The sequence below is a fragment of the Felis catus genome, chromosome A1 (assembly GCF_018350175.1).
Source record: "Felis catus isolate Fca126 chromosome A1, F.catus_Fca126_mat1.0, whole genome shotgun sequence".
Classification (NCBI taxonomy): Eukaryota; Metazoa; Chordata; class Mammalia; order Carnivora; family Felidae; genus Felis; species Felis catus.
Window position 1 is genome coordinate 84,282,790 of NC_058368.1, and position 72,089 is coordinate 84,354,878.

At 42.2% G+C, this 72,089-nt stretch overlaps 2 protein-coding genes and 1 pseudogene across 8 annotated transcripts in view; 2 read left to right on the forward strand and 1 right to left on the reverse strand.

The window, feature by feature from the left end:
- Nucleotides 1–9,322: 9,322 nt before the first annotated feature.
- Nucleotides 9,323–10,579, forward strand: LOC101084595 (annotated as a pseudogene).
- A 29,577-nt stretch (nt 10,580–40,156) lies between these two features.
- Nucleotides 40,157–57,111, reverse strand: SH3BP5L (SH3 binding domain protein 5 like). The gene is made up of 7 exons (XM_003980571.4): nt 56,972–57,111; nt 55,889–56,498; nt 49,182–49,244; nt 48,888–49,016; nt 47,029–47,190; nt 45,836–46,009; nt 40,157–45,262 (listed from the first exon to the last, which is right to left on the reverse strand). The coding sequence occupies exons 2-7, from the start codon at nt 56,069–56,071 to the stop codon at nt 44,792–44,794; spliced, it is 1,182 nt and encodes a 393-aa protein (XP_003980620.1). The 5' UTR covers nt 56,072–56,498; nt 56,972–57,111; the 3' UTR covers nt 40,157–44,791.
- Nucleotides 57,112–70,627: 13,516 nt separating this feature from the next.
- The window catches only part of ZNF672 (zinc finger protein 672), an 8,440-nt gene continuing 6,978 nt past the window's right edge, over nt 70,628–72,089 (forward strand). For 4 of the 7 annotated variants that reach the window (XM_006927436.5, XM_019829995.3, XM_045056425.1 and 1 more), the window contains exons 1-2: nt 70,896–71,131; nt 71,471–71,590. The gene's annotated coding sequence lies outside the window, so the exon portion shown is untranslated. Of the gene's footprint in view, nt 70,760–70,838; nt 70,872–70,895; nt 71,591–72,089 lie in introns of those variants that run through there. The other 3 variants (XM_006927439.5, XM_045056423.1, XM_045056417.1) reach the window with 3 other exon arrangements.

Consider the following 72,089-nt stretch of genomic DNA (forward strand, 5'->3'; position numbering starts at 1 on the left):
AACAAGAGAGCCAAAAACTCCCAATGGGAAAAAGATCATCTCTTCAACAAATGCTATTAGGAAAAATGGACAAACACATGCAGAGCAATAAAACTGGACCCCTATCTTATGCTACTCACAAAAATCAACTTGAAATCATTCAAAGATTTAAAAATAATACCTGAGACTATAAAACTCCTAGAAGAAAATATAGAGAAGAACTTCCTTGATGTTGGTCTTGGCAATGATCTTTTGTATATGACACTAAAATCAACAAGTAGGAGTATGTCAAACTTAGAAGGTTTTGCAAAGCAAAAAATAAATAAATAAACAACAAAAATGAAAAAAAATTACAGAATGGAAAAAAAATTTTTGCAAACCATATATCAGATGAGGAGTTAATAACCAAAATATACAAAGAACTCATATAACTCAAAATTAGGAAAAAAATCTAATTTTAAAATATGCAAAAAAACAAACCTAAATAGATATTTTCTGAAAGAAGACATCCAAATGGCCAACTGGTACGTCAAAAGATGCACAACATCACCATCCATCATGGAAATGCAAATCAAAACCACAATGAAATGTTAACTAACACTTATTAGAATGGCTATCATCAAGAAGACAAGAAATAGCAAGTGCTGGCAAAGATATGAAGAAAAGAGAACTCATGCAATGTTGGTGGAAATGTAAATTCATTCAACTGCTATGAAAAGCAATACAGACTTTCTTTGAAAAATTAAAAATTCACCTACCATATAATCCAGCAATTCTGAGTATATATCCAAAGGAAATAAAAATGGGATATTGAAGAAATATATGTATTACCATGTTTATTGTAGCATTATTCACAATAGCCAAGGTATGGAAATAACCTAAGTGTCCAAAAACAAATTAATGGATAAAGGAGTTGTGTGTGTGTGTGTGTGTGTGTGTGTGTGTGTGTATGTGTGCGTTCAAATAGTATTTGAAATATTACTTAGCTGTGAGAAGGAAGGATAGGTATCCTGTCATTTACAAAACATAGATAGACCTGGAGAGTGTTATGCTATATGAAATAAGTCAGAAAGACAAAGACAAGTACTGTATGATATCACTTATATGTGCAATTTTAAAAAGCCAAACTTGTAAAAATAGAGACTAAAATGGTGGTTACCAGGGGAGGTAATCGATACTACCTATTACAGAATAGATATTGCTTATGGGTACAAACCTACAACAAGTAGTAAATAAATTCTAGAGTTATAATCCACAACAAAGTAAATGTAGACAGCAATATTGTATTATGATCATCAAACTTGCTAAGAGACTGGTCTCAATTATTCTAACTACTAAAAGGAAAGAATAATTATGTAATGTGTTGGAATGCTAATTATCACTACAATGGCAATCATATTACAACATATAAATGTATTAAATTAACATATTGTACACCTTAAATTTACACAGGGCTATATGTTAATGTATTTCAATTAAAATAAATATTCCAGTTCTGCCAGATATTAGCTTTGTGACTTATGGGCTTTGTACTGCAGTTTCTTCTCTTCTAGAAAGAGACTAATAACTGGGAATAATAACAGCACCTACTCATAGGGTAGATGTGGAGATTAAATGAGGAAATACATATAGAACACTTAGATTGAGCTCAACAGTAAAGGGTGTGTACATGTTTGTATAATAATAATAATTACTATTTTTCAAAGATAGTCAAGATGCACTATATTGATTCATGACCCAGTAACAAGTCAAACCCAGCAATTAAGAAACCTAAACTACACTATAACCTGGACTAAGTCTTTCAGACCATGAGAGCCTGCCCAGCCAGGCAACACCCAAATTAAGGAGTGCCTACAGCCCATATCAGCAAGCTCCCAAAGCAAGCAGCTAGCACAGAGAAAGCCCATCAGACATAATGGCACCAGGCTGTCTGCATCCTCACATCACAGCACTCTCCCATTTTCCTGATTCACTCCTCACCAGGACACCTTAGTAACTGCTACAGCTTCGTGCTTGCCCACAAGGAATCTGCTCTGGAATGGAGAATCTGCATCAATAAAAAATAAGTTGCTCTTGTGAGAACATAAAAGGGGATACATTGATGGCAAGATTTCCTCTGCCAACTAGGGCCAGAGATGGAGAATTAAGGGACTATTGCCAGGGGGAGAAGAAGTCTGCTGAAATGCTCTTTCTTCCCAGGATGACAGGTCCTTCAACACAATGGGAAAGGGTGGGGGCCAAAGAGGGCCATCCCATAAAAATTCACTCCCTGACCAAACTCTAGTCAGGCTACTCTGAGCCCTCTTCTTGGCTAGATCTCAGCCCTGGCCTATAAAGACTTGAACAAAATACCAACATAATCTCTAAAAGTTCAGGTCTGTAATCCCTAGGATTAACCTATCCCCCTTAAAATTGCCTGCCTGAGAAACCTTAAAGCTGCCAAAAGAAATGATTATTCCAATCCACACTTGAATAAGGGCCCTTGTCTCCCAGCCTCTGTGGGAGAATCCTAACTTCCATAAGCCTAAATTAGTAAACCCAGATGGGCTTAACATGGACCCATGACCTTTTCCTTATTTTTGTAATTTTTCACTTCCCTGACTCTGTTCAAGCCCTGCATTTCCCCTCAGTATTCCTTCATTCTTTCTTTAAAATGCCCAGATATCTCTGTTCAAATCAAAGTTGAGTTCAGTTAACACTGGACTCTTTTCCCTATTGCAATAGAATATTACTGATTGAAATCTGTCTTTACCATTTTGAGTAATGTCCAGCTTTTCTTAATTTTGACATTCCTACATCTTGGGAATCAAATTCAAGGCCCTCACTAACTGTAACAAAATACTGAGGAAGGTTCTAGGGTGTTTAATTCTGCTAACAGGTCAGGTCTTTATACCATATTGATCAGGCCCTTGGATACACAGGACTGACCAAGGGCAATGCCAAGAGAACACAATGGGGGAAGAACATTGTGCCGTAAACAAATAAACTATGAGAACGGTGTGTATTTTAAAGTCTTACTGATGTGTCTAGTGGAAATTATCTAAAGAAAAGGACCATAAGACCATAACTAGCAGGAGGCCGTTTCTGCTTTAAAAGTTCTAGTAACATTATAGCACCATGGGGAAGAGTAAAAATAGTGAGGCTCCTGAGACCTGAGGGAGGCAAGCTCTAAGAAAAAGTAAACAATTGTCAATCCCTTTCATTACAGCAGTTAGAAGTGGTGCTTATATCTCCATGCTGTCAAGCTTTGTGTAAAGCTGTGGGTGACTTCTCAGTGCACTAAAGGGATTAAATGTTTCATGAGAAGCTGATACATCAGGCTTTGATTCTAATTCAATCCCTAGAGGTGTTTTGTTAATTTTATAGTTGGTGTTTATACAGTTGGGGAAGTATAATTTGGTAAACCTATGTGCAGATATTTAGAGGTGTTGATTGTTTCTTATGTTAAAGAAGCTAATTATCCGATACATAAGATTAGTGACATGGGCATTAAATAGCATGTGTTGGGCCCCAGGCATTACAGAATTCTCTCCAATGAGGAACTCTAGGAGGTATGAAGTATGATACACAACTTTACTTTTTCCTTCTTGGGAAGAGAAAGAATCTAGGCAGAAGAGAACTTCCAGAATTCTGAGGGAAAGGGAGGCTTATCTGTGCCTAGTCCCATGCCAGGCAATGGCCAATGGCAGAGGAGAGAGCCCCAGAATGTGGATCATCCCTCCCTGGGGTGAGACAGGGAGGTGGAGCACTGTTTTATTATTTCTCTAGGAAGAGCAAGTAGGGAGAGATTCACGGGTCCTGGGTGTTGCCCGTCCTCTGCACCCCTCACTCTAATCACCACATGTAAATTTCTCAAACATGAGTTCTTCCAAAGAACAGCAACCAAGGTGAAAAGACCTAGCAGTGACATGAGGGTGGAGAATATGGTAGAGAGATATGGGCAGCACTGGGTGGAGGGCAGCAAAGGCCACAGCCAGGCTGACTTCTGGTCCTAGCTGCAGTGATCCCAGACTAAAAATGCCTCTTCATCTCTCTATACCTGTATTTCTTTAATGAGTGGAAGTGAGGGGTGCCTCCTGCCCACCTCCCCCCCTTCATCTGTCCTCCATCTCCCACACTGAGGTCTGGTATGAGGAACCCCTGGATATTCTCTACCATGTTGTTAACCCTGGACTCAAGGCCTGACTAGATCACCCTCCAGTAATTTATGAGCACTCAGGAAAATGTTAGAAAGGCATTTCTCTCTACATTCAGACTCTGACTCACTATGTGGCTTGGTCTCATTCTCTCTGGACTTCAGACTCTATATAAAATGAGGTCATTGTCCCAATTATCCTAACAGAGACACCATATGTTCATCAAGTTGTCTTGTGGACTGTAGAGAGCCATGCCTCTTCCAATTTCTGCTATGGGTTGGGGGGAGGCACGTGGACAGGTTCTAAAATTTTACTCTTCATTTAGCACTCACTTAGAGAGCCCCAAGGATAAGGCTGCATAGGCTCTCATCTTAAGGGCCTGACAGTTTAAAAAAAGATTCAGACACATGAAAACTAATCATCATACAATATGTAGAAGTCCAGTTCCTTTTAGTTCTCCTAAAACTCTCAACACCTTCTGGTGTTATGTTGACCAAAACCCCTGGCTTCAACCTTCCAAATTGTCATTCCTAAGGGGCAATGGTCTATCCTCAGGAAGAGACCTCTTCATCCCCTGTGTGGATGGGGTCATCTTTACCCAGGTACTAGTTCTAATTCTAACAGATCGTTTTTGAGATTCATCACCCCAAACCACCATATCTTTACATCTACATCCTGTAGATCTATCATCTACAGCCTGTTTCTTAATAGATCCATTTTGTGCTCTTTTCCTGTTCTGAAACAAGCTCTTTTTCCTAAAAAACACATTTCCCAGGATCTTTTTCCCGCTGGTTTCCAACTAGGTTTGGCCAGTAGAAGGCTCCAGTGGGATATTAGAAGTTGGACGAAGGGAAATCCAGATTAATTCCTTCTCTGTCTTTACTGAAGCTGGTGTCTTCAGCTGTGACTACATCTCATTATAGAAAACCCGAAATATCATGTCCTTCTTCCACACATAGTCCAGAGTACTACTGGAAACATTATGAAAAATACACAGATTTCCTCAGATCCACAAAGTTGTGAAGCCAACCCCTCTAAAGAAGAGGAGCCTCCAGAACCCATACCTATGGAGGGGTGAGCTAAGATTCAACATTAATATTTCTGACTCCAAACCACCCCACAGACCACAGCTACACTCTTCCTCTACCACAGGTCCCACTCCTGCACACTTTGGGCAGACCTGGCTTGGGTCCCCGGAATATACTACAGTGATCCTGACACACACATTGTCCACCTTTGGTGAAGGTATCAGGCCATTCCGGAGATCTTGGAAAGCACATCAGGTTCCCCGCAACTCCTCCTTCTCTTCCCATTTTCATTTGGGTGTGATCTGCTTACAGTGAAGGCTAAGAGCAGGCAGAGAAGCAGGCTAACCATCAGTAGCATTTCCCTGTACATTTATAATGGAGTTGCTGTGTGAAAATCAGGACCCCAGCAAATGAAAGGAATTCCAGAGAATTCTTGGCAACAAGCCTGCAACAAGGTTATGTATGGAACCCTGGTTGAAATGCTTCTTCCACAGTGGGAGGCATGGCCAGAGGCAAGGAGGATGGGGATAGGGTTGCTCTCAGCTGAATTTTAACATGTATAACCTAGAAAAAATTAATATTATGCAAACATACACATCCAGCCCAGAAAATCAGACTTCTCCTAGGGAAGCCCCTCTCAAACATGGTGTTTTGATCAGATTTCTAATAAGCTGTGAGGTTTTCCAAAGCAAGCTTTAATAAATAATAACTGAAGAACCAAAGATAAAGAACCCCCCACTGAAGAGGATTCAAGGTTGTCTCCATCCCAAACCTCTCTCTCCTGAGTGCCATTTCTGTATCTCTGTCTCCACCAGGGGATATTGATGGGGAAGTGAAACTCAATACCATTCCAGCTAAACTTAACCCCTCCCCTACTTTATTTCTCAAACCTTCTTATACTCCTATTCTCCCTCCCATTATTGGTAATGGTACCAAAATCCAGCCAGTCAACCATGCCAGAAACCAGGAACTCACCTTAAATTGTTCTCTCTCCTATTAATCTAATCCTTCCTGCATCTTAATTGGGGCATACACAGCCCTAAGCTAGGTCACTAGCTAGGTCCACAGTTTTAATTTCTGTTGATGTTGATCTCTTTATGAGAGAAAAAGATCAAAGAGGTTCCTTTCCAGAGTCAAAGAGGGCCAGTGAATATCTGTCCTTCTCTTCTAGGCTTCCATACTCATTCTGTGACAGGTTCATGCATTCTTTCTGCCTCCCTCTTGGCCCCACATTTCTGGCATGAGCCCAGATTTAGTTGAGCAGCAACAACCCCAATGCTGGTTAGTTACTCCCCTCGAGTCTCCATCACAGAAGAGTAGGTACCCATGTAACCTGCCAGGTAAGTTAGGGTGAGGAAAGCAGTGTCCACAGTGAATATCTGCTGTGTGCTAACCAGGTGAGTTGATTTCATGCACCCATCAATGAAAGAAGGCTAAGCCATAAGAGATGTCCTTGTGGAATCAAACAGCCTCTCTCTGGAAGCTCCAGCTTGAGTTTCCCATAGCCAGCACCCAAGTAAGGTCCTCTGCCCTGGCTGCACTTACATGGGATCCCATACCAGGGAAGCTTTTCACCCTATCTCTTCCACCAAAACTGTTTCTGGGAACAATTTGAGAGCAGTTTGAGATCTAAATTCACACAACTCTGAATTGGAGCCACTGAGTTCCTGGTTCCAATGTATTGTACATATTCAACGTGAGGTTTTATCTGTCACGGTGGACTTCCAGCTTGGGGGTTTCCAAGATGATAGGGCTTGTCTTTCTTGCCTCCAGAAGAGACTGATCCAGGCCAGCACATAGAAGTACTCTGTGAGGTGGACACATCATAGATGCATCGGTCAGCCCAAGCCTTGAAAGACAGAGAGTCCCCATTCTTGGCCTCACTCCCTGACCATGCCTGAGACACACTCCTTCTCCCTTCCAGGCAGCAGCACCCAGCAGCACTGTGCAGGGAGAACCTTGCCCTTTGTAGATGGCTTGTTCAGAGCAAAGAGACACCACATGTCTACCAAAGTACTTGTCAACTATAGAGAGCCAGAGATATGGAAGCAGAAGGAACAGTGTAGCAAACATCCTGGATGGTGATGATAGGAAAGGACTGCCATTGTTGAGTGGATGGAAAAGCTTCCTGAAATGATAAATGCACAAACATCAGTGCTCATGTTACTTGAATCTGCCAATGTGCCTGTTTCTAATGCTTTCTCATTTGACTCTCAGAACTACAATGTCCATGCTTCATGGACAGCAGCATAGGGAGGAGGCTGACTGAGGAGCACTCATTGTGTTGCCCAGTGCTGACATTTAATGTCTTTTCTGAACTTTTATTTCCTTGTCTGAAAATAGAAGAATATTAGCATCTGCCCAAAAGTAGCATCTTAATTTCCTCTGTGTCTAGTAGCCTGTGGAAAAACAAGAGCCTAGCCTAATAATTCATAACTCACTCAGACCCAAAGCCTGCTACTAACAGATACTGTGCAATACTCCATTACTATATGGAAATTCAACTTATGAATAAATTCACCCACCTACAAACTTTTTCAGTAGATCAATGCCATGAAACTTTATATAATGGACCACCAATAGAAAGGTCATTTATAGTAAGAGTGTTTCAATGTGGAAATGTTTGAGCACAACTAGAGTAGAAGATACAACAAAGACGTCAGATGACTGGATTTAAGAGAATGGATTTGGGACAGATATTATATTTTGACATTTTAACATAAGAGAAAAATATTCATAGTTGTAAATATAAATAGAGTGATAAGGAATTCCAGAGCAACAGTCTGACTGGGGCATGTGTGTGTGGTGTTTTGGACTCTCAAATTGCCATGAATGCTATTACTATGGATGATGGAATTTTCCAAAGCAAATTGCTCTCAGTAAAGTTCTAAGCAAAAAGTTTAGGCCTCTTTACATGATAATTGCATGCTTGGAAAATACAGTACAAAAACTATGTCCCCAAATGCTTTGTATTTATATATAAAAGTGAGTTATATACTAGGTAACAGTAACTATAAGTTTCTGACTAACATGATTGTCCTCCTGGATATTCTAGAGTCACAAGAAATCTGGGACAAAACTGTCCCCAAATGTGCAATTAGACTGTCCCCAAATGTGCAATATGTCCAGCATCCCTATTGCCCATTAAATGTCATGTATTATAGGGGCGCCTGGGTAGCTCAGTCAGTTGAGTGACCAACTTCGGCTCAGGTCATGATTTCACAGTTTGTGAGTTCGAGCCCCATGTCAGGCTCTGTCCAGACAGCTCAGAGCCTGGACCCTGCTTCTGATTCTGTGTCTCCCTCTCTCTCTGACCCCTCCCCCCCCCCACTCATGCTCTGTCTCAGAAATAAATATACATTAAAAATTTTTTTTAAATAAATAAAAATAAATGTCATGTATTACCACCACCACAAATAATAATTGTAACAATTCAAAACACCTCTATAAATCTTCAAAACACTCCTTAGGAGATAGTACCTTCCTATTTAGAATCACTGACCTACCACTAAGAGCTTTGTTAATGAAAAGATAAATACTGATTGAAATAACAAGAAAGCAGCTATCAGCCCTGATTGGTGGGTAAGAAGAGCATCAATATCACAGATCCTCAAAAGGATATGTGAATAATTACATAAGCATTTTTTTTTTCCTGAGTATATCAGTCACTTGAATTAAGTTATGCTACAGTAACAAACAACCCCTAACTCTCAGTAGCCTAACACTACAAATGTTAATTTCTCCCTCATGTTTCATGTCTGGAATGCATTGATAGAAGTACTCTGCTCATCTTTACAATGCAGCAATCCAGTCTGACAGAGGTTTCATCTTAATATTACACAGCCGTCTAATAAAAAAAAAAAGAAAGAAATAAAGAAAAGAAAAGAAAAAAAGAAAAAGGGGGGCGCCTGGATGGCTCAGTCGGTTGAGCATTGGATTGTGGCTCAGGTCATGATCTCATGGGTTCGTAAGTTCAGCCCGCATGGGGCTCTGTGCTGACAGCTCAGAGCCTGGAGCCTGCTTCTGATTCTGTGTCTCCCTCTCTCAATCTCTCTGTCCCTCCTCCACACACACTCTGTCTTTCTTTGCCTCTCAAAAAACAAAACAAAACAAAACAAAACAAAACAAAACACATTACACAGCCCCGTCGCTGGTGCGATTCCGTCCTGCGCGGCTGTTCTGTGGAACAGTAGTCGTTTCTCTCTGTCTGCCTTATCTCCCACCTAAGTGCATGCCACCACCTCGTGGAAGATTCGATGGACATGAACATGAGCCCCCTGAGGCCCCAGAACTATCTTTTCGGTTGTGAACTAAAGGCTGACAAAGATTATCACTTTAAAGTGGCTAATGATGAAAACAAGCACCAGTTATCTTTAAGAACGGTCAGTTTAGGGGCTGGTGCAAAGGATGAATTGCACATTGTTGAAGCAGAGGCAATGAATTATGAAGGCAGTCCAATTAAAGTCACACTGGCAACTTTGAAAATGTACAGCCAATGGTTTTCCTTAGGGGCTTTGAAATAACACCACCTGTGGTCTTACGGTTGAAATGAGGTTCAGGGCCTGTGTACATTAGTGGACAGCACTTAGTAGCTGTGGAGGAAGATGGATGCAGTCAGGAGATGAAGAGGAAGAGGATGTGAAACTCCTTAGCATATCTGGAAAGCATTCTGCCCCTGGAAGTGGTAGCAAGATTCCACAGAGAAAAAGTAAAACGTGCTGCTGATGAAGATGATGATGAAGATGAGGATGACCATGATGATGATGAAAATGATGACAAAGATGATTTTGATTATGAGGAAGCTGAAGAAAAGTCTCCAGTAAAGAAATCTATATGAGATACTCTAGACAAAAATGCACAAAAATCTAACCAGAATGGAAAAGACTCAAAACCATCAACACCAAGATCAAAAGGTCAAGAATCTTTCAAAAAACAGGAAAAGACTCCCAAAACACTGAAAGGACCTAGCTCTGTAGAAGACACTAAAGCAAAAATGCAAGCAAGTATAGAAAAAGGTGGTTCTCTTCCCAAAGTGGAAGCCAAGTTCATCAATTATGTGAAGAATTGCTTCTGAATGACTGACCAAGAGGCTATTCAAGATCTCAGGCAGTGGAGGAAGTCTCTTTAAGAAAATAGTTAAACAGTTTGTTAAAATTTTCCATCTTATTTCATTTCTGTAACAGTTGATATCTGGCTGTCCTTTTTATAATGCAGAATGAGAACTTTCCCTACCGTGTCTGATAAATGTTGTCCAGGTTCCATTGCCAAGAATGTGTTGTCCAAAATGTGTTTAGTTTTTAAAGATGGAGCTCACCCTTTGCTTGGTTTTAAGTATGTATGGAATGCTATGATAGGACATAGTAGTAGTGGTGGTCAGACAAATGGAAATGGTGGGAAGACAAAAATATACATGTGAAATAAACTCAGTATTTTAATTAAAAAAAATTGCACAGCTGTCATAAGAAGTGGGTATGAGAACCTTTGGTTTCTAAAGCTTTCACCTTCATGCGACAAATGTCACTTTTGACCAAGGCAATCATCATGGTCAGAGTGGGGAAGGGCAATCCAACATATACCCAGGAGGGCCAGAAACAGAGATATTAAATAGTGGCTCCACAGAGTACAATACCGGGCTTTGGGAATCGGAAGAACCTGAATTTAAACTCCATCTTGACTTGCTAACTGTGCAATATGTGACATTACTTGGCGCTTCCAAACCTCAGTTTCTTTATCATTAATAGTAATAATAATAGTCCCACCTGTGACTTGTTGATCATTTACTTTGTGCCAGACATGGTACAAAATGTTTCACATTTCACTGGATTGACAGAAGAGCTTCAAGGCAGATGCTATTATGAGAGAAATAGTATCTTTCTTGTGGTAATGTTATGAGAAGAGAATGAGGTAAGCGTATATAAATTGTAGTTGGTGATCTAGAAACTGCATTTGGGTCCAGCTCTGTGAAATGTACTGTAGGGAGTATGGAAGAAGCAGAGTATTAGGGGGCTCAAAAAAAGAAGTGGGAGACATAGATGTAACATTCAAAAAGGTTATAGATGATTGGGAAGATGAAACATGAATGTGTGAACCAGAAAACTATGAGACACACTCCTTGCAATGGAAAAGTAGAATTCCTCTAAAGCATCATTAACAGGCTTTGAGGAAGCAGAGAATAAAGAAGAGGAAACATCAACCTGGGGGAAAGTAAGTCAAGATATAACTAGAAACAGGTAGAACTTCTGGAGTCATGTGCTGGTGAGGGCATGGAGAAAAGTTACCACTAGTATTTTACTTTGTTCTCTGAAATCTATGCATACACCACTAGTCATTTCCCTGATGGATCTGAGGTAATCAGCTCCAGCTGACACCGACATCAGCACTTGCCTGATCCAATCTCCTTTTTTTTTTTTTCAGATGAGGAACCTGAGGCTCAGAGAAAATGCAACTTGGCTAAAGTTGAATGAGGGCTTATCTGTGTCTCCTAAGTCTCTCTAATGACTATTGCTCCCTCCACCAACTGCCCTCAACATCAGGAGAACAACAGAGAACTAACTCTACCTGCTGCTGCCCCATCTCCCAGTTCTTAGAGGAATAGCCAAGGACTTGCTCCTGAATCAAAGAAAGGTCTTGGAAAAGGTATTAATATTTCCAGAGATTTACTGACACTCCATTGGGGTAGATTATACTTCCCTGTCTCACTGACAGTAGGCTTGGTCATATGACTTTCTTTGAATTATGAAATGTGAGCAGAAATATGTGTTCTACTTTTCACCAGAAGCTAGTGTGTGGTTAGTATGTGATTATCCTCTCTCTCCCTCTCTCTTTCTCTCTCCATTTTTTTATTGTGATACAATACATGTAAACATTTATTACCTTTACCATTTTTAATTATACAATTCAGTGGTGCTAATCTCTAGTCTCTCTTTTCTCTCCACCATGACAACCAGCAATTGTTCACATAGCATCTTCTCCATCATCCTGTGTCCCAGGTTAATACGATTTGGAAAATATACACTGCTGACTCAGATAATATGAGCAAGAAATAAATCTTTAACATTGTAGCTTCTGGCACCTTGGGGTCACTTGTTATATAAGTATATAACTTCTCCTGGATGATACTCAAAACAATACATGGCTATCATCTTCAACTTGCTGTCCACACTGCTGGCTATACACCATGAAGCTTCCATGCAATAGCACCTGACTCGAATAGAAATAGAAGAAAGTGTTTTTACCTTCTAAAACCTCATACCTAAACATCATAGAAGCCATTTATGAAAAACACACAGCTAACATCATCCTCAATGGGGAAAAACTGAGAGCTTTTCCCCTGAGATCAGGAACATGACAGGGATGTCCACTCTCACCACTGTTGTTTAACATAGGGTTGGAAGTAATAGTGTCAGCAATCAGACAACTAAATGAAAAAAAAGGCATCAAAATTGGCAAAGATGAAATCAAACTTTCACTTTTCACACACGACATAATACTCTACATGGAAAACCCAAGAGACTCCACCAAAAGACTGCTAGTCGGAGGATACAAAATTAATGTACAAAATTAATGTACAGAAATCAGTTGCGTTTTTATACAACAATAATGAAGCAACAGAATGAGAAATAAAGACACTGATCCCATTCACAATTACACCAAGAACCATAAAATACCTAGGAATGAACTTAACCAAAGATGTAAAAGATCTGTATGCTGAAAACTATAGAAAGCTTTATGAAGGAAATAGAAGATACAAAGAAAACGGGGGGGAGGGGGGAAACACTCCATGCTTATTGAATGGAAGAATAAATATTGTTAAAATGTCGATACTACCCAAAGCAATTTACACATTCAGTGCACCAGCATTCTTCTCAAAGCTAGAATAAACAATCCTGAAATTTGTATGGAACAACAAAAGACCTCAAATAGCCAAAGGAATATTGAAGAAGAAGACCAAAGTGGGAGGTATCACAATCCCAGACTTTAGCCTCTACTACAAAGCTGTAATCATCAAGACAGCATGGTATCGGCACAAAAACAGACACATAGACCAATGGAATAGAATAGAGACTCCAGAATTGGACCCACAAATGTATGGCCAACTAATCTTTGACAAAGCAGGAAAGAATATCCAATGGAAAAAAGACAGTCTTTTTAACAAATGGTGCTGGGAGAACTTGACAGCAACATGCAGAAGGTTGAAACTAGACCACTTTATTACACCCTTCACAAAAATAAACTCAAAATGGATAAAGGACCTGAATGTGAGACAGGAAACCATCAAAACCCTAGAGGAGAAAGCAGGAAAAGACCTCTCTGACCTCAGCCACAGCAATTTCTTATTTAACACATCTCCAAAGGCAAGGGAATTAAAAGCAAAAATGAACTATTGGGACCTTATGAAGATAAAAAGCTTCTGCACAGCAAAGGAAACAATCAACAAAATTAAAAGGCAACCAACAGAATTGGAAAACATATTTACAAATGACATATCAGACAAAGGGCTAGTATCCAAAATCTATAAGGAACTCACCAAACTCCACACCCAAAAAACAAATAATCCAGTGAAGAAATGGGCAGAAGACATGAATATACACTTCTCCAAAGACACATCCAGATGGCCAACAGGTACATGAAAAGATGCTCAACGTCACTCCTCATCAGGGAAATACAAATCAAAACCACACTGAAATATCACCGCACGCCAGTCAGAGTGGCTAAAATGAACAAATCAAGAGACTATAGATGCTGGAGAGGATGTGGAGAAACAGGAACCCTCTTGCACTGTTGGTGGGAATGCAAACTGGTGCAGCCACTCTGGGAAACAGTGTGGGGGTTCCTCAAAAACTTAAAAATAGATCTACCCTATGACCCAGCAATAGCACTGTTAGGATTTTCCCCAAGGGATGCAGGAGTGCTGATGCATAGGGGCACTTGTACCCCAATGTTTATAGCAGCACTTTCAACAATAGCAAAATTATGGGAAGAGCCTAAATGTCCATCAACTGACAAAGAAGTTGTGGTTTATATACACAATGGAATACTACTTGGCAATGAGAAAGAATGAAATCTGGCCATTTGTAGCAACGTGGATGGAAGTAGAAGGTATTACGCTAAGTGAAATAAGTCAGTCAGAGAAAGACAGATACCATTTGTTTTTGCTCATATGTGCATCTTGAGAAATGTAACTGAAGACCATGGAGGAGGGGAAGGGGGGGGGGAAGTTACACAGAGGGAGGGAAGCAAACCATAAGAGATTCTTAAGGACTGTGAACAAACTAAGGGTAGATAGGGGTGGGGAGAGGGGAAAGTGGGTGATGGGAAGGGAGAAGGGCACTTGTTGGGATGAGCACTGGGTGTTGTATGGAAATGAATTTGACAATAAATTATATTTAAAAAATGTAAGGTGCAGACTAGGAACAAAAATATTTGAAGAGGAAGGGCAATGTGTATAACTGAACATGTTCTTCCATTGGCATGGGGCATGTTCAAATGGCCTGATCATCCAGGTTGTTGAGGAAGGATTTTCCTCAGAACTGAGTCTTTAAAACAGGATGTCACAGCCAATTTTACCAGTCTGAAGAGAAATGTAGAGAGAAGAGAATTATGGCAAAATAGAAGGAAGTTTCTTAATCAGTGACTATCATTTCAGGCAAGGAATTTTATTGCTATCTACCTTTGATAACATGTGGGTATGCAGAGACCAAAGAGATGTGATGGTGTCAAGTTGTCCAGCCCCAGACTGGGACCACCTGCCACTTGAACAATATCTGGTAGCCTGTCACGCAAGAGAACTGGTTCTTCGAGTGACCAAGCCCTCTGCCCCAGATGGTGTTTGCACTTCTTTCAAGGTCATACCTGTGTCATGCAAAGGTGGAGGAGGAAATAAAGGCTCCATAAACACACTCAATCCCTCTTTATGGCCCCCACTTATATACATGCCAGATGTTCAACTCATAAAAATCCCATTCTTCCTGGACATATAAAATGAGTTGGGTCAAAGTTTGAGGAGGCAGACAAGGGTCTGGAGGTGATAGAGTTTGGTTGAGCACAGGTTTTGGCCATGGTGGAGCCCACCCTGGAGAAAGACAACCAATTGTGCAGCTCCCACTCAATTTCTGGCCCTTGGTGCACCCACCAATATTTATTATGCCCCTCATAAGAACCTAGACATAAGGGAAGTATACAATCTTACCTGGACTCTGGAACTAGAGTGCCTAGGCTTAGAGAACCTAGAACAGTGCCAGCATGACTAGGTCTGAATAAAGTTTAGCTACAGCTGCTGCTATAATGTTCTCATTCCATCACTTAGAATAGAGCTCATGGTTCAGAAGCTCAGATATGCAGTGGTTTTTGAACGTGGAGCCTGGAAGGTAAATGAGATTCAGGTAAGTTCATAGGCATGTGGCCTCTGAAATCCCCACTCCCTTAGGCCTGGAGGGAAAGTGAAGAAGCAGTTGTCACATGTGGAGAAACCACCAGACGAAAAACCACCCAACTCTGCATCCCAGCTTTTTGGTTTAGTTCAAGAAGTAGAGATGGAATTCATCAAAATCCACAGTTTGGGGAATCATGAGGAAGGTGTCATCCTGAGGTCCACCATTGTTCATCTGAGAAGTGGACAAGTCAGAGTAAGGATCAGGTCCTGATGTGCAAGCCATTGTGAATAATCTTGTGATGTTCACAGCAATCCTACCAGGAAACCTGGGGAGGCCAAGGTTACAATGTAGTTCTGGGCTAGGGCCTAGGCCCAGCATTGGGATGCTTTCCTGAGACCATTGCTCAGTAGGAGTTGAGACGCTAGATCAGCTGCCATGGGAGCATGAAAGGAGATTACTAAAAGAGAGAAAATGTCACCCTGAGTACTTCTCATTACCAACTTCAAAGCATTTTTCCCCACTCACTCATTTGCAGGACCAAAAAGTGCTTTCTACCTCCACATGAACATGTAAGGGGCAGAACATATAAGGGTGTTGGGATGTGAAATGTGACTTGAAAAAGAGTTAGGGGGGAGATCCCAACCATAAGAGACTCTTAAAAGCTGAGAATAAACTGAGGGTTGATGGGGGTGGGAAGGCGCAGAGGATGGGTGATGGGCATTGAGGAGGCACCTGGTGGGATGAGCACTGGGTGTTGTATGGAAACAAATTTGGCAATAAATTTAATATTAAAAAAATAATAAAAACAAAAAAGAGTTAGGATGGAGATGTGGAAGTTTTCCAGATAACAGAATAAGCCTAGAAGTCAAAAACAAAATTTCTATGTGAGCGCTATGAGTGAACCAGTTTGGACAGAGTGGTGGGTGTGTGAAGGCATGCAGCAGGGATGCATCTTGGGTTCAAATTATGAAGGTAACTGTCTTAGTTTCCTAGGGCTACCATAACAAAATGCCACCCACTGGGTGATTTAAACAATAAAAATGGATTTCCCACTCTCTGTGCCCCAGTCTCCCTACCTAGGTCTCTCTAACTTTGTCCTTTTAAGTGTGCATCCAAGTGGCCAGCACTTCTCTCCTCAGGACACTCTTTACTGTATGAAAGTACTCCATCTGAGAGTGTAAACTGGTACAACCACTGTGCAAATCAGTATGCGGAGGGGCCTCAAAAAATTAAAATTAAATTTACCATTGATCCAGCAATTGGACTTCTGGGTATATATCTGAATGAAACAAAATCACTATCCTGAATATATATGCACCCCTAAGCTCATTGCAGTATTATTCACAAGAGCTAAGATATGGAAACAACATAAGTGTCTATCAACAGATGAATGGATGAAGGAAGTATAATATATATATATATATAATATATATAATATAATATATATAATATAACATAATATATAATATATATATTATATAATTATATAATAGAATACTATCCTGAAATAAAAAAGAAGGACATCCTGACATCCTGACATTTAAGAGAACGTGGATGGACATTAGGGGAATTATGCTAAGTGAAATAAGTCAGACACAGAAAGACAAATAATGTATAATCTCACTTATATGTGGAATCTGTGAAAACGAACTATTAGAAACAGAGAACAGATTGGTACTTACCAGAGGCAATGGGTAGAGGGCAAGGAAAATGGGTGAGGATAGGCAAAAGAGACAAACTTCCAATTACAAGATAAATAAGTTCTGGGGATATAATGCATAGCATGGTGACTATAGTTTAAAATACTGTATCATATTTGAAAGTTGACAAAGGTATAGATCTTAAAAGTTCTCATCAAAAACAATTTTGTAACTATGTGATGTGATGATGTTAATTAAATTTATTGTGGTAATAATTTCACAGTATATACATATATCAAATTATTATGTTACACATTTTATGTTAATTCTACTGGAATTTACAATAAAATATTTTAAAATTATTATGTTATATGCCTTAAACTTATATAATGTGTTAATTATATCTCAGTGAAACTGGAAAAATTAAAGTGCTCCATCCATACCTCAGAGGTATGTGCTATTGGTCTTTTCATTAGTTAATTCATGTTCTTGAACTTGTAGTATCTCCTTATTCCTTGGATCAAAAACCTCCAGTAGCCAGAAAGATATAAAATCATAATAATAGTAGTCAAGATTTACCATGTGTGTGAAGTAATTTAATCTTCATAGCAACCCTATGATATAGAGATAAATATCGTGATCAGGTTGTACTTTAAAGATAAAGAAACTGAAGCATAAAGAGCTGAAATAACATACCCAAGTTCAAAAGGCTTAGCAGAAGGGATAAGGACTCGAACTCTTGTACCCATCCATAGACACACCTCCCTAAAGTACCTTCCTACAGCTTATAGGAGCAGTTGTTGCCTCAGGAAAGCTACACCTGGAACATCCCAGCTCAGAAACCAACTACAGGATGTAGAAGCCCCTGGAAGGCATGTAACTTCCACTTTTTGTTTATATACTTCTACATTCTGAGTATTTTACAGCAGACATATATTCTTTGCAATAATTGTTATCCATCAAGATGGAACTTAAAATGGAAAGCAGAGCATGAAAAAAAATTGTAAAGAAAAAGAGAAACTTAGCATCAAGATCACAAAACTAAACTAAGAAGTCTGAGAACAGTAACATTAATCATTGCCATGACATGTATTATTAACTTTAAATTCAATAAAGAGTAAATCAACTTAAAATGATCAGTGTTAAGGGGCACCTGAGTGGCCCAGTCAGTTAAGCGTCCTACCTCGGCTCAGGTCATGATCTCCTAGTTCATAGGTTCGAGCCCCCGTGTTGGGCTCTGTGCTGACAGCTCAGAGCCTGGAGCCTACTTCAGATTCTGTGTCTCCCTCTCTCTGCCCCTCCCCCACTCATGCTCTGTTTCTGGGTCTCTAAAAATTAATGAATGTTAAAAAAAATTAAAAAAATAATCAGTGTTCAATTCTAGAACCAGAGATTGGCCTGAGGAAGGAGGAGATGTAACAGGTTGCTTGGGTGTGGGACAAATGGGTGTCTGGAAAATTCCAACTAGGAGAAGCAAGTAGGGGTGGGCATAACTGTCCTCTAGGTTACTGTGGCCAGAGGTTTGGCTGAATTGGGAAGTTCATGGTGTGTACCTTTAGAGTAAAAAGCAGAACAAGAAAAATATCAAAACTATAAATAACACTGATGAATATGTTCTTGTCAAGTACATTATTTGTGGATGTTGTCCTGAACAAACATTCATACCTTGACAGACACAAATAAATTAAGAGAAATCAATGGTTGACTAAGTGTCTTGATTAATATTCTCTTGGCTGCAAGTTACAGAGGGCAGTTTAAGCAAGGGTAAGGCAAAAGAGGGAATGTGTGATATGCTCTGGGAATCTCTGTCAATTCTAAGACCTGAATGGCAGCAGGACCTCCCACTGGGTAGGGTGTGGAGAGGATCAATAAAGGGTATTCACACTGAGTGGGCCCCATAGGGTTGAAGAATATCCAGGTGCAAAGGTTTGTGTTAGTTGTCAAACCTGGAAAGCAGGTTTGGTCATATTCTCTGTACAACCTTCATTCCCTTTTATTTTAGTATTCTAAGATTAGATTGTTGGTGCTGGATGTATGAGGGATCTAGATAGTTCCAAGACATGTCCCTGGCACCCCAGATGTAAGTAGAAGATTTTAGGAATTGTCAGGGGTCATAGCTATAGGTATCAGTCTTCATTGAAATCATCTGGGTAACATTTTTTTTTTTACATATTTACATCTTTTAAAAAATTTTTTTAAATTTATTTTTTTTTGAGAGAGAGAGAGAGAGAGAGAGAGAGAGCGAGCATGAGCTGCGGAGGGGCAGGGAGAGAGGGAGACACAGAATCTGAAGCAGGCTTCAGGCTCCGAGCTGTCAGCACAGAGCTCAATGTGGGGCTCTAACACATGAACTGCCAGATCATGACCTGAGCTGAAGGTGGACACTTAACCAACTGAGCCACCCAGGTGCCTCTTACATCTTTTTTTAGTAAGCTTTTTATTTTAATTCCGCTATTGTTAATGAACAGTGTTATATTAGTTCCAGGTGCACAAATAATGATTGAACAATTCTATATATTACAAAATGCTCATCATGATGAGTACTTTTTAATCCCCATCACCTATTTAGCCCATCCCTCCACTCATCTCCCCTCTAGTAACCATCCATTTTTTTCTCAATAATTAAGACTCTGTATCTTGGTTTGCCTCTCTCTTTCTCTCTTTTACCCCCACCCCCGTTCATTTGTTTTATTTCTTAAATTCCACATATAAGTGAAATCATATGATATTTGTCTTTCTCTGAATTATTTCACTTGGCATAATACTCTCTGGTTCCATCCATGTTGCAAATGACAAGATTTCATTGTTTTTTTATGGCTAAACAATATTCCATTGTATGTATATATATATATATATATATATATATACATATATATATATATATATATATACATGTATACATACATGTATACATATATACATGTATATATATATATATACATACACACACACACATATATAAATATATACATATACAAATATATCCCATTTCTTTATCCATTCATCTATCAATGGACATAGGGATTGCTTCCATAATTTGGCTATTGTAAATAATCCTGATATAAACATAGAGGTGCATGTATTCATGCAGGTGCATACAGTGTTTTTGATTCTTTGGGTTAAATACCCAATAGTGTAATTACTATATCATAAGGAAGTTCTATTTTTAACATTTTGAGAAACTGCCATACTGTTTATCACAATGGATGCAACAGTTTGCGTTCCCCCAATAGTGCAAGAGGGTTCCTTTTTCTTCCTGTCCTTGCCAACACCTACCGTTTCTCGTGCTGTTGATTTTACCCATTCTGACAGGTGTGAGGTGTTATCTCATTGTAGTTTTGATTTGTATTTCCCTGATGATATTTGATATTGAGTATTTTTTTTGTGTGCATGTGGCCATCTGTATATCTTCTTCAGAGAAATGTCTGTTCATGTCTCCTGCCCATTTTTTTTTTAACATTTATTTATTTTTGAGACAGAGAGAGACAGAGCATGAATGGGGGAGGGGCAGAGAGAGAAGGAGACACAGAATCGGAAGCAGGCTCCAGGCTCCGAGCCATCAGCCCAGAGCCTGACGCGGGGCTCGAACTCACAGACCGCGAGATCGTGACCTGGCTGAAGTCGGACGCTTAACCGACTGTGCCACCCAGGCGCCCCTGCCCATTTTTTAATTGGACTATTTGTTTTGGGGGTTTTGAGTTCTATCAGTACTTTACACATTTTGGATACTAACCCTTTATCATTTGCAAATATCTTCTCCCATTCCACAGATTGCCTTTTAGTTTTGTTGATGTTTTTCTTCACTGTGCAGAAAGAAGCCTTTTATTTTGATGTAGTCCCAATAGTTTATTTTTGCTTTTTTTTAATTTTTTTTACACTCATTTATTTTTTTGATAGAGAGAGACAGAGCACAAGTGGGGGAGGAGCAGAGAGAGAAGGAGACACAGAATCCGAAGCAGGCTCCAGGCTCTGAGCTGTCAGCACAGAGCCGGACGCAGGACTTGAACTCACCAGCCATGAGATCATGACCTGAGCCGAAGTTGGACACTTAACTGACTGAGACACCCAGGCGTCCCTATTTTTGCTTTTATTTCCCTTGTCTCAGGAGACATATCTAGAAAAATATTGTTATGCCCAATGTCAGAAAAATTGCTCCCTGTGTTCTCTTCTAGAATTTTTATAATTTCTGGTCTCATATTTGGGTTCTTGTTCCTTTTGAGTTTATTTTGTGTATAAGAAAGTGGTCCAGTCTCTTTCTTTTGCAAGTAGCTGTCCAGTTTTCCCAAAACCACACCATTTGTTGAAGAGACTTTTTCCCATTGGATAAGGTTTTCCTGCTTTGTCAAATATTAATCGACCATACAATTGTGGATTTCTCAGTTTTCTGTTCTGTTTCATTGATCCATTTATCTATTTTGTGCTAATAGTATATACTGTTTTAATTACTACAGTTTTGTAATATAACTTGAAGTCTGGAATTGTATTACCATTTTGTTTTTCTTTTTCAAGATTGATTTGGCTATTCAGGATCTTTTGTGGTTCCACATAAATTTTAGGATTGTTTGTTCTAGTTAAGTGAAAAAAAAATGCTATTGATATTTTGATAGGGATATCATTCAATGTGTAGATTTCTTTAGGTAGTATAGACATTTTAACAATATTTGTTCTTCCAACCAATGAACATGGAAGGTCTTTTGAATTTTTTGTGTCATCTTCAGTTTCTTTCATCAATGTTTTATAGTTGTCAGAAAACAGGTGTTGTTTTGTTTTTTTTTTTTTTTTTTTTACCACTTTGGTTAAGTTTATTCCTAGGTATTTTATTATTTTTGATTTAACAGTAAATGGGATTGTTTTCATAATTTGTCTTTCTGCTTCTTCATTATTAGTGTATAGAAATGCAACAGACTCTGTACATTGATTTTGTATCCTGTAACTTTACTGAATTCATTTATCAGTTCCAGTAGTTTTTTTCAGGGGGCATTTAGGATTCTCTATATGTACTATTTTGTCATCTACAAATAGTAAAAGTTTTACTTCCTCCTTGCTGATTTGTATGCCTTTTATTTCTTTTTGTTGTCTGATTGCTGTGGCTAAGACTTCCTGTACTATTTTGCATAGAAGTGGTGAGAGTGGACGTATTTGTTTTGTACCTGACCTTAAGGGAAAACTTTTTTTCCCCCATTAAGGATGATGTTAGCTGTTTGTTTGTTTGTTTGTTTGTTTGTTTTTTCATATAAGACATTTATCATATTGAGGTATGTTCCCTCTACCCTTTCTTTGTTGATGTTTTCTATCATGAATAGATGTTATATCTTGTCAAATGATTTTCCTGCAGACATTGAAGTGATCATAGGGTTTTTATCCTTTCTCTTATTGATGTGAATTATCACATTGATTGATTTCTAAATATTGAACCAGTCTTGCACACCAGTAATAAATCCCATCTGATCATGGTAAGTGATATTTTAAATGTGTTGTTTGTATTTTGTTGAAAATTTTTGCATTTATGTTCATCAGGGATATTGGTCTGTAGTTCTCTTTCTTAGTGGTGTCTTCACTCAGTTTTGGTATCAGGATAATGCTAGTCTCATAGAATGAATTTGGAAGCTTTCTTTCCTTTTCTATTTTTTGGATAGTTTGAGAAGAATAAGTATTAACTCTTCTTTTTTTTGTTGTCGTTTATACTTATATTTTATTATTTATTTATTTATTTATTTATTTATTTATTTATTTATTTTAAATATGAAATTTATTGTCAAATTGGTTTCCATACAACACCCAGTGCACATCCCAACAGGTACCCTCCTCAATACCCAGCACCCACCCTCCCCTCCTTCCCACTCCCCCCAACAACCCTCAGTTTATTCTCAGTTTTTAGGAGTGTCTTATATTTTGGCTCCCTCCTTCTCTAAACTTCTTTTTTTTCTTCCCCTCCCCATGAGCTTCTGTTAAGTTTCTCAGGATCCACATAAGAGTGAAAACTCTTCTTTAATATTTGGTAGAATTTGGTCAAGAAGCCACCTGTTCCCGGACTTTTGTTTGTTGGGAGGGTTTTGATTACTGATTCCATTTCTTTGTTGGCTATCAGTCTATTCAAATTGTCTATTTCTTGCTGTTTCTGTTTTTGTATTTTAAATATTTCTAGGAATTTATTCATTTCTTCTAGGTTGTCCAATTTGTTGGATATAGTTTTCATAACATTCTCTTCTAATTGTTTGTTGTTCTGAGATGTTGGTTGTTATTTCTCCTCTCTCATTTGTAATTTTCTTTATTTGAGTCCTCTCTCTCTCTCTCTCTCTCTCTCTCTCTCTCTTTCTTTTTCTCTTTTTTGATGGATCTGGTAAGAGGTTTATCAATTGTATTCATTTCTTCAAAGAATCAGCTCCTGGTTTTATTGATCTATTCTGTTTTTTTCAAGTTCTTATTTCATTTATTTGTGCTCTAATATTTATTATTTCCTATGTTCTGCTGGTTTTAGGTTTTGTTTGTTGTTCTTTTTCTAGATTTTTTAGGTGTATGGTTAGGTTGTTTATTTGAGATTTTTGAGATAGGCCTGTATTGTTATAAGCTTTCTACTTAGAAGCACGTTTTGCTTCTAAGGTTTTGCTTCCAAAGGTTTTGCACTGTTGTGCTTTCATTTTCATTTGTTTTCATGTACTTTTTAAAAATTCTTCTTTGATTTCCTGATTGACCCACTTCACTGTTTAGTAGCATGTTGTTTAACATCCATGTAGTTGTGGTCTTTCCAGATTTTTTCTTGTGGTTGTTTTCTAGTTTCATAGTGTTTTAGTCAGAAAAGATGCATGGTGTGGTGCCAGGGGGTTCAGTCAGTGGATCATGTGACTCTTGATCTCATAGTTGTACGTTCCAGCCCAAGCTTGGGTGGAGAGATTACTTACAAATAAAATATTTTTTGAAAAGAAAAGAAAAGAAAAAGAGAAGAGAAGAGAAGAGAAGAGAAGAGAAGAGAAGAGAAGGAAAGGAAAGGAAGGGGAAGGAAAGGAAAGGAAGGGAAAGGAAAGGAAAGGAAAGGAAAGGAAAGGAAAGGAAGAGAAAGAAAAAGAAAGAAAGAAAGAAAGAAAGAAAGAAAGAAAGAAAAGAAAAGAAAAGAAAAGAAAAGAAAAGAAAAGAAAAGAAAAGAAAAGAAAAGAGAAGAAAAGATGCATGGTATAATTTTGATCTTCTTGAATTTGTTGAGGCTAGTTTTGTGGGCTAATATGTGATCTATTCTGGGGAATTTTGGGCAGGCCTTCTTAAACTTTTTAAGCACAGTCTCCTCTGACCATTCAGTAAAATTGATAGAATTCTTTTCAGAGATATGCTTTTTAATGCATAAAATATGGTACAGAGCCTCACAAAGGAAACAAATTATATTAAAATACAGTAATTGAGATAATAAAATAAAGGCCTTATGATAAGTAGTATATGTACTTCTTTATTAATTTATTAAAGCACAAACCTAACAGAAAGTCTAATAGCCACAGTTAGTTTGAAGTTGTGGTTAATGTAAGGAAAATTTTGGCCTGTTTGTAACAACTATGGCATGATACAACCTGTGGTTTCTCTTGACAACCAATCCACAAATCTTTCTAAACCTCTTTGGTTGGTTCCATTCAACATGGAAGAGAAAACTATAATTCTTATAAAGCCTGGGGGAAATAAATAATTTTTTTCTAATCACATTAATTTACTCCTGAATGTTGTTCATAGACTGGGAGTCTGTAGACCTTAGGTCAAGAACTTCTATAGAGGTGGCCTACCTGGTCCAGGATATGTTTTCTCTATATTCTGGAATTCCCTTTGCAGCATCCAATAAAGGTAGAATGATAAGGGCTCTGACCATCAGGACTGGAGCCAGACCAGCTCTATATGGGGTGCAAGTGGGCATTCTTGTAAGAGAGAAATCATTAGGTGCAGCCATCCAACTGGAGACTATGCACGTGTAATGTATAGTCCATGGACAATGTGATGCAACTACAAATGGGTGGCTAGTAGCTGGGGTATAGCATAGTGTCAGGGCATGGGAAGAAGGACTGTGAGACAGGCACAGGCAGAAGGAAAAAGGTGAGGAACTGAGTGTCCATGTTTCCCCTGGGAATGGTGAGCTCTGCAATGTGGGTTTCTGCATTGCTCTGCAATGTGAGCAGTATTTTATACTGCTATTTTCACAGTGCCTGGGCAAAATAGACATTAAGGCAAATACATATCGAACAGAATAATAAGCTTTTCTATCTGAGCAAGATTTTTGAAATCAATTTATTGATTCATTTTCTTCTCAAGATAAGTAAGTGCCCACAACCACAAACTTGGGAGGGGAAATGCTAGAAGGAGCTTGTGCTTTTACCTCCTGACTTTTTCTGCCCACTGTATGGTCCTGACACATTTATATCATAAATGTTATCTTTAGGTAGAGCTGAACAGGATGTGGAAATTTCCAGAAGTCCCAAGAGAGTGTTAAGAGTTGTTCCTGACTCAGGATCTGTGTACTGCAAGGGGAGAATTTTCAAGTGAAACTGGGAGATGAACTAAGATTCAGACTGGGTTCACTGGGCAGAAATGAACAAAAGATGTTTGGCCCCTGCCCACCATCCAGGGTGTCAAGAGTATAAGGACATTCACATTAAGAAATATTGCATACTCTATTTATGACCACTCAAGGATCTTTATATCCACAGATGTCTCCTTCCTGGGAGATGGGAAGCCAAGGTCCCCTCTGCTCTGATAACAGCCAGTATGATGGGCTATAGCCATAGAAGAATCCCTAGAATCTGTAACTTTTTTCATGCCACCACCTATCCAAGAGTGGGCAGAGAGGCTCAAGATAGAGAATGAGCAGGCATAGCCAACTCAAATGTCTCCTGGAGTCCAGAGCTGGGCTCCTAACTGTAACCTCTTAAACTTGATTTCATTCACTAGGACCAACATAGAAGTGATGTGTATGATGACAATTAGGACTGGACTTAGGTGACAGACCAGGGTGGGAGTGCTACAAGTTAGTGATGGGGAAAGGTCATCATGAATGTGTCAGTGGCTGAGGAGGAGACTGTGCATGTGTATGTGAGTCACCTGCCATCTTCTGTTTCTGGAAAACAGTTGAAAGAACCTTTCTTCCTACAATCATCCTTTCCCACATACATAATTACACCTTTCCTCATGATGTAATGGTAGTGAATCTGGCTCCATAATTGTAACAGGAAAGTGAAGGGGGGGTAGTAATTCTGAACTTAAATATAATCAACATGTCTTGGCTCCAACAAGCTCTGGGTACACCTGAGACCAAATTAAAGTGGCATTCTTGTGACAGTTCCACTTTTCACACATTAGTATGAAAAGCTTTGCAGACCAGTAAACTATTGAAAAAATAATAATAATAATGATTAAGTCAGCAAATTTTCCTGCAGTAAATGAAGAAAGAGTTACTCAGGAAATTCTGAGTTTGTAAATTGTTTATAAAAACAGTTCAAACATTATTTGAACCAAGATCCAGTCCTTGCTCCTATCCTAGCTCAACAAGATGGAAATTCCACTCCCAACTGGTACAGCCAAAAACACAGGGCTCCTTCTCACTCCTGCCTCTAGTCAGAGGGCTTTCTTCCTGAGAGAGACAGAAATCAGCACAAGGGCCATGGCAGACATTTTTCCAATGGAAATTTCAAAGCAGACCATAGAACAGAGATGTCCAAATTTCTCTCCAAAGAAACTGACTTCTTTTGCAACAGATTGTGAAAAATGGTCAAACCTAAGAAAGCTCTAAAACTGGTGAAGGTTGTGGTGAAAAGCAGTTGGGAATTAATTGATGGGTTCACTGGAGATATAAGCTAAACTTTAGGCCAGTTAGTTTGCCAGAGAGAAATAGGAAAACAGAACAATGAAGAATCTTCTCGGGGTAAAAACAAATTTCAGACACCAACTTTGTGACTTATCCCTTCAAAGGAGCCTGAATTTGGTCTGTTTGGGAACAAGTGGTTGGGGAGAGTTTTTTCTCAAATATTGCACTTCTACAATTTCCAAGGGCAGACAATGATTCATAATGACTAACACTAACAACATCTTAAGACCAGGTCCATGAGACATGACTTAATAAATAGATGAGAATGATGTTTAACTTACATATCAATTATTGAGAATTGAGTGCCCCTCCATAAATCAATGGCATAGAATAGAAGTCCAGAAATAAACACACATTTATAGGGTCAATTACTCTTGAACAAAGGAAGAAAGAATATACAATAGGAAAAAAGACAGTCTCTTCAAAAAAATGGTGTTGGGAGAAATAGATAGCTACATGCAAAAAAATGAAAGTGGACCACTGGCTTACACCATACAAAAAAACAAACTCAAAATGGGGTAAAGACCTAAAATGTGAGACTTGAAACTATAAAAATCCTAGAAGAGAGCACAGGCAGTAATTTCTCTAACATAGGACATAGCAACTTTTTTCTAGATATGTCTCCTGAGGCAGGGATAACAAAAATAAACTATTGAAACTTTATCAAAATAAAAAGCTTCTATGCAGAGAAGGAAACAATCAACAAAAATAAAAGGCAACCTATAGAATTAGAGAAGATATTTGAAAATTATATCTCTGTTAAAAGGTTAGTATCCAAAATATATCAGAAACTTGGAGGAGGGGCCAACATGGCAGAGAAGTAGGGGGACCCGAAGTTCCCTCATCCCTCAAAGAAGTGTTGAAGCCAAAGGACTTTGAACCCCAAGAGTCCAGGAGGAAAAGAGACAGAGTCTCTTCTAGGGACCCACTGGGAAAACCTGGTGGGCCATAGGTGTGTGATTGTGAACTGGGAGAGATAAAACAAATGGAGGAGGGATCCTCTTCTGCAGAGAGACAAAGGGAAGAGAAAGAGAGGCTGGGGAAGCATAAGACTGTATCTGGACAATAGAAAAACCTTGGACCAGGACAGAGAAAGATACAATCTCCAACTGAGGGGCTTTCTCCAGACTGGGGCCAGCTGTCCTGATCGTGCACTTGGGGAGAAAGGGAGCCAGCCCCAGGCTTAGGGGCTAAGTCAGGGTCACTACTCCACAGTAGGAGAAAGTGATCCCCTCCCCGGAGTGCTGTGGGACAGGACAAAGCCTGTGTGTGTCCGCCATCCAGAGACCACATATCGGACACGTAGAGCGAGAGTTTGAATCCCAGACAAGTGCTGGGGCACGGGAGTCAACAGAGCAAGACAAACTGCCTCATTTGCACCTCTGGCACAGTGAGGACAGCTCAAACAGAGTGGTTTGGGACTCCTGGAATGTGGAGGAGAGACTGGGGTGTTGCCATTTTTCTCCCCAGCACCACCAAGGTGGGACCTCAGGGATCAGACAGCAAGGCTACAGTGAAGATGGGACCTTCCTACAAGACAACAGGACCCTCTGAGCCTGGTAACTGAATATCTACAGGAGCAGGATTGATGCTGATAAACTAGATGGTCCCTCCTACAGACCAGCACTATTGCATTGCTTGGTTTAATTCTCAGACAATTCTTATTATGTAGATATATTCTTCCTTCCTTTTCTCCTTCTTAACTCTTCCTTCCTATAGTCTGGTTACTCTGGTTCTTGGCTTGTTTAAACAGACATATTTAATCCATTCTCTTGATACATGTTCTACCCCTCCTTCTTTATTGTCCTTTCTCTTTCTCTGGAATAACTAATTCATATAGTTTCTCTGTCTGGACAATGTTATCTTCCTTTCTTTTCCCCACCTCTCACTTTATTTTCCTTTCTCTTTCTCTGGATTAAGCTGTATAGTTTCTCTGCCTGGTCAATGTTTATTTTTTCTTCTCCACCCACCCTGTACTTGTCATTTCTCTCTTTGTATGGGATAAGGCCCCTTCTGTCAGTACTGCCATCACCCTGTTGTTTACTTGTAGCTGGTGTTTCTGGTTTTCTGGTTTTTTTTGTTTGTTTGTTCATTTGTTTTAATATGTGTGTTTGCATGTTTTTGTTTTCTGTTTGTTTTTTGTTTGTCTCTTTTCCTTTCCAGGGTTACTTCAATGAACAATTCAAAGCACACATGAAGGAGGGTCCAAAACATCACTACAAGTAGGGAGATAAAGTAACCAAAGTTACAACAACAAAGTGCAAGTAACCCTCTCCAAAAAACACCTCCTTAAGGGCCAGGCCCTGAACAGTGTATGTCCCCACTTTAATATAGTAGTGCTTGCAGGTTCAGGGCACATAACAAGCTTTTAAAACACATCAGGGACAGAAAACTAGCAAAAATGAAGAAATGGAAGAATTCTCTTCAAAAGAAATTGCAGAAAGAAATGACAGCTAAAGAATTGATCAAAACAGATATAAACAATATAACTGAACAAGAATTTAGATTAATACTCATAAGATTAATAGCTGGGCTTGAAAAAAGCATACAGGACAGCAAAGAATCTACAGCTGCAGAGATCAAGAAACTAAAAAATAGTCATAATGAATTAAAAATGCTATAAATGAGGTGAGAAATAAAATAGCAGTGGTCACAGTGAGGACTGAAGAGGCAGAGGAGACAATAGGTGAATTAGAAGATAAAATTATGGAAAAAGAGGAAGCTGAGAAAAGATTTAAAAAAATCTAGGATCACAAGGGGAGAATTAGAGAACTAAGTAATTCAATGAAACAGAACAATATCTGTATCATAGGAGTTCCAGAAGAAGAAGAGAGAGAGAGAAAGGGGCTTAAGGTGTACTGGAACAATTCATAGCTGAGAACTTCCCCAATTTGTGGGAGGAAACAGACATTGAAATCTGGGAGGCACAGAGAACTCCCTTCAGACGTAATTTGAATCAATCTTCTGCATGACGTATCATAGTGAAACTGGCAAAATTCAAAAATAAAGAGAGAATTCTGAAAGCAGATAGGGATAAACAGGCCTTAACATACAAGGGTAGACATATCCAGGTTGTAGCAGACCTATCTACTGAAACTTGGCAGGCCAGAAAGGAACGGCAGGAAATTTTAAATGTGATGAACATGAAAAAATATACAACCAAGAATCCTTTATCCAGCAAGCCTGTCATTCAGAATAGACAAATAAATGTTTTCCCAAACAAACAAAAACTGTAGGAATTCATCACCACTAAACCAGCCCTACAAGAGATCCTAAGGGGGATTCTGTGAGTGAAATGTTGCAAGGAGCACAAAGGACCAGACATCACTACAACATGAAACCTACTGATAACACATAACTCTAAACCCATATCTTTCAATAAAAACACTGAATGTAAATGGACTAAATGCTCCAATCAAAAGACATAGGGTAACAGAATGGATAAAAAGACAAGACCCATCTATTTGATATCTACAAGAAACACATTTCAAACCTGAGGACACCTTCAGAGTGAAAGTGAGGGGATGGAGAACTATCTATCATGCTACTGGGAGTCAAAAGAAAGCTGGAGTAGCCATACTTATATCAGACAAACTAGATCTGAAACTAAAGGCTGTAACAAGAGATGAAGAAGGGCATTATATCATAATTACTGGGTCTACTCATCAAGAAGAGTTAACAATTATAAATGTCTATGCACCACATTCATAAGCACCCAAATATATAAAACAATAAATCACAAACATAAGCAATCTTATTGGTAAGAATGTGGTAAATGCAGGGGACTTTAATATTCCACTTACAACATTGGACAGATCATATAGATAGAAAATCAATAAAGAAACAATGGCCCTGAATGATACACTGGCCCAGAGGGACTTGACAGATATATTTAGAACTTTTCATCCTAAAGCAGTAGAATATACATTACTCTCGAGTGCGTGTGGAACATTCTCCAAGATAGATCATATATTGTGTCACAAAACAACCCTCAATAAATTTAAAAGAATTGAGATCATACCATGCACATTTTTAGATCATAATGCTATCAAAGTTGAAATGAACCACAAGAAAAAGTTTGGAAAACCTCAATGCATGGAGGTTAAAAAATATCCTATTAAATAATTAATGGGTCAACCGTGCAATTAAAGAAGAAATTAAAACATATATGGAAACAAATATGAAAATGAAACAAATATGAAAATGAAAACATGACACTCTAAACACTTTGGGATGCAGCAAAGGCAGTCCTAAGAGGAAAATATATTGCAATCCAGGCGTATCTCAAGAAACAAGAAAAATCCCAGATGCAAAATCTAACAGCACACCTAAAGGAAATAGAAGCAGAATAGCAAAGACACTCCAAACCCAGCAGAAGAAGATAAATAATAAAGATCAGAACAGAAATAAACAATATAGAATCTAAAAAAACAAACTACACAGCAGATCAATGAAACCAAGAGTTGTTTTTTTGAAAAATAAACAAAATTGATAAGCCTCTAGCCAGGCTTCTCAAAAAGAATAGGGAGATGACACAAATAGATAAAATCACAAATGAAAATGGAATTATTTCAACCAATCCCTCAGAAATACAAGCAATTATCAGGGAATACTATGAAAAATTGTATGCCAACAGACTCTACAATGTGGAAGAAATGGACAAATTCCTAAACACCCACACACTACTGAAAATCAAACGTGAAGAAATAGAAAATTTGAACACACCCATAACTAGTGAAGAAATTGAATCAGTTATCAAAAATCTCCCAACGAGTAAGAGCTTTGGACCAGATAGCTTCCCTGGGAAATTCTACCAGATAATTAAATTAGAGTTAATACCCATCCTTCTCAAGCTGTTCCAAGCAATAGAAATAGAAGGAAAACTTTCAGACTCATTCTATGAAGCCAGCATTACCTTGATTCCCAGAACAGACAGAAACCACCCCCCCCCCAAAAAATGATAACTACAGGCCAACATCCCTGATAAAAATGCAAAAATTCTCAACAAGATACTAACAAAGGGAATTAAACAGCATATAAAAAGAATTATTCACCATGATCAAGTGGGATTCATTCTTGGGCAGCAGGGCTGATTCAATACTTGCACATCAATCAATGTGATACATTACATTTATAAAGTAAAGGAGAATACCCATATAATCCTGTCGATTGATGCAGAAAAAGCATTTGACAAAATACAACATCCTTTCTTTGTAGAAACCCTCAAGAAAGTCAGGATAGAAGGAATTCTATCTTAGTACACACACACACACACACACACACACACACACACACACGTGTGTGTGTGTGTGTGTGTGTGTGTGTAAATAAAGTATATTTACTTTAAGAGTAATTATTGATAGATATGTATTTTTGTGGTTGTTTCTGAAGACGTTTCTTTGTTCCTTGCTCATCCTTCTCTCTTTCATGGTAAGCCGATTTTTTTAATAATATTTTTTGATATCTTTTCCTTATTCTTTGCATGTTTGTTAATAGTTCTTGATATATGGTTACCATTAAGTTGGCATACAACACTTGTGCATACAATCTATATTAGGTTGATTGTCTTTTAAGTTTGAATACATTCTTTTTTCTCTCCTCCCCATGTTTTAGGTATATATTATTATATTTTATATCCCTTTTTTGTGAGTTCCTTGACTTTTTTTTTACAGAAATATTCATTTTATTGATTTTGTTTTTCCTATCTTTATATTGTCACTTTTGGTTTCTCATTTCCACTCAGAAAGTCCCTGTTAATATTATTTGCAAGGCTGGTTTATGGGTCACAAACACCTTTATCTATCTATCTATCTATCTATCTATCTATCTATCTATCATCTATCTAGCCTGGGATACTCTTTATCTCTCCTTCTATTCTGAATTAGAGCCTTACTGGATAGAATATTCTTGGCTGCAGATTTTTGCTATTCAGCATTTTGAATATATCATGGCACTCCCTTCTAGCTTAAAAAAATTATGTTGAAAAGTCTCCTGATATCCTTATGGGGCAGTTCCCTTGTATACTATTGTCTCCTTTTGTCATGCTGCTTTTAATATTTGTTCTTTATCACCACATTTTGTCACACCAATTACAATATGTTTTGGTGTGGCTCTGCTTTTGTTGATTTTGTTGGGGATTCTCTGTGCCTTTTGGATCTGGATATGTGTTTCATTCCCCAGATTGGGGAAATTGTCAGTCATTATCTGTTCAAATAAATTATCTTCCCTCTTTTTTCTCTCTTCTTCTTCTGGGTCTTCTATAATACAAATGTTATTACATTTGATGGAGTCACTGAGTTCCTTAAGTTTATTCTCATTTTGTATAATTCTTTTTTCTTTTTTTTTTCAGCTTGATTCCCTTCCATTACTCTGTCTTCTAGGCCACTAATTTGTTCCTCTGCTTCTTGCAGCTTGCCGTTCATTCCTTCAAGTGTGTTTCCCATTTTGTTTATTGAGCCTTATTTCTGTGTTAAGGGTCTCACTCATGTCTTCCACTCTTTTCTCAAGTCCGGTGAGTATCCTTATGATCATTGCTTTAAAATCTGTTTTGCTTAGCTCTATGTCCATGGCCTTGTCCTATTGTTTCATTTGGAATACATTTCTTTGTCTCTTCATTTTGTCTGCCTTTCTGTGTTTGTTTCTCTGTGTTAGTAAATTCAGCTGTCTTCTGCTCTTGGGAGTAGTGACTTTATGAAGAGGAGGTCCTGGAGTGCCCTGCAGTGCAATGTTCCCTGTACACCAGAACCTGGCACTTCAGAAGAGTATCCTGTGCATATTGCTTACACCCTGCTGCTGTGTCGGAGTCACTTTTCCTTTCAGTATAGTCATCTGTAGTGTCTCTTTGCCCGTTTTGGTCTGTGCTTACTCTCTGTGGTGTCAGTGGGACCCAGGAAGGCCAGTTCTGGGAGGGCATGTCCACTAGGGAGCTTGGGAGCAGGGCGGCATTGTTAGTCAAATTTGTTGGGCCACTAGTCCTACGCTGGATTCCTGGAAGCACTGCAGTGACTAGGGCCTGCACCCCAGGTGGCCAGGGTGTGAGGCTGCAGGCAATGACAGCAGGGCATAGCTGCATGCAGCACAATGGCAGCAGTGCACCCTTCATCTGGGCATAGTATGCAATGGTGGCTAGGGGCATGTGCACCTGGGTGTTGCGCTACAGTTGGGCTGAGCACGAGATGGCAGCTATTCACCCGGTGGCTGGGTGGGTGTTCATGCAGCTTTAAGAAACATGTTTTTGAGCTCTGGGTTGAGGATACAAATGTCTGTGCAGCCCTACCTCCTGCAGGTGGCTTTGTGTTTATGCTGAGTGTGTGGTAGGAAAATGGCTCTTGCCAGCTCCCTCATTTTCAAAGATGTCCCCCAACATGCTTCAAAATCAGTATGAACAGACCTGTTTCCTGTTTGCCCCTGACATTGTATAAGCTTCTCCTTTTATGTTGCCCTTCCATCAGGCGACTGTCTCTTTAGTGGCAGTGGTCCAGCTATCACTGGCCCTCCCAGCTTGCCCAGTGCTGAGTCAGCTGACTTTTAAAGCTCCAGGTTCCAAGTCCCACTGGCTTACAAATTCACAATTTCAGTCTCTTTGGTTTTTGAAGCCAAATGTTATGGGGATTAGTCTTCCTCATGTGAATTCCCTGGTGCGAGGCCCCATTACTCTGTTTTCTTCATGTGCACAGCTCCCTCCCTTTGTGGGTAGCCTCCCTCTGTATTTCTGACCTTCCTAAGTTTCAAATGCAGCTTTGTCTCTATATTTAGTTGTGGAATTTGTTCTCCAATCTCAAGATTGCTCCTCAGTTTATTGATTTGGAGGTAGGTGCTATCTTGTAAATGTGGAATTGTGTGAGCTCAGGGTCCTCCTACCCTGCCATTTTCCCCATAGTATCAGATGTATTGACTCTATCTCACAGTATTTAATTATTATTAATGTTACATACTAGTATTTCTTTTTAAAGTTTATTTATTTATTTTGAGAGAGAGAGAGAGAGAGAACCTGAGTGGGGGGAGGGACAAGAGGGAGAGAGACAGAGAATTGAAGAAGGCTCTGCACTGTCAGCACAGAGCCTGATATGGGGCTTGAACTTACAAAACCGTGAGATCATGACCTGAGCAGAAATCAAGAATCAGACACTTAACTGACTGAGCTATCAAGGCATCAACATCATAGTATTTAACTTATGAAATATAAGGAAGAAGAGAAAACATCACCCAAGGACTTTGCATCCTCCCCTGAGGAAAGGTCTTTCCATTTTCAGTTGTACGTGGAATACTTGTATCATGTCAGATAGAACTATGATCTTGTTATTGCTTTTATTTGAAGATTAGGAATAAAGATAAAAAGACATGTATGAGTACAAGTTGACATGGGGTGGAGATGTGATTATCTATCTATCTATCTATCTATCTATCTATCTATCTATCATCAAATTGGCTTACATACAACATCTAGCACTCATCCCAACAAGTGCCCTCCTCCCTGCCAATCACCCACTTTCCCCTCTCCCCCACCCTCCATCTACCCTTAGTTTGTTCTCAGTCCTTAAGAATCTCTTATGGTTTGCCTCCCTCCCTCTATAACTTTTTTTTTTCCCTTCCCCTCCCCCATGGTCCTCTGTTAAGTTTCTCAGGATCCACATAAGAGTGAAAACATATGGTATCTGTCTTTCTCTGTATGACTTATTTCACTTAGCATAACACTCTCCAGTTCCATCCACGTTGCTACAAAAGGCCATCTTTCATTCTTTCTCATTGCCAAGTAGTATTCCATTGTGTATATGAACCACAACTTCTTTATCCATTCATCAGTTGATGGACATTTAGACTCTTCCAATAATTTGGCTATTGTTGAAAGTGCTGCTATAAACATTGGGGTACAAGTGCCCCTATGCATCAGCACTTCTGCATCCCTTGGGGAAAATCCTACCAGTGCTATTGCTGGGTCATAGGGTACATCTATTTTTAATTTTTTGAGGAACCCCCACACTGTTTTCCAGAGCGGCTGCACCAGTTTGCATTCCCACCAACAGTGTAAGAGGGTTCCCATTCTTCCACATCCTCTCCAGCATCTATAGTCTCCTGATTTGTTCATTTTAGCCACTCTGACTGGCGTGAGGTGATATCTCAGTGTAGTTTTGATTTGTATTTCCCTGATGAGGAGTGATGTTGAGTATCTTTTCATGTTCCTGTTGGCCATCTGGATGTTTTCTTTGGAGAAGTGTCTATCCATGTTTTCTGCCCATTTCTTCACTGGATTATTTGTTGTTTGGATGTGGAGATTGGTGAGTTGTTTAGAGATTTTGGATACTAGCCCTTTGTCTGATATGTCATTTGTAAATATGTTTTCCAATTCTGTTGGTTGCCTTTCAGTTTTATTGTTTCCTTTGCAGTGCAGAAGCTTTTTATCTTCATAAGGTCCCAATAGTTCATTTTTGCTTTTAATTCCCTTGCCTTTGGAGATGTATCAAGTAAGAAATTGCTGTGGCTGAGGTCAGAGAGGTTTTTTCCTGCTTTCTCCTCTAGGGTTTTGATGGTTTCCTGTCTCACATTCAGGTCCTTTATCCATTTTGAGTTTAATTTTGTGAATGGTGTAAGAAAGTGGTCTAGTTTCACTCTTCTGCATGTTGTTGTCCAGTTCTCCCAGCACCATTTGTTAAAGAAACTGTCTTTTTTCCATTGGATATTCTTTCCTGCTTTGCCAAAGATTAGTTGGCCATACATTTGTGGGTCCAATTCTGGGGTCTCTATTCTATTCCATTGGTCTATGTGTCTGTTTTTGTGCCAATACCATACTGTCTTGATGATTACAGCTTTGTAGGAGAGGCTAAAGTCTGGGATTGTGATGCTTCCCGCTTTGGTCTTCTTCTTCAATATTACTTTGGCTATTCAAGGTCTTTTGTGGTGCCATACAAATTTTAGGATTGCTTGTTCTAGCTCCAAGAAGTATTCTGGTGCAATTTTGATTGAGATTGCATTGAATGTGTAGATTGCTTTGGGTAGTATTGACATTTTAACAATATTTATTCTTCCAATCCATGAGCATGGAATGTTTTTCCATTTCTTTGTATCTTCTTCAGTTTCCTTCATATGCTTTCTATGGTTTTCCTCAGCTGAATTTTTTTTTAGCAGTTCTTATTATTAGATATCAAACACTGTTGGAGCCAACAGAGGGCGAGGCATGTCTGAAACAAGATGTATTAGTGGTTTATCTGACATCAGAGCCATAAACCTCTGGCTGGCAGTCAGCTGCAGAATGCAGGCAGCTCCAGGAATTGTCCCACACCTACCAACATTGAGCAGGTGAAGATAAGGGAGAGCCATAAAATTTGGCTGGACTCCACTGATAAGCAGGTACCTCTGAACACTATTTCTGTTACTAGCTCAGTCATCTGGGAGTGTTTTCCTCTTCTTCTGTCAAGTCCTTCCCTCCAGCTGACTGTATGTATCTTCATATTCCTCTTCCTCTCTTCTCAACTTCTTTCCCTTTCTCCAATTCTTGTAGTTCTTCTAGTTGCAGACTACTTTCTCTCATCTCTTTTTATGCTTCCAGACCAATTTGCCTGTCTTTCAGATTCTGCCTTCTTGTCTGTCACCTTGTCTCTGGTTGTGTCTTATATATTTTTTAAGAAAAATTATTTCAATTCAGGATAAAAAAGAGACTATACAAAGTGGCAGGTGAACTACACACCTATTTGAATTTTTTTTTTTAACTTTGTTTTTGTTGGTTCCATGAAGACATAGCTTCCCTCTCTCTAAGGGACACCATCCTAAGGCCTCATGTCCTTTCTTGTTATTGGCAGGTCCCCCTTCCAACTGGGTAGCCTTATACAGTCCCTTCTGCTAAATGCCCTGTTCAAGAGAGAAGGAAGAGTTTGTGATCAGGGATTTAGGAAGTCCCTGTGCAAAGTGGAATTGTTGGCTGGGTAAAGATTAACTGGAAGAAGGCCAAATGGGAGAACAGAAACTGCACATTCCTACCCTGTGGTGCAGGGGCAGGTGGGCTTGTGGCCTCTTTCTCCAAGGAGAGTGGGAGGCTGAAACCACAACAGCACCACTGAGGTGAGAAGAAGGAGAAGGTGGCTTTAAATGACTCTCATTTTCCTCTAAGCAGCAGCAACGCCTGAGAGTTCTGCAGCTCAAGGAGCCTCATACCAGGAAACCCTCCCATGCCAGTGTTCCCACTACTTCTTCCACTCTTTTCTGTTTCCCAACCTCTGTAGGAGTTCCTGCCTCACCTTAGGAGGACAGGCTCTGGCATGCCTAAAATTCTCTTCTATTGAGTGTGGAGAGGACTCTGCCTAATGGCATGTTATCACAGAAATCACAAGGCAAGAGGAAAGGGGACAAGGTGGCCTAGAAGCACATGTGAGATGAAGCAGTAACTGAGCAAGGATGAATTTGTCTTCTCTTGATAAACTCCAAACTAATCTCCTTTCCATCCTAGAACAAAATGATCCTGTCTTAAATGGGGAAGAAACCCATTTTTATACCCCCTCCTTCCAAAAATATTGATGAATAAGTCAGCTGGCTCATCTCCACTGTGTGGTGATAACCACCTTGCCTGCACTGAGGAAGGAGAAATCACTGCCCAGCATTCCAAGTTCTTCAACAGCATTGGATGGTCATCACCTCATGTCCAAAGCAGAAATGTCTAGCAGCCCCCTCTATTGCCTCCAGGCTGGTCCATAGTCAATCTGGAACTTAGAGTTCTCATGCCCTGACCCCACACCTCTCCACGAATGCATCCACCATCTCACAGCTTTCACCAAAACACCTTTCACAGGCTCCACTTCCTCCACTGGCCATATCATTTTAGTGCTTTTGATAACCTTAGATGTTATCTACCCAATCTGGCCCCCCTTCTTGCAGATTGGAACACCAAAGCCCAGAGGGGTTGAGTGTCTCATGCATATGCACGAACACCTGTGTGGCAGAGGCAGGCCAATAACAACTGTATCTGGACAGTATGGCCAGTGTTTTTCGGTCCTGGGTGACATCTGCCCCTTTCACACTCAAGTGTCCCAGTTTAGACCATACATGTTGTATGGTCACTTTACTTTATAGAATGTCTATTGTACAATGTTAAGTGTTGAGTGAGATGGAGTCAGAGATGACATCAGGAGTGACACTGGGCCAGTCCTGCAATGAGTAAAAGGAGCCATGGGGCATTTGGTCTAAAGTCCACATGAGCTGGGCCTCAGAACCATAGGCAGAAGTCTAACAGGTTAAGCAGGGGGAAAATTTGTGCCAAGAGTAGCACAAGTATAAGCAAGTCAATGAGCAAATGTCTGGTAAAAAAGTGCCATGTGCCACCCCCTGAGAACACCAAGATAGGTGAGTCACAGGCCCTGGCCAGATGAGCTTAGGACAATTTCAGAAGAGTAAAGCATGGGTGAGAGGACTGGTAAAGGCAGTATGAGGGGGGATTCCTTTTTTTTTTTTTTTTTTTTCCAATTTAAATTCAAATAATTAACATACATTATAGTCTTGGCTTTAGGAGTAAAACCCAGTGATTCATCTCTTACATATGACATCCAGTGCTTATCCCAAAAAGTGCCCTCCTTAATGCCTATCACCCATTTAACCCATTTCCCCACCTATCTCCCCCCCAGCAACCCTCAGTTTGTTCTCTGTATTTAAGAGTCTCTTATGGTTTGCCTCCCCTGTGTTATCTTATTTTTCCTTCCCTTCCCCTATGCTCATCTGTTGAGTTCCTCAAATTCCACAATGATTAAATCATATGATATCTTTCTGACTTATTTCACTTAGTATAATACACTCTAGTTCCATTCATAGTTGCAAATGGCAAGGTCTCATTCTTTTTTATTGCCGAGTAGTATTCCAGTGTGTGTGTGTGTGTGTGTGTGTGTGTGTGTGTGTGTACACACATATACAGTGGATATTTGAGTTCTTTCCATAATTTGACTATTGTTGACAGCACTGCTATAAACAGTGGGGTGCAGGTGCCTCTTCAAATCACCATTTTTGTATCCTTTGGATAAGTACCTAGTAGTGCAGTTTCTGGGTCATAGGATAGCTTTTTAATTTTTTGAGGAACCTCCATACTGTTTTCCAGAGTAGCTGCACCAGTTTGTACTCCCACCAAACCATTTCTCCAGCCTGAGGACAGGGACTGGTCCAGAGCTTCAAAGAGTAATTCCCTGCTCAAAGCCCTCTGTTATCTTTCCTAACCTTCCAGAGCTCCCTGAATGCCCTCTTAAACATCTATTTGTTTACTTCCCTGTATCACCTGTTACCTGTATGCACCTGTGTTCGCTACCTGACTTTCCCATCCATGGTATTACACCTTGTGGTGTTCCTAGCAAGCCCTACCACATTGTTCGCAACTCTAAAAGATCTTGCTAAATATCTAATACACCACACACCCTTTTGCCAGCCAGTGAAATGGTCCCCTGGCTCCCTTAATTCAAGATATGGTGCAGTGTGGCAGCCTGGGGCTCCAGAATGGCGGACAAAGAGGAAGCCAAGGGCTCAGGAGCAGTGGTGGAGGGAAGCCAAAGGGACTTCTCAAGAGGGGAATATGTAAGGAGGGTGAAGTAGAGAGAGGGACAAGGCACTAAGAAGGACAAGGAAGGAGGTGGGTTCTGAGGAGGAGAACAGGGCATCAAGAGGCACAGAACATCTGGTCTCAAATGACCAGCTGCCTACCAGACCTGAACCAGTTTTCACATACAACAGGAGATTCAAGCACACCAGAAATGCAGGAAGCCCAGGTGGGCTCCACTCTGCTGCATACACCCCACCTCCCACCCCTCTAGGTTCCCAGGACCACCCACCAAGGGTCGAGGAGGCAAACCTCACAGGCCTGCAGTATTATCACATCGACAGAACCAGAACCAACAGATTGAGCTCAGCCCGCTTTCTGGTGGCTGCTGCCCTCTGCTGACCAAACAGGACTACAACCCAAGAAGCCCATCTTAGCTATGCGTGAGAGCAAAGTTGAGGGTGACCACCAAACTCACAACCAGAGGACGAGGTAAATCCAAATCTCATTGGGGCCTTTATAAAAAGTCTCCTTCTCTAGCACTAGATAGTAGGAGGCCTCCTAATTTGAAGTTCATTTCATCTCAAAACTGCAGGGAACTAATAGGGATCATTGTGGCTAACATCCTGTCTGACCTGGCATAGTGTTAGGCACACCTACACTGTCTCATTTTGTAGGTGATAAAATTGGAGCCTAGAGAAGTGTGAGAATACCCTCCCGGAGACATAGAGATATGATTCTAGGACTGTGGATACAGATGCTGACCTCCTAACCACAGTACTAACAAAGTCACTTGGCATAGGTTTGGACTATGGGGAGGAGACACAAAAGCATTTACTGAACATTAAGTGTCAGGTATGTATTAAGTGCGGGGGAGATGGAGGCCCAGCTGCTCACCCGGGGATGGCATAGTTCGAGAGAACTAATTACCACTCAGTGTGATGGGTGACATGACATGGTACAAGAATGGGGGAGATGAGATACATCACCTGAATTTGACCATCTTTTGCTCATTTTAAAAGAGCAAAATTCCTTGACCCCCCCTTCCCAGTAAAACTTCCTAAAAGATGACTACATCCACTCCACTTTCTCACATCTGGTTCCTGTGTTTGCACTCAAGTCCAAATACCTGCTTTCATTACCTTCTACAAGGTGAGGGGCAAACCGGACATCCCTACTATGCCTGTATTCTCACCCATGAAAAGGTCATCATGGCGCTACTTACTTCATAATGTTGTTGTGGAAATTAAATGGGTAAATTCATATGCCTAGCACATGAGTCACCCTAGGCAAGTACAGGCACTATTGTTAAGATAGGGTTGGTGGCCTATTTGCTGGGGCTGTTTTCTTCCACACAGAGGAAGTGCCATAAGCTTTTAAGCCTCCTACTAGCTCTCCACTCTTGCCTTATCTAGTAGGTGTTTTTGTGAATAAACTGGGTGGGCAGTCAGCCCTTCTTTTCTGGGGCTCCTTCACACCAGAAGCCTTGCAGGTCCTGCACTGTCAAGGACTGGGAGGGAAGTACGACCCTGGGGTGTCCTCTCAGAAAGCCCACTTGCCCAAAGACATGGGCCATGCATTCTCATAGCAGCTCTTCCAGTAATAAAGGGAATATCTTGGCACTCATCTGCTTTATCACACTTTACTTCCCAGGGAGAGAGGTTGGTTGAAGGGCATTCCAATAAGCAGAATGGTAGGTAAGTCCAGTGATGTTACGACAGAAAGAACAGGATCAGATACCTTTTACATCATTTACAGTGATGACTTGCTTGTGACTGACTTCTCTCTCTCTCAGAATGTGTATGTTGCAGTTGTAAGCCAGCCAGAATGTGACTGTATGGTTATTAAGTTAAAACGAGGTCATTTGAGTAGACCCGAATCCTATATGATTGGTATCCTTTACGAAAGGAATTTGAACACAGACATGTACACAGGTAAGATGTGAAGACATTGGGAGAAGACAGATGTCTACAAGTCAAGGAGAGAGACCTGGAACAGATCCTTCTCTTACAACCCTCAGAAGGAACTAATCCTACCGATAGCTTGACCTGACTTCCTCTGGAACTGTGAGAAAAAAATTAATTTGCTGTCAAAAAGCCAGGTTAGGAAAGGCAGTCTCATACGTGGACAGTACCTGGTATGTTCAGAACACAGTGGCTCCTGATGGCCCATCTGCCATCTGAGATCACCAGGGTCACTGCTCTGCCCTCCACCCTGCCCCTCAAGTGTCTTCAGGACACTCATTTCCCATCAAGTTTCCAGTTGACCTCCTGCTCTCCTCCCTAGCAGAGCCTTCTCCATCTCCTGACTGACCTCCTCCTCACCTGGCCCTAAATGTTGGCACACTTCTGGTGGTGCAGGTGAGGGTGCTGAATCCAAAGCTTTGGCTCTACACCTCCGTGGCTCCTGAAGTCCTCATCCCTCCCCAACCTGACTCCACAAGATATTTCACAGGCTGTGGGGTCCAAACATATTCAAATCCTTTCTATCCCACAACAGGTCAAACCCTGACTTGAACATCACCTTTTACATGTGTTAAATTTTAATTTCAGATAAACAGCAAAAAAGTTACACTAAGAATGTCATAAACATTGCAGGAAGCAAAGATTATGGTCTATCTGAAATTCAAGTCTCTCAGAACCCCACTTTTGTCCCTCCCCTTCCTTCATGCTCACATCCAGACACATCCAGGATTGGCATCCTCATCTGGTCTGGACCTCCAGTGATTGACAATGTCCTGTCCACCCCACAGACCCTTCCTAGCTTGGCAGGTGGGAGGAAGGGGGGGCATCTCCCCTGCCCTGACTCCCCCATACAAAAAGCACCCCCCTTTGCCCTGCTCTTCCCCCCTCCCCATCCTCACGCCCTTCCCCTCCCTGACAGGAAGAGTAAACATTACTGTTACATAAACTATTTTATTTAAATAAAATCAGGGGCAGACCCTTTTCTTTCTCTCACACTCACTCTCGCACACACACACACACCCCAACACATGCACACACGCTTGCCCACGTCCTCCCTCCCTTTCTCCCCTCCACCCATGGCCACCTCAAACCCAGTGGTTCTCATAGTGACCATCTTAGCACAGGGAAACACCCTCCATATGATGGCCCATTCCTCTCAGTTTATGGCAGCAGCATACAGGCCTAGGCACAAGTTATCCTGCCCAGAGTCCAGCTCTCAGACCTCTTAGGGTGGGAAAGGAGGAAGGACCAGTTCTCCCAAGGCACCCGGATCCAGTGTGGCTTCCCTGCTTTTCCTCCCTTACAGCCTGGAGCACCACCAAACCCCTCCCAAAGGAGGGTGGGTCCCTTCACCCTAGGGCAACCCCTCCCTGCATCAGAGAAGGCTCAGTAGCCAAACCTGAACAGTCCCCAAGGGATTCTGGAGTAGGTATTGTCTGGTTTGGGGAAGAGAGAGGGAGAGGGATTGAGCACCAAATTCCCTAACTCCACCCAGCAGGAGGGCGCTGAGATTAAGCTCAGCGACCTCCACCCAGAAAAAGTAAACCCAACTCTGCAGCAGGAACCGCGAAGGCCTCAACCATCAGGACCTCATTATGTCTCCACCCCCCAACATGGACCCTGCTAGAGACCCACTAGCACCTTGGCAATGTTAATAGCCCAGCTCAGCTGGGAAAACAACATGCACATGGGAGCCTGTCTGGAGGTGGTGTCCTCTATGTGGACAGTGGGGTTGGGTTTCACCTTCTCTGACACTGGTACCCTTCAAGTCCTTCTTTGTGGCACACACAGCAAAGTGGCTTAGGTAATGAGAAGGGAGCACTGCAGGGATGTGTAGTGTTTTCCAGAGGCACACAGTCCTACAGTGCATTTTACAGATTACATACAGGCAGGCTAGGACAGAGGCTCTGTAGCATCCCTAGGCCCCCTTGGGAGATGGGGAGGTGGGAGGGACACCTGTCTATTGCCTCAAACCAGGGGGCCAAGATGTCAAAACTCAGGTCCCACATCCACCTTCTCCAGTGGGCTACCCTGTACCTTCTAGACCAAGTTCCCTGAGGGGAAAGCCAGACAGATGGAAGGAAAGCAGAAAGGGGGCAGTGAAGAACATCAGACCAAGAGGAGCTAGCAGGGGGAGGGCAAATGTGAGAGCCATAGAAAAAGCCTTCTGAGGGGGTAAGGCAAAGAGAGCTGCCACCTGCAAAGAACTGGGGGAGGAGGGAGAGAAATTCACCAGAGACAAGAGCCAACCTGACCTCTCCAAGGGAAGCAAGGACCTGAGGACAGGGAGCTTGGAGCCCTACATGGGCCAATGGTGGTAGGAACCAGCCACCCTGAGCATGAACTACAGGCTGATGCTGCGCTGGTGGCGGCCCCCACGGCCCCCGCCATCACTGCCCCAGCGCCCCCCACTCCGGGAACCCAGCTCCTGGCCATCCAGACTGGTGTGGTCTGAGAGGCCCCGCAGGTGCTCCACAGAGTCACACTTCTGTAGGTCTGAGGCCACTGTGCGTAGGCTCAGCAGGCTCAGTGTGTCTGTGTCAGGGGCAGGGCCAGGCCCCAGGCTACTGCCCTCCTCCAGCACCCCACCTTCAGCCCCTTCTATGATACCACTGTCTCCATCCTCGCCACCATCAGGCCCGGCCTCTGCCCCCACAGGGGAGGAGCGCCGCTGGCCAGGGGCATGAGGGGGCTGGCCCCGGCGCCGGGCATGGATCTGCTCGCTGATCTGCTCCAGGTTGCGCAGGGCAACTGAATAGCGAGTCTTGGCCTGGGCCACCTGTTGCTCCAGCTCTGTCACCTTGGCCTTGTGCTCCTGCAGAGGGAGGAACAAAGTGAGGTGACCCACTGGCCAACTGTCCGTGGCTCCTGGAGCGGAGTCCCTTCAGCTCCACTCAGCACTTTCCACTGGTGCCTCCTTTCCTGGACTCTTAGGCCAGCTCACCATCCAACACAAACCTGCAGTGCTCCACCCCACCCAGCCTAGCCCCTCTTCACTCTTCTCTTCTTCCTCTTTCCCAGCAGTATCACCCTGCTCCTGGCCTTACAAGACCTTCCTCCCAGGTCTTCATTCCCACCCACTCCTCCTCTCCCCATGGTTCCCTTTCCCTATCTGGCCAGTTCCTCATCCCCATTCTCCCTGGTTTCCCCTGATTCCCACTTTTTCTCATTTACTTCCTTTTAACTCCATTCTCTACCAGGACCCATTCCCCAAGCCCAACTCCCACTCCTAGGTATCATTCTTAGCATATGTACCTCCACCTGGGCCACCACACTGGTCTCTCAGATGGACCAGAGAGGCACTGGCATCCCCTCTAACTGCCCTCACTCTCCATGCCTACCCCCTTCCTGCCTATTCACACACTATCCCCCACCCCCACTGCCTTACCTCCAGAATCTGGCTGAACTGGGCCTTGAGCTCAAAGTAGGGGCGGCTCTTGCCAATGGCCCGCCGGAGAGTCTTCTGCAGGGCCTGGACCCGAGCTTCAGCCTGCTGGCACAGCCGAGTCACCCGCTGATGTTCCCGCTCACCACGAAGCCGCTCCTCCTCTGCCTCATTCACCTGGCCATACATTCACCAGGACATACATCACTGACCCAGGACCCATGTTCTTGCCTCTCAAGACATGACCATCCTTCAGGATCTGACATCTGCTGCTAGAGACTAAATGTTTATCTCTCTCCTCCCCCCAAAAAAATTCATGTTGCAATCCTCACCCCTAAGGTGATGGTATTGGAGGTGATTAGGTTATACAGGTGGGAGCACTCAAAAAATAAACAAATGGGATTAGCGTCCTCACAAAAGAGTTCCTGGAGAGCTCTCACTCACTCCTTCCACCTCGCAAGGTCACAGTGAAAAGACTGCCAGCTGTCTAGGAACCAGGAAGCAGGCCTTCACCTGGTACCAAATCTGCCTGCACCTGATCTTCCTAACCTGCAGAGCTGTGAGAAATAAACTTGCTTAAGCCACTCAGTCTATGTTATTTTGTATTTAACAGCCCCAGTGGACTGGAGCTGATGCCAGGGATCCTCCCACTCCCCAGTCCTCTGGGAGTAGCTTAGAAATGATACATACATGTGAGAAATAAACTTGCTTAAGCCACCTAGTCTATGTTATTTTGTTGTAACAGCCCCAGTGGACTGGAGCTGATACCAGGGATCTTCCCACTCCCTAGTCCCCTGGGAGTAGCTTAGAAATGATACATAAATTACACTTCAAAAATCATGGTACACTAGCAGAGCCCAAAAGTAAGAAAAGGAGAACATTCTGAACATAGAAGTGAGGGGTCACAGCTAAACGTAACAAAATGTGAGTGTTGAATTTTGAGAATCCAGGGGGTGGATCAACTGGGGGTCAGTCCCATATCTGGATGCAAAGGTTCAAGAAGAGCCCAGAGAGACATTCGTAAGTCAGAAGGAAATGTAAATGGAGGCCAAAAAGGGCAGAGAGGAAGGAAAAGGTTTTGCCTGAAACATAATCAAAGCTGAGGGAGGGCTGGAGGGTAGAAGAAAGGAAGAAAGAGGGAGATGGGATGAAAGAATAGCCAAGGAAGTACCAGAACCGGAGGAGACCTGGCTCACCTTGCAGGTGGCATGGTTGAGCATCTCCTGCCATGTGGGGTCCAGCCGGTTCTTGTCAGCCATGACACCCTGCTCAGCCACAAACACCATCTCCCGGGCAGCATTGTGCATGCTCACGGCCCGCTCATACCGCAGCGCTGCCTTCTGTGTCTCTTGCTGGGCCTGGAAGACGGGACCATCAGGATGGGGAGCCCCAAGGGACCCCCACCGCCCATGGAGACCCATCCTGGATGAGGACAAGAGGAGGAAGGCCCAATGCAATATCAGCTTCACTTCCCAAACTGCACTAAGGATAAATTCCAAAGAAGCAACATTCCATAAAGACTATCTTGTAAGGATATGGCTCAAAAGAAATAAATGCAGAAATAAAGACTGGATGGGGAGCCTGGTGGCTCAGTTGGTTAAATGTCCAACTTGGGCTTGGGTCATGATCTCACGGTTTATGGGTTCGAGCCCCACATTGGGCTCTGCACTGACAGGTCAGCCTGCTTTGGATTCTGTGTCTTCCTCTCCCTCTCTGCCCCTCTCCCACTTGTGTTCTCTCTCAAAAATAAAAAAATAAACTTAAAAAAAAAGGACTGGAAAATGATACTGCCACTGCAGGGTGAATGTGTGAAACCCAGCACTCGCAAAGGCCACTGGCCTGTGCTCTAGGGAGAACAAAGAAAGATCCACCCCACTTTAGTTTGAAGGTGGTGAATGACTTGGACCAAGTCTCACAGAGAGTACACCCCTCAGACCATCACCTCCAGTCCAGCCTGTAAGCTGAAGGAAATAAGACAAGTGTTCTGAGATACTCATTACATCCATGCTTACCAAACATGAAACTGGAAACAAACCTAAGTTTTCAATTATAGGGAAGTGATTAAGTGTATAATAGAACATTAAAAACAATAATAATATGAGGAAATGTTAAGCAGCTTTTAAAAATGATAGCATGGATATTTATTGACATGGAAATATGTAAATAAGTAAAATAAAGGAAGAAAAATAGCACGTATCATAAATCTCATTTTGGCAGGATATACACACACCCAAAAATCAAGGGGTTATCTGTATTGTATTAATTACATTTTTTATTTTCTCTATTTTATGATGCTTTCACATCCTGGGGTTTTCCTAGGGCTAATTCCTAGAGATACTAAACTCCTCTGTGAGCATACTTTTCAAATGCAAACCAACCAATCCAAAGCCCACCGCCTCCTTTATCTAACTCTCACACACAAAGCCAATTATTTCCTCTGCCCTACATTAACCCAGGGCCAGGTACCAAAATATAGAAACCACCCCTATAGCCCAGGGCCCACAGTTATTCAAGCTATCTAACTCTAAATTCGATCAAAGTTGCCTACCCTGCCTTACCCATTCCTTCCTATTATAACCGCATTAAAGGCTCTGAGCCAAGTTTTCCTCTCATGTCTTCCGCCTCCTGATCAACCCAAGTGCTTCCCCAGGTGGCCCTAGGTGGTGCGGCATGCTCTTTCTTCTTGGAAATTTTAAGTAATAAACTCTCTTTTCATGGCAGCTGTCTCTGTGTCTGTGTCTTACCATACTTGACTAAAATAAATTCTAGATGCAAAAAATGTGAAACAGGCACATGGCAGGATTTGGAGTGATTTTGGTTTTCTTCTCCTTTTATAGTTACTGTTACATTAGAGTCTTCCAATACTGAACCCATTACTTGTGTAAAAAAGGGGGGTAAGGAAAAGGGTAAAGGAATGGAGAGGTGAGCAAAGAAAAGAGACATGAACCAAAGGGAAGAGAAATAAGAGAAAGCAGAAAGTGTTCTGTGTGACTAGAAGAGTCCAGGGCCAGGCTCTGTATGCGCCCCTCCTGGAACGTGCATCAGCTAGCCATACCTCCTTAGCAAGCCGCCGAGCCTCATAGTAGGGCCGGGCCTTCTCGATGCAGCTCCCCAAGTGGGAGCCCTGTGTGTTGAGCTTCCTTGCTGACTCCTGCAAGATCCTTCGGTAGGTGGTCCTGGCCTCCTGGCAAAGGGACAGGGACATGGGCAGAAGGAAGGCACATGTGTGGGTCCCAGCCCCTCTCGTTTTTCATACATGCCCCTTCCCCTGCCACTGTATTGAACAGGGAGAAAAGAAGACACCTCCAGAGACTAGCCCAAGGGTGTGAAGAAAAGGATCAACACTCACATCCAGCTGCAGCTCCACCTGGTTGATCTCCTCACTGGCCTGGTTGAGATGCTCTAGCTCCTCCTGCCAAAGAGGGGCAAAGAGTTAGAGCAGTGGGAAAAAGTAGCCTCTTACATGAACCATGTGGGGTGGGAGGGAAAGTCTGCCTGATTAAGGAAGGGAAGAAATGGAGGAAAAGGGCACTGTCAAATGCCTCCGTGCAGGAGACCTAATATACAGTCTCCTGTAATCCTCACAACTCCACCTCTGCATCAGACAGTAAAACCCCCATTTTAAAGATGAGGAAATCACCATTCAGAGAATAGAACACACACATGCACACAACAAAGTGGCAGCAAGCCTGCCCTCTCTTCATTAGAACATGTGGCCACCTTCTCTCCGAAATTCCAGCCAATAGAAGTTGCCTTGGAGCTAACAGTCTGTGTTCCTGAGAGAGGAACACTAGGCCAGTCACTCACTACACATTTACTACACACTTATCACAGCTCAGCACCATGACACCCAAGAATTCAGAAAACAAAGAGGCAGAAGCTCCGGACTCAGTAAGAAAAAAGTGGTACAAGGAACTGTAAGAAGCAGGCCTGGTGGGAGCAGCAGGATCACCTACCAGGGCAGGAAAGGCCAGGCAGGACACCCTGAGGACTTGCTCCTAGGCTGGGCCTTGACAGATACACAGAAAAGCACCAGTGACAAGCAGGTGCCCAGAGGAGGCTGCTTGTCAGGTGAGAAGCCGGCAAGGCTGGGGTACATACAGGAGAAAGGATACCAGAACTTTTCCCAATGGCAGAGGGAGCCCCTTGGAGCCTGACACCACCCAGTCTGTGGTTTAGGAAGGTGGGTCTGAGCAGTATGTGGAAAGTTTACAGTGGCCAGGGAGAAAAAAGTGGAGGCTGTCTGCAGTATTCCAGGTGGGAGAGGACAGGGCGATCCCAAAGAAATGCAGGAAGCAGAATCATGAGGGTTTGGTTGAGGTCAAGATTAGGGAAGATTCCATGGTTCAAGAGACCTCTAGGCCTGCTTGAGCAGTTGACTGACAGAGACCCCAGGTCCTCACACAACAGATTCTGTGGCAGGGAAGGAGAACACTGGGGACAAGTCACCAGACATGGTAGCATAAGGATCTCACTGGCCCTTGGTGCACCTGGGTGGCTCAGTCGGTTGAGCGTCTGACTTCGGCTCAGGTCATTATCTTGCAGTCTGTGAGTTCAAGCCCCACGTCGGACTCTGTGCTGACAGCTTGAAGCCTGAAACCTGCTTCAGATTCTGTGTCTCCCTCTCTCTCTGCCCCTCCCCTGCTCATACTCTCTCTCTCTCTCTGTCTCTGTCAAAAGTAAATAAACATTAAAAAAAAATTTTTTTTTTTTTTTAAAGGATCTCACTGGCCCCAAGGCTAGAGAAAGAAGCAACAGAACCACCTGGGCCTTTCACTGACATGGCAGAGAGGAGGGAGAGGTGCTGGTCTCAAGTATGCTCCCTGTCCTTTCTCAGTCAAGTTCCTGGAGCCCAGCATGCCAAGGACACTCCTGAGAAGGATCAATCCCCAGTAAAATGCCTGACACTCAGCTATGGAATCCTCTCCCAGGAGCCCTGCAGACCCTGGACAGGATAGTGGAACCCAGGCTGTGTCTGCCTGCTGCCCATGACCCAGACATAACCTGCACTTGGCAGAGAGCAATGCTGCCATCACTAGCTCTCACACACCTCATGAAAATACACATACCTACAACAATGCAGACACTTCCTCAAAGGAGGCCATAAATTTGGCTCTAAACTTTACAGAGCAGAACTGACATGGGCCTGACATTGAATTTTTAGTATTCTGGCAACCATGTTTTTAAAAAAATGCAAAAGAGGGGCACCTGGGTGGCTCAGTTGGTTAAGTGTCCAACTCTTCATTTCAGCTCAGGTCATGATCTCACGATTCATGAACTCAAGCCCCGCATCCAGCTCTGTGCCGACAGTGTAGAGCCAGCTTAGGAGTTTCTGTCTCTGCCCTCTCTCTGCCCCTCCCTCTCTCTCTAAGGTGAATAAACTTTAAAAAATGCAAAAGCAAACAGATTAAATTATAATACATTCCATTTAACTCAATGTAGACAAAATATTATAATTTTAATATGTTTTCAACATAAATTATAAAACACTTTTACATTCTTTTTAATCTATGCCCTTGAAATCCTCATGCATCTGACGCTTAGGGTACATCTCAATTTGGCCAGCAGCATGTGACTCCCACATTGGACATTGTGGGCCTGGACGTTGGTGCACATGAGCAACCTGATTACTCACACAACCCAGTGTCCATAAGGTTACAACAAAACACTGTGGAACCATAAGCAGCTGACATGGCTCACAGGAGCCCACAAGAGGCCTGGGGCCAGAGCCAGCACTACCTGACACACAAGAGATCAGGGTTTCACAGTGCCTTCCTAACAAGGACATAGCCTTCAGTGGACAGAATCACCCCAAGGGCTCTCACAAAAGGCAATTCCTGTTAGGGTGAGAGACAACCTCTCCCACCGTGGGCCTAGTCTTCCTCTAGCTTTTTTAGGCCCACAATGGGTTTCAGACTATCTGGGAGATGAAGTGACAGTGCTTTCACAGCTCTTGCCAGAATATTCTCTTTCTCAACTCGTTCAAATTTGCTAGATAAGAAACAATGGAGTAGGGAATTAGAGGCAGAATTGAAAATGGATCAGGGACCTAACCTTGGATCTGGTTTTCCTGATATTGTGACCACCATCCTAGGGTTAAGGACATCTTCAGATGGATGCCTCAGAGAAGACAGGAGTACCATCAAACTAAAAAAACCACATTCCTGGTGGGAAAAGGATATGCCTCAGGAGGCAATAAACTGATTCTGGAAAACAGAAGGAGGTGGGTAAAGGCCAGCCTGCAACATTCCCATGGGCAAACCAAGGTCCAAGACTGGATCCCACTCAGTTCCACGGCCCAAAGTGCTCCCAGATCATCAAGATCAACAAGATCATCACAGGAATGAATGCCTCTCTACATAAGTCATCCCCACCGGAAAAAAGTATGTAAAGGGCTCTGACTGTTGGCAAACAGCAGGAGTAGGCACATCTTTCTAGAAGGGAACTTGCATCCACACAACATTTCCAGCAATTAAAAAAGTCTTTTGATGATGAGGTCTGCCCCTCAGTCACAAAGCTCTAACAGGACGAGACTGGGGAACAGAATAGGATAGATGGTAGGTGAGCAAGGGGGTCGGGGGAGGTGGGGGACAAGCAGGCTGAGGCAGACCCAGGGCAAGGCTAAGCGGGAAGCCAATGAGCACTCAGGGCTCTGTTTTGGGAAGTTGGCAACATAGTACATTTGGCCTGCTCCACCAGGGACTCCTGGCACCTGGCTGAAATGGAAATTTGAATAGGATGAAGTCTGAGTCAGCAGGCATCATCCATCAGTGATCCCACAGCCAGCAGGGAGGGTGACCTTCCCCAGACACGGCAGGCACATTCCCAGGATGCCAGGCCACTGAGTCAAAGGCATGGGTGCTCCATCTACAGATGTGCCTGCTCACCTTTTACAGGCTACTAAAACACACAAGCTCATGGTGATGCAGGGCCAGGGTGATGCATGGCTCAAGGACTAAGTAAGGGAAATATGACTATCCTGTGAGAGCTAAACGGATACTTCAGGTGAGGATGAAGAGGTTGCAAAGTCACTCTGAAGAGTCAAAGGAGGAGGTGAGTGACTGTATCCACTCACCTGAAGATGAATGTACCCATCATCACAAAGGGAACTGAGAAGTCACAGGGGAGGAGACCTAGGCCCACCCTAGCACCATCCTCCTTCACTCCTTCCCTCCACTGGGACCCTCTCTCAGAAAGCTGAGGACGAGCCAGAAAGCCTCAGAGAACTATGCTGACCTCAAGACATGGAGACTAAGACAGTGGCCTTCCCTGGGTGATAGCACACTCCAGGTCAGCCTAGAGGTGATCTCCAGCTGGCTTGCCTCCAAATTCCAGAGGTATCCCACCAGACAATGGGGACATGAACTGCCTGCCAAGAAACCCCATTTCCCGTATCAGTAAGAGCCTTCTCCTAAGGGCAACCATTTCTGGGAATCCCAGAAAATACCTGAACAGAGTCCCTAGCCTTTGGGATATCCCTGGCTGAGTGGGCACATGTAGACTACATGTTAGAACCATTTCTCACCCCCAATGAGACAAGAATTCACATGTCTGGGCATGGCTCAGGAACAGGTATTTTTATTTTATTTTACTTTATTTTTTGTTTTATATTTTATTTTTATTTTTAGAGACAGAGAGAGACAACACATGCACTAGTGCACGAATGAGGAAGAGGGGCAGAGAGAGAGAGAGAGAGAGAGAGAGAATATCTTAAGTAGGCTCACAGCACAGAGCCTGATGCAGGATTCAATCTCACAACCCTAGAATCATGACCTAAGCCAAAATCAAGAGTTGGACGCTCAACAGACTGAGCCACCCAGGTGCCCCAAGAACAGGTATTTTTAAAATTCGTTGGTGGATTAAGATGCATCTGTTGGCAGAGAATCACAGAATGCACTGAGAATCCATTTAAAGCAATGAAACAGAGTTACCAGGATAACATGGTCTTGTGTTATAAGAGGGAAGTCCCAATAAGAGGGACCTCAAAAGACACACAGCAATCTCTTTCTTATCTAGAGGAGACCAAACCCAGAAAGGCTGAATGCTGCCAGCTTCCTCCCTGAAGAGTACCCCTCACATCAGGCTGCCTCTTCCACATGGCAAGAAGATGCAGAATCCCTGCTAAGGGCAGAGTACTGGCCCAGCCATCAGTGTGCCATAGAAGGGGGAAGCCTCTACAACAAGACCTTTCCTCCCCACATTACCCACACCATTCCACAATGTGCCTCCCAGTTTAGCAAGAGAGATTATGATCTGCCTGTCCCTCTTGCTCCAATTAACAACACTGCAAGCTCCCTGGAATTAAGGCAAATCTAGGCCTGCTCGATATTCTTCAACCCTCACAGAGCTCTTCTAATAGAACTATGTTCTACTTCTACAATACCAACAGCAGCTGGGGAACTGCATTTTTATTTAATTTTAACTGATTTTACTTAAGTAACCACGTGTGGCTAATAGCTACTTCAGTGAACAGCAAAACATGAGAGTGACTCTTCGTACTACCGCCTTTGCCTGTGTGGGTGCTGGAAAAATACACAGGAGCAGGAGAGACTGAGCAAAGAAACCACAGTAGATCCTCCCCTGGAGCAGAGCAAGGAATGTTGGGAGAAGGTGTATGAAGCACACCATACAGTCCTCCTCCCAACAGAACAGACAGGGGTCTGTTTCCCAAAATACTACCTCCAAACTTTCACCAAGAGATAAGCAAAAGAGTTGTAACAGAAAAGAATCATAGGACTATGTCAGAGCAGAGTGAGCAGTTGTGCAAATAAACTGGACCAACCCCTCACTTTATAGATGAAGTTAGTGAGGCTTAGACATTACATAACTTGCATGAAAATCACAAATCATGAGGCTGGAGGTTGTTTCAATCTCAGGCCAATGTGTTTTTCACTATAACTTACTTCCTCAGTAGATGACAAATCTGTACAATTAGCAGAAGAAATTGAGCTGTTTTCAATGCAACACCCATGAGATAGGGTGGAAATAAATTACTGACTCATGCCAGTAGATGAATGGCTCACTGCATCTCCCATATAAGCATGGAGTTCCTCTGCCCAACATCCAGGGAACCCCCACCGAGAGGGCAGGAAGGATGTGAGGACCAGATTTGATTTCTTCTTGACTCACTGAAGCAATCTAATAAAGGTTTGTTGACAGAGAAGCCCAGGAATGCAAGCCCTGAGATGTTCTTGCTCACCTACAGAGGTGTGAGTCACCTCCACATCAGAATCTTGGAGATGCTATGAGACCTTATGGCAGACTGAGCCCCAAACACACAAGCACTTCCTGCCCTCACCTACCCAAGCTGCTTTCCCAGGAAACCCTTCCCAGCCAATGCACGTCAACACTACAATCCCACCTCAGCCGACCATGCATCTCCTCCCCATGGTCTCTGTCCTCACCCACTGCTCCTTCACAAAGATCTGCCCATCCTACCAACTACTAGCCTGTAAACACTCCAAGGCAATAAGTCAGCTTTTCCATTCATTTGGTATAACCAGCATCCTCAGAACTCGGAATCCGTATTAAGGACGGACCATGGCTGATACAACTCCATAAACACATCAGATTTCCTTACAGGCCTCCATCTGTTGAGGCGTTGTAAAACATGAAATGTCTCACCCTTTACAGATGTGAACATCCCTGGGAGGCACTAATGAGAAGATGACAAAAGAGAAGATTCAAAAGTGCCTCCCACTCATACCGCATCTCTGGGCCAACAGCCACTTTACTTATTTAGAAAGAAAAATAGTTTTACTCTCCACTGACCGAAATGAGGCCCTGCATCTGAGGCCAATTTGTTGCTTCCCTTTGTCAGTTAAGCCTTCAGCAGCACACCCCAGGCACTCAGGCCCAGGCCTTTCTCTGCACTCCACACACAGCTCTTTTAGAACTTGTCACACTATCCTGCAATGATTTGCTGACAAACTTGTTTTCCTTTCCTGCCCCAGCGCACTGGGGAGAGAATAAATCTAATCCCTCATTTATCAGACAGCTCTTCAGGAAAACTGGAATCTGGGCTCCCTGTCTCTCCTTTCCCTTTAGTTTTCTCACCTGTATTCGAGGATCCAGTTCTTCCTCCTCTCTTGGAGACAATTTGGTCTCACTGCTGTTGTTTCCACCTCTTCCCGGCTCCTCTGCGACCGGGCTCCGGGGGACTTCATCCTCTACAACCTCAGACCGAAGTTCCCCCTGCGGGGTCTCCCGCCCCCCTGGAACCTGCCTGAATTCAGCCATGCTAATGGGGAGAGGGCACAGCCCTATGCACAAGAGAGGACTGACATGGTGGGACCAGGGCCCCAGCTTGGGGCTTCCCGGGCTCCAGGTAACAAGAAGAGTTTCTCTTCTCAAAGGGTGTAAAAAGGGACACAGGAATGACCTCACACTGGGTTAGAGGCCAAGATTCACGTTGTCAGCGGGGTTCCTAGAGCTACAGCCTTGTCGGTGCAAAAGTTCTTCCGTCCCCGTCGCGAGGAGTCCACCAGGAGAAACCCGGAGCAACCGCTCCGAGGCAGGGGGCAAAGGGGGTTTGGATCCTGGGCCGAGGCCTTCGAGGAGTAGCACCATTCGGGAGGGCGGAGGCAGGCGCCTCCAGGCTGTGGTGGCAACTGGAGAGAGAAGGCTGGGCCCGAACCGAGGCTGCGGGATGACAGTCTCTGGGGAGCTGCAAGGGAAACAAAGGCCAAGTACAGGGGCAGCATCAGAACACAGGCCACCAGCCCCTTCCAACCCCTCAACCTCCCAAGAACTTCACTCTCTTCCTTTCACACCCCGCTATTCTGACCAGCCCCCACCGCGAGTACTTTCCTCAGCCCTCAAGGACTTGAGATCCTACACCTCCCGCGTCCCAGCTCCGCTCGCCCAGCCCCTCCCGATCTGCGCTTTCCAGACTTCCTTCGGATATCTCCCCATCTCCTCCATCCTCCCTTTTCTTCCGCCCTCCCACACTCCACACCCGCCGGGCTTTGCAATTCACCTAGTAACCCCCAGCCCCGCCCCACCTCCTCTCTCCAAACAGGCGGACAATACGAGCCTCCAGGCTCCAACCCCACAATCTTCCTCAGTCCCGAAGACCCTACCCCCAGACCTCCTACACAACCGGACGGAAAGCCCCGGGCCCCAGACACAGAACCTTACCTCAGTTTACCTTCCCGTACACTGAGCTCCTTCACTGCAAACAATCTTCCCCCTCCCTCCCCGCAACAAGCTAGCTAGTACAACCAAAAGCTACTGGGCCGAGAGGAAGCGGAAATACATCATGCGCTAACAACGCCCTCCAGCCCTTTCGCCCCTCCCCCCACACTCTACTGGCCAGCCGGGCCACGTCTGGATTCCCGTACCTCGTCCCCGCCCGGCGTTTGGTTTCCGGTTTCCGTACAAAATGATGCCCTATGGTACTCATGGTCGCTGCCTGGAGCTGCCTCCAACCCATCTTCCACCCAAGATTAATGATACTGAAATATGAACGTGTTGTGGTGAGAAAAATTAGATCTGGTTATGAGAGTTCGGAGTCCCTTGTGGGTATGGAGGTAGTAGAAATAAAACGAAAATTGGACAATCGCTTTAGTCGGAGTGCTGCCATCTTGTTTTACGCTCTGCGGCTCTGGCGGCCGGAAAGCTACTTCCGGCCTCGCCCAGGAAGTCAGAAGCGGCGCCAGAAGTGAACTTGTTGGCTTCTGCCGGGGCAGCGGGACGGCTCGGATCCAGGTCAAGCGCACTCTTTATTTGGCACGTACGGTCGTTTTGCAGAAGTAACTATCGGTAATCACTTTGGTGAAGTCAGCGAGGTCCTTAGTAACGACGTTTAAAACGGACAGCCCTGATAAGTAACCGGTCTCCTCGAGGCTTCCGGCCGGCGCTATCGCCGTGACCCCGGCGCTCTGCCTCTCCAGCCCTTCACGGAGCCGGGCCCTGTCCCGCAGACCACGGTTTCCCTCTTGAGCACTAATTAGAAACCTAGGCAACCTGAATTCCGTGCTTAAAAGCCCGCGAGGAGTTTGTTATATCAATGAAAAGACTTGACCTGAACGACCTGATGGTCACTCCCAGGTATCTCCAGGCAAGGCTACGAGGAAGACTTGAGGATTCACGTTTTGTTTTTGCAAAAGACCTTACTTATCCTAGGTGGAGAAGGCAAATGAACTGAATGTCCTTTCTTCCCTTTGGTTCTCTCCCTGTAGAGCCAAGTATATTCCTTTAAAAGTGGTATTTTTTTCCCCACAAAATTGGAAATTTTATTTTTTTATTTCTACAAGTAGCTTCTCCAGTGAGTCAGCCTGGAGATCTCCGTTAACAGTGTCTAAGTGGACAGGTATTATGGATAATAACACCTGTCTTCTATCACATTGCTTTTGTTAGTAAGGTAGTCATGAAAATTACACATAGAAATCAGAAACAATGTATTTATTTGTTCTCTGCTAGTAACTTTAATTTTTCTTATATAATGACTCCCATTTTACCCAACCGTCTTCTATCTAATCTAGCCTGAGTTCTCCCAGCCTTTTCTATCCAGTACTGCTCCAGTGTCTGTCAACCTTATACCTTGTCCTACAGCTCCTTTTCCCTGTGCATTGTCATTAGCAATCGTGAGCTGCTTCTAGTTGCCATGTATTTTTCTTGTATTTGGTGGGATAACAACATGAATATATGTAATGCCCAGACTACCCCTAGATCACATCCTGAAAGTCAGTAGCCTCCCTGATGTCTCCACTGGCCTTTCCTGGGGTTAACTCTCGCTGAGACCAAATGTAATATCATGTATTGATTGTAGTATCTACAGCATTATCCAAATGTTTGGATAACGTTTCAAGTAGGAGTAGGTTGGAGAGCAGTGTACACCGGCTTGTTTTATTGAGGCCAGCACAGACATGATGAATTAAAACTTTTTCTAAAACAGCACTCTCATGTAGACTTTTCTGCAATGATAGAAATGTTCTCTGTCAGGCCTGAATAATATGGCAGCCTCTAGCCACATGTGGCCATAGAGCACTTAAAGTACAGCAAGTATTATTAAGGAACAGCATTTTAAAATTTAATTCTAATTTAAATAGGGGCATCTGGGCGGCTCAGTTGGTTAAGCATCCGATTTGGTTTCAGCTTAGGTCATGATCTCATGGTTCATGAGTTCGAGCCCCACATTGTGCTCTGTGCTGACAGTGCACAGGCTGCTTGGGATTCTCTGCCTCTCTCTGCCCCTCTCCTGCTCATGCTGTCTCTGTCTCTCTCAAAATAAATAAACTTAAAAAAATTAATTCTAATTCAAATAGCCATAGGTGATTCCATTGGACAGCACAGTTCTAGAGTGTACTTTTCCTATATCTCTTCCAGACACATGTTGAACTTTCGCATCTTCAATACAAAACAAATGTCTCTCCGCTGTCATTCATCTCATCTCTACTTCCTCCTCTCCCATTTACTTCTGCAGTCTGGCTTCTGCTTCTGCCAATGCACAGAAATTGCAGACAAGGTCATCCATGCTCTGAATAACACCAAATGACTGATATCTGATACTGGATTATTTATTCTCTCTCATCCTTCTTTAGCTTCTGAGTCACCCTTGTCCTGGGTTTCCTCTTATTTTTCTGGCCCATTGATTTATTCTCTTCATGCATTATGTCTTTACTAAGTGTCTAGTATGTGCCAGGATTTTAGGTGATGAGGAAAAGGACACTTGTTCCAGTTTGCATGTAACTTATAGTCTGTGGTACTCATTTTATAAATCAGTTGACATTCAAACTAGTTGGACTACAACCCAAAAATGTTTTACCTTGTAACGCAGTTTACATATCATTGTGTAACATTTATTTATAAAAAAAGTTTCAGGGAAAGATCTGAAAGGTCTTTACTTAAATTATACGCAAAGTATATTAATATTTTAATGCTAGTGGAGACCTATTCTGCTGATTTCATGACCTGCTAATGTTTGAAAACCTTACCCAAAATGCAAGGGCCTCTGATGCTAGTCTCTGACCATCTCATGCATCCTGCTTTCTCAGAGCCCTCACCTAAGTGTATGGCCCCTATTCATGGCCACTGTTCTTTCCTTGGAAGTCTGTCTCCATCCAGACTCCCCACAGATCACATTCTGAGATCCAGCAGCTTCTCAGACCATTGACCTATACAAGGGTTGCTTCTCACTGAGTACAAATCTGATTTCATCCTCTTTCCTAAATCCTGCTTCTATATTACTTTGTTGGTGAATGAACCATCTACCCGTTTACCTAGGGTGAGAAACAGAAGACTTCCTAAATGAATCACCCTATCTTTACTCTGTAGTACATTAAGTATCTCAATAGATCTGTTGTCTCCATGTGATTGTGATTGCTTCAGTTTAGACCTTCCCCACCTCTACTGTAGATAATGTACCTCAAGAGTCTTCAAGTCAATTCTGTCCAATAGAACTTTCAGCAATAATAGACATTTCTGTATCTGCACTGCCCAATATAGTTGGTATTCACTAACCATGTGTGGGACTCTTGAAATCTTAAAATGTGGCTAGTGCAACTAAACTAAATTTTTGATGTAAGTTTAAATAGCCATTAAAACTATTTAAATAGCCTTAAGCGTGGGGGCACCTGACGGTTAAGTCAGTGGAGCATGTGACTCTTGATCTTGGGGTTGTGAGTTCGAGCCCCACGTTGGGTGTAGAAATTACTGAAAAATATAATCTTTAAAATAATAAGAGATAGATAGCCATATGTGGCTAGTGACTAACATAGTGGACAGCACAGGTCTACATGATCTCCCCACCACAAGTGCACCCCCTTTCTGACCCTGACACAGGTAAACAACCAACCAACCCCTGTTGACAAAGTCAGTTAATGAAATATGAAAATACAAAAGCCATATAAAGTTGTCAGTAACACCATCAGTTACTAGGTAGTATAACAAGTCAATTCTTTCTTGGTAAACTAAATTTTCTCAAGCTTTTATTAGTAATTTTTATTTTTAATTTGTTCACAGAAATGCTCTAAATTGCCTTCTTTTTTTTTTTTTTAATTTAAAGTCATGTTTGTTAAAATACAGTGTAGTATTGGTTTCAGGAGTAAAATTTAGTGATTCACCACTTGTATATAGCAGCCAGAGTTTATCCCAGCAAGTACCTTTAATGCTCATCACCCATTTAGGGCCATCTCCCACCCAAGTCCCTACATCAACCCTCAGTTTGTTCTCTATATTTAAGAGTCTCATGGTTTGCCTCCCTCTGTTTGTTTGTTTTTAACATTTTCTTTCAAGATTACTTATTTTGAGGGACAGAACACGAGCAGGGGAGGGGCAGAGAGAGGGTGACAGAATCCCAAGCAGGCCCCACGCTGCCAGCACACAGCTTGATGTTGGGCTTGAACCCATGAACCGTGAGATCATGACCCAAGCCAAAATCAGGAGTCGGACACTCAATTGACTGAGCCACCCAGGCACCCCAGCTTCCCTCTGCTTTTATCTTTTTATTTTTCCTACCCTTCCTCTGTGTTTATCTGTTTTGTTTCTTAAATTCCACATATGAGATCATGTGATATTTGTCTTTCTCTGATTGACTTATTAACTTAGCATAATACAGTGTAGTTCCATCTATGTTGTTGCAAATGGCAACATTTCGTTTTTTTTGTTGCTGAGTAATATTCCATTGTATATACCACATCTTTTTTAGCAATTCATCAGTCGGTGGACATTTGGATTCCATAATTTGGCTCTTGATAGTGTTGCTATAAACATTGGGGTGTATGTGCCCCTTTGAGTTAGCATTTTTGTATCCTTTGGATAAATACCAGGTAGTGGAATTGCTGGGTAATAGGGTAGTTCTATTTTTAACTTTTGGAGGAAACTCCACACTGTTTTCTAGAGTAGCTGCACCAATTTGCATTCCCACCAACAGGGTAAGAGGGTTCCCCTTTCTCTGCATCCACTCCAACACCTTTTTCCTGAGTTCTCAATTTTAGCCATTCTGACATGTGAGGTGGTATCTCATTATGGTTTTGATTTGTATTTCCCTGATGATGAATGATGTTGAGCATCTTTTCATGTGTCTGTTAACTATCTGGATGTCGTCTTTGGAAAAGTGTCTATTCATGTCTTCTGCCCATTTCTTAATTGGATTATTTGTTTTTTGGGTGTTGAGTTTGATAAGTTCTTTATAGATTTTGGATACCAACCCTTTACCAGATATGTCATTTGCAAATATATTCTCCTATTCCATTGATTGTCTTTTAGTTTTGCTGATTATTTACTTTGCTGTGCAGAAGGTTTTTATCTTGATGAGTTCCCAATAGTTCATATTTGCTTTTGTTTCCCTTGCCTCTGGAGACATTTCTAGTAGGAAGTTGCTGCAGCCGAAGTCAAAGAGGTTGTTAAAGCCTTTGTTCTCCCCTACAATTTTGATGGTTTCCTGTGTTACCGTTAGGTATTTCATCCGTTTTGATTTTCTTTTTGTGTATGGTGTAAGAAATTGGTCCATTTTAATTCTGCATTTCGCTGTCCAGTTTTCCCAGCACCATTTGTTGAAGAAACTGTCTTTTTTCCATTGGATATTCTTTCCTGCTTTGTTGAAGATTAGTTGGCCATACATTTATGGGTACATTTCTGGGTTCTCTATTCTGTCCATTGATCTATATTCTGGTTTTGTGCCAGTACCATACTGTCTTGATGATTACAGCTTTGTGATACAGCTTGAAGTCTGGGATTGTGATGCCTCCTGCTTTGTTTTTCTTTTTCAAGATTACTTTGGCTATTAGGAGTCTTTTCGGATTCCATACAAATGTTAGGATTGTTTGTTCTAGCCCCGTGAAAACTGCTGGTGTTATTTTGATAGAGATTGCTTTGGGTAGTATAGACATTTTCACGATATTTATTCTTCCAACCCATGAACATGGAATGTTTTTGCATTTCTTTGTGTCTTCTTCAATTTCCTTCATAAGCAATGTAGGTTTTCAGAGTAAAGATCTTTTGCCTCTTTGGTCAGGTTTATTCCCAGGTATCTTAAAATTTGGGTGTAATTGTAAATAGAATTGATTCCTTGATTTCTCTTTCTGTTGCTTCATTAATGGAGTATAGCAATGTGACAGATTTTCATACATTGATTTTATATCTTGCAACTTTGCTGAATTTATGTATCAGTTTTAGCAGTTTTTTGGTGGAATCTTTTGGGTTTTCCACTTAGAGTATTATGTCCTCTGTGAAGAGTGAAAGTTTTACTTCTTCCTTGCCTATTTGGATACCTTTTATTTTTTTGTTGTTGTTGTCTGATTGCTGAGGCTAAGACTTCCAGTACTATGTTAAACAACAGTGGTGAAAGTAGGTATCCCTGTCCTGTTCCTCACCTTAGGGGGAAAGCTGTCAGTTTTTCCTCATTGAGGATGATAGTAGCTCTGAGTCTTTCCCATATGGCCTTTATGATGTTGAGGTATGTTCCTTCTCTTCCTACTTTCTTTAGGGTTTCTATCAAGAAAGGATGTTGTATTTTGTCAAATGCTTTTTCTGTATCTATTGAGAGCATCATATGGTTCTTATCCTTTCTTTTATTAATGAGGTATATCAGGTTGATTGATGTGTAGATATTAAACCACCTCTGCAGCCCAGAAATAAATCCTACTTGATCATGGTGAATACTTCTTTTAATGTATTGTTGGATTCAAATTGCTAGTATCTTTTTGAGAATTTTGCAACCATGATCATCAGGGAAATTTTTCTGTAATTCTCCTTTTTAGTGGGGTCTTTGTCTGGTTTTGTCATTCATTTTGGCCTCAATGAATGAGTTTGGAAGTTGTCCTTCCATTTCTATTTTTGGAACATTCTCAAAAAATAGCTATTACTTCTTTAAATGTTTGGTAAAACTCCCTTGGACTCCTGTTGGTTGGGAGATTTTTGATTACTAATTCAATTTCTTTCCTGTTATGGGTCTGTTCAAATTTTCTGTTTCTTCCTGTTTCAAATTTTTATAGTTTATATGTTGCTAGGAATTTATCCATTTCTTCCAGATTGCCCAATTTGTTGGCATATAATTGCTCCTAATATTCTCTTATAATTATTTGTATTCCTGCAGTACTGGTTTTGATCTCCCTTTTTTCATTTGTGATTTTATTTATTTGGGTCCTTTCCTCTTGCTTTTTGATGAGTCTAGCTAGGTGTTTATCAATTTTGTTTATTCTTTCAAAAAACCAGCTCCTACTTTCATTGATCTGTTTTTTTGTTTTTGTTTTGTTTTGTTTTTTGATACCATTGATATCTGCTCTCACGTTTATTATTTCCCTTCTTCTGCTGGTTTGGGGCTTTATTGCTGTTCTTTTTCCAACTCCTTTTGGTATAAGTTTAGGTTGTGTATTTGAGACATTTCTTTTTTCTTGAGGAAGACCTTGAATGCTGTACACTTCCCTCTTATGACCCTCTTTGCTTCATCCCAAAGGTTTTGGACTGTCATGTTTTAATTTTCATTGTCTTTCATGTACTTCTTAATTTTCTCTTTAATTTCTTGGTTAACCCATTCACTCTTTAGTAGGATGTTTTTAAACTCTTAAGTATTTATGGTTTTTCCATATTTTTCTTTGTGGTTGACTTCAACTTTCATAGCATTGTGGTCTGAAAATATGCATGGTAAGATTTTGATCTTTTTGTACTTGTTGAGGGCTGATTTGTGACCCAGTATGTGATCTATTCTGAAGAATGTTCCATTGCACTCAAGAAGAATGTGTATTCTGCTGTTTTAGGATGAAATGGTCTGAATATATCTGTTAAGTCAATCCATCTGGTCCAGTATGTCATTCAAAGTCATTGTTTCCTTATTGATTTTCTGCTTAGATGATCTACCCGTTGCTGTAAGTGGGATATTAAAGTCCCCTACTATTGTTTTATTATCAATAAGTTTCTTTATGTTTGTTATTAATTGAATTTAGACCTAAAAATTGAAAGTGAGGGGATGGAGAACCATCTATCATGCTAATCGACATCAAAAGAAAGCCAGAGGAGCTGTAGTTATTTCAGACAAACTAGATTCAAAGACTGTAACAAGAGGTAAAGAAGGGCATTATATCATAATTAAAGGGGCTATCCATCAAGAAGATCTAACAATTATAAATATTTACGCCCCCAACTTGGTATTACCTTCATCTTTAAAAGCTTTTTTTTTTTTTTTTTAGTTTGTTTTCTACCAACAGAAACTACCTTTCTAGGTTCTTTTGATTTTTTTTTTCCCTACCATCAGTCAAATCTTTAATAAATACCACCATCTGCTAATTAAACATACTAGCTTACTAATGTGTAGTGACAGAAGGCAGATCAGTGGTTTCCTCGGGGAGACGTAGGAGGGAGTACAAACTGGTACACAGAAACTTGTGGGTAGAGGATGTGTTGTCTATCTTGATTGTAGTGAGAATTTGATTTGTGTATACATATGTCAGGACTTTTCCAATTGTACATTTCACAGCACAGAGTACTGACCACTATAAGATCACAACAAGCTACTGGGGACCTGTTCAAATTGTACATTTCAGTATGTGAAATTATGTATGTCAATTATACTTCAATAAAGCTGTTTTTTAAAAAATTTAGTTGGAAACTTGCTCCAAGAAATACATCATGTAAAATTTGCCAATAAATGTTAATTAAAGGGATAGCCTATATTACTAAAATCCCTGAATTATTTTTACCCTTATTAAACCTTTTGGGTTTTTGAGAAATAAATTATTTTTCCCTTAACTTGTCATCTCATTTAATAATAAAAACAGCAAACACATATTCAATGTTAACCTTGTACCAGGCACTGTTCTGAGTGGGTTTATATCTATCATTGTTCCTCCCAACAACTAACTGAAGTATACTGTGCCTCCATTTTCCAGTTGAGGAAATTGAAGGTCTAGCAGTTAAATAACTTGCCCAAAATCATATTTCTGGTAAGGCAATATTCAGACCGCCAAGGCCCTTAGTCACAATAATGTACTGCCTCAAGCTTTGTACAGATAAGTATTTAACATTTAAAATATTTTTGGTAACATATTATATGTTAAGTTTAAATGTACTCTAAATTTTAAATGACTCAATCTGTGAAAGTAACCAAAATCAAAATATTCTCTGAAGATGCTGCATATTTGCATGCAATAGTATTATTTACTATTTATGTTCCTAAAGTGCCTTTAAGTGGTTTCAGTCAGGGGTGTCTGGGTGGCTCAGTCACGAAGCATCCAATTTCAGCTGAGGTCACAATCTCATTGTTTATGAGTTTGAGCTCCACACTGGGCTCATAGCTGTCAATGCAGAGCCTGCCTTGGATCCTCTGTCTCCCTGTCTCTGTCCTTCCCCTGCTCACACACTCTCTCAAATATAAACACTTTTTTAAAAATTAAAAATGATTTCAGTCATAAAACCTGATTTTATCCTTACCTTGTATTTTACTTTCAAACTAATTTTCCCCTAGAAGTTATGCCTCATAATTTTAAGCTCATTTTCTATATCTTATTTCGTGAACCAGTGATTCCTACATGTGAGTTTTGAACATAATTTTTATATGACATAACTTGTTGTTTAGCAGTGAGCATTAAGGACTAAGGAAGTCCATCACTGGGGAGCCTGGGTGGCTCAGTCAGGTGTCTGAGTTCAGCTCAGGTCATGATCTCACAGTTCCTGGGTTCAACCTCAGGGTTGGGCATTGTTCTGACAGCTCATAGCCTGGAGCCTGCTTCGAATTCTGTGTCTCCCTCTCACTCTCTGCCCCTCCCCTGCTTGTGCTCTTGCTCTCTCTCTCTCTCCTCTCTCTTTCCAAAAAAAAAAAATCATCACTAAGGACCAGTGACCAGGACATCATTAAAGAATGGGGAAAAGCTGTATTTTAAAGAAAATTGATCTTTAAATATCCTCTCAACAAATAGTCTGGTTTTGTACTACACCAAGTGTATCCAGTTTACCTATATCTAGTGTACTAGGGCTTTTCACAATTAGTTTCCCTGCATAAATGTAAAAATAAGCAGCAGCCTCTGATTGAGTCATTATTGAATCAGTGCCTGAGACCTTAAAGTTGGCCGCAGACTTTAAGCACCACAACCTTCAATAATTTTCTATTAAAAGTGCTGTTTAATTTAAAAGACATTTAATCCTCTGGGCAGATCATTAAAATTAATATACATTTTATTGGTACAATTTGTAAGTTTTCCCTCATTTTCCTATTTCCTGAAATCCATTTTTTTTTTAATGTTTATTTTTTGAGAGAGAGAATGTGAGCAAGGAAGGGGTAGAGAGAGAGACAGAGACAGAATCCAAAGCAGGCTCCAGGCTCTGAGCTGTCAGCACAGAGTCCGATGCAGGGCATAAACCCACGAGCACCGAGATCATGACCTGAGCTGAAGTTGGATGTTTAACTGACTGAGCCACCCACACATCCCTCCTGAAATCCATTTTGATCTGACTTTGCAATATGTTTGCAACTTGAAATTAATAAAAATCCTCCTTGCTTAAAAAAATAAAATCTGCAGTTGAGAATCATATTAGGTTGATCCATTCTTTCCTGTTTTCATTCTAGATTGTTGTATTTAACTTTTCTATACTTGGTTCTTTCCACTATTGGTAAACTGTGTCAGTTGACATTTGTGGAGTTGTTAGGGAAGCAACAGAAGCTGTCATGTTCTAGAGGCCAATGTTTTCATTGTAAATGGGACTGAAATTGGAATACTTCAAATAAAATCATTATAGTAACACAGGAACAAAATGAAATTGAAACTATTCTCAGGCTTTATATCACTAGTAACAGCAAGCTTTCCAAATTTGATTTGTTTAGGCTTACATTTCAAACAAGGATTTGAAATAGTGGTCTATATCCTTAACTCTGCTTACTTACCTTTCACTTGCCTCTCAAACTGCAAAGTTGAGCATGTGCTGCATACCCACGACAAATAAATATTCAGTAGTTTTTTTTTTTCTTTCTTAAGGTTGTTTATTAGCAAGCTGAGGAGGGGCAGACAGAGGGAGAGAGAGAATCCCAAGCAGACTCCACACTGCCAGTGCTGAGCCTGATGTGGGGCTTGAACCAACAAACCATGAGATCATCACCTGAGCCGAACACTTAACCAACTGAGCCACCCAGGCACCCCAATATTCAGTACTTTTACTCCCCTCTTCCCTATCTCTCTTCTTAAACTATTGACAGTGCCTTCTAGTCAAAACCAGTGGACTGATGTTGCCATGACATTATTGGACTTTTGCAAGCATTGGGCACTCACCACCATTTCCTCATATGGGATCCAAAACCTCACCCTGTCTTGACCCTCTTTTTTCTCAAACTCTTTACTGATTGCCCAGTCTACAGCTGCCTCCTTTGGAGACTGGTGCTCCAGGGTTCTACCCTCAGTCTTCTTGTCCACATACAGGGAAATGTCATCCACTCTCATAACTTAACTTTTTCACCTCACCTCCTAGTCTTTAAAAACTCTAATGCACTACTGCTCCCTGCTGCCAAGTGAGAGAAGCCCAAACTCTTGAGCATGGCATAGATTCTTCTAACCATACAGTAAGGGCACATGATGGGCACATTTCTATATCCCCATTGTCCAGCCAAGTGAAACTCCATGAGCCCTCGATAAAGTGTTGTGGGAGGAAGGATTCCTCTAATTAAGCCAAATTTGAGTTTCCTCTTTCAAAATCTCCACCCCCTCAATTTCCTAGAATTCTTGCCCTACCCCACTCAGCAGCCTCCACAGGATTTTGACCTACATCTACTTACACTCTGTCTTCAGTCTAGAGCAAAACTTTCCTGCTCATCCCATCTCTCTGTCCCAACCCAATCCCAGCATCTACATTAGTAGAAAGCTGCCAGTGCATGGAAATGATCATCACCATCAAAATGGTGATACAAAATCTTGGCTACATGTTAAATCTATGAAGTTTGCTGATGACCTATAGCAGAATTATGCCATTCTTCCCGTTCTAGTTTTATACCGCTTCACACTTGACATACGATGGGAAGGCAGAGTCTGGAGGTCCTCAAAAGACTATTTCTCTTTTGTTTCTAACACTCAACTCAGTTCCTTGAACATAAGCGGACATTCAGAAAAGTGCACTCAGTAAGACTGCACTCAAGCTTACAATTTACCAGGGAAGATAAGATAAGCACATAATTCTAAAGTGTATGGTAAATGATAGTAAATACAGACCATGTCGTATGCCTCTTGTGGCCTGTAAGGACAACAAATTTTCAATAAATCCTTACAGAGTTTCTGGATGAACAATTCTAGTGTGCAGTGTAATGACTCCCACAGGAAACAAAACTCCACTGCCCTGCACTTTTCTCCATTGAGTTCTTTCCTCCATAGCTACACAAAAGAAAGCTGTCTAATCCACACTGCTTTTTTTTTTTTTTAATTTTTTTTTCAACGTTTTATTTATTTTTGGGACAGAGAGAGACAGAGCATGAACGGGGGAGGGGCAGAGAGAGAGGGAGACACAGAATCAGAAACAGGCTCCAGGCTCGAGCCATCAGCCCAGAGCCCGACGCGGGGCTCGAACTCAACGGACAGCGAGATCGTGACCTGGCTGAAGTCGGACGCTTAACCATCTGCACCACCCAGGCACCCCTAATCCACACTGCTTTTACATGACAGTTTGTCAAATTTTGTGTACAGTCTTCATGAACAGGTTTCTCTTTGCAGGTTAAATATCCCCAGCCCTTTCAATTATGTAAAGTATTTATCACCATCCTAGTCACTACTCTGGAATTGACTGTGTCAGTGTCCCTTAAACATATGTCATCAATGCTGAACAACGAATTCAGAAATGTCCTAATTAATCCATTTCTCGGGCTTGAAAGGCTTTGGAATTATTCTCAACTAGTCATCTTCTACATAACATTACCTTATCTGCATATGGCACTTTACAGCAGGCACATTTTCCTCTTCTACTTCTCCCACATCTATCTCTTCCTGGTTCAGGCTCATCACCCCAGGCCTGCATCCTGTGTCCATTTTTTTGCTTCCTTGCCTGCTGCTGCCATATCTGTACTCCTTACACAATACTGTCATATGTGGGTCAGCAAACGCTCATTGAGCATCTATGATGTGCAGTGCTCATGCTTCAGGGCATTGCTTATGAGTAGAACAAGGCCTGTCCTTTAACTGTGGAGATGACAGCCTTCATCTGACTATACCACTGTAGAGGGTTGCATTGCAGCATGGGTGCACCCAGGATTGAGGGTGAAGAGGAGCATCCCGCCATAGGATGGCATTTGACTAAACTTTTAAGAATGGTTGGAATTAAAAGCAGAAGAGCATTCCGGTCTGAACCAGGGGGTAGGGCATGAAGAGTCTAAATGTACACTGATTTAAGGAGCTCCTGAGCAGAGTAGAGGGACAGAAGCTCTGGATGTGTAGCAGAATGAGCAGTAGTACTAAGTGTCCGTGAAAGAAGATTAGAGCGGGTACCATTCTCGGTAGTCTGTTCTGGATGATCGGTAGCCTGGAAGAGGGGACTGTTATGCTCCCACTTCCATTCATTTCCAGAAATCAGTTGGCACTTCCATCTTTCAGTGGTTGAAGTCTCAACATTTGGACAGTAAGCTCTGCCTAGCAGCTCTTGAAGAGGTGGCTGGAAAGCAGACCAGGAGTACCCCCAGCCCCGGCAGTGCGACCTTAGACATTAATTTGTGGGAACCTGATTGTCAGGGCTGTGGCGAGGATTAAGCGCGATAATAGGTACCCAGTGTGGCCTTACTGTAAAAAAAGTTACTAACCACTGGAACGATTTGGGAGGGTGGCACCTGCGGCCGCTTAGCGCCAGGCATCCGTTACCTGGGCGACAGCAGCCGCAAGGACTCGTCCGCGTCCCACTAGGCGTGTGCTAGCAGCTGGAAGACTAGACTCCGCACCGGAACTCAGCCACCGCGGACTCAGTCGGTGCCCAGGTCTCAGCGCCCTTTCCTCTGATTGGGTGGAACCAAGGGGCGGACGGACAAAAGAGGAGGTAGAGACTGGTTACTCCTGGGAAGAAGGCGGAGCCTTGTCGAGGAGGGAGGTGGTATTTGGCTGGCAGTGGTAGCCCCGCCCCCTCACCGCGATTTGGGACACAGACTTAGGTCAGTGGAGGTCCTACGCCTCCTAGTCATCCCAGCAACCAGTGACGCGGCCCGCCTGAGGTCAACCACTGGCCAACTGGGGAAAGCGGGACTGCAGCGTGACCCCTTTTCCGAGCCGCCTCCCAGCTCCCCCTATTCGGCGGCCGAGCGCTCCGCCAGTCCCTTCCTCCCTTCTCCTTAGTCCCGCAGTCTGGGAGGCAGGGGTCGGCGAGCCAGCTGAGTGGGAACCGCGTGGTGTACAAGGAGCCATTCGGCGACCGGTGAGGGGACTGAGGGGCTAGGAGGGCAGGGTTGGCGCGGGGCAGCGATCTCCAACTGTCGCCGGTCTTCGCCCCTCCGCTGTGGGCTGCTAGCGCCTGCAGCTGTTGCGAGCGCCGCCCCGGCAACGAGTGACGCTAAGGCACGCTGGGCGGCCTGCTCCTCCCAGGCCTTGCCCTCAGCCTGTCCTCGCCCGTCTTCCCCCGGTCACCTTCGGGCCCGCAGCCCCACGACGCAGATATCACCAGGCTAAGACGGATTAAAAGGGCAGCTTTAGCTACCAAGCTCTGTCGGCGTTAATCACCCCCGACTCCTCAATACGTCTTTGGTGCCCTGTCTAGCCCTCAAAGTGGACTGGCGCCGTGGGAGAGGAGCTGAGGTCGGAAGAGTTTCGCCAAGCAACTCGTGACGACCACCGTTGACTGAAGCGCCCGGAATTGGCTGCGCTGCGACCTTCTCAGGTGTGGCGTTCCTCTTACCGTGAATAGTTGTGTACATCTTCCCGTTAAGTACGAGGCAACAAGTCTTAAAATGAACAACCAATCTTCGTGCTTACTCTGAAAGCTCCCGGGGTTCGGCGTGGGGCTACGGAATGCCTACACTGCTCTAACCCTGTGAAGAAGGGTTCTTTGGGGGATCAGGGAAGGGATTTAAAAAGTCTTGCAGAACGTTTAGGATCCTTAGGGTCGAAGTCAGAGACAGACCCCATATTCAGGATCCTTCTTTAGAGGAACTTTCCTGAGGAGGGTAAAACCTAAAACTTCAGCAACCGCAGTTGTCAGACTTACACATGTTTTAACCTTCTTTTCATATGAAACGTTATAATAGTTTCCTTTACTGGGTTCTCCCAGGCAGGAGTGTCAGACCCCTAAAGTTCCCTGTCCAAGGTCACACAGCTAATACTTATTATGGAAGAACCAGAATTTGGACACTTGCCTCTGTGGTTCCCCTATGGATCTT

What these genes read in the sequence shown, in the direction of transcription:
- SH3BP5L (XM_003980571.4), bottom strand. Translation starts at nt 56,071, where the DNA reads ATGGCTGAATTCAGGCAGGTTCCAGGGGGGCGGGAGACCCCGCAGGGG. An exon ending in AACTGGATCCTCGAATACAG is followed by an intron (nt 49,245 to 55,888) that starts GTGAGAAAACTA and finishes CCTCTTTGGCAG; the next exon opens with GAGGAGCTAGAGCATCTCAA. An exon ending in TCAACCATGCCACCTGCAAG is followed by an intron (nt 46,010 to 47,028) that starts GTGAGCCAGGTC and finishes ATGTATGGCCAG; the next exon opens with GTGAATGAGGCAGAGGAGGA.